Genomic DNA, 70,549 nt, shown 5'->3' with positions numbered 1-70,549 from the left:
CTTAAAAAGAAGCCACCATATTTTCTACGGAGACTAGAAATTCCCACATCTATGTCTATACCTAATTAAAAAATACGTAAGGCTTTGCTTCCGTAACCTTTTTCGTCTGTCATTGTCTCTCAGCCGGTCCAGTTCTGTTTTTCTCTCCCTCCCTGGCCACAATCTCTCTCCCTCTTGATCTTTTTCCCTTTTTCTCTCCCTCTTGAATCTTCTTCCGTATTTTTTACAAGGATTCCGTATATTTTTATGAGTCCGATCCACTGACTGCGTGCTTCACGCGCCTTCAGCCGCCACTCAGGCCGAACCTAGTGCCACCGCCACGTTGATCTACCTCCCCGTGCGTTTCCTCTTCAAATTAATTGCAAATAACGATTCCACACTCATCCCTCATCATTTTCCCATGATTTTCCCTTTCAATTCAGCTTTTATGGGCCAGATTTAATCTTCATTTATAATGGTCGTCAATGATGGTTAGCCAGTGAGCTTCCGTGGGCCCTTTTTTCTCGAGTTCTATGGATTCGCATCAATTTTTGGGGAAATAGAAAGAGGAGATTGAATGGATCAAAAGCCCTCAAACAATTTTTGGAGATCAAAAGAGATTTAGCCGGATTTGATGTGCAGGATCGGTTCAAGCATCATAGGGGCATGGGACTCTTATTCAGAGGTTAAAGACGCTACTGAAACGCGAGGGTGTGGCTTGGCAGCGAGAGGAGGCCAATGTTTCAATTTATTGCTCAATTCCTAATAGCTATTGTATCACTTAGAAAACGTCTGTACCCATTGCAATGCATGGGCATTTTTTATAGTTAATTAAAGAAGAAGAAAATATTTAATCCATTAAACCGTGATGATCAAAATTATAACAGTGTAGATTGATCGATATAATTGTACATATAGTAACATGAGCTAGGAGTTGTATATGATATTCAAATTTATTTTAAAAATATATATAGTAGAAAATACAATTGTATCTTAAAACAGAATTTAAGTATATCGAATCTAATTCTATTCTTAGCAATTTGCGTAGGACAATCCCACCTAGGTGTTTCAATATGAAAACCAAGAACTTAACTCAGCACTTGAAAATAGAAAAAACAGTTTTGTTATACATTTGTCGACAAACTATCTCCTAAAAAGTTGACAGATGTAAACAGTGTAATCGTAGTGTAATTATATTGTAACTTGCATGTAACTTTATAAAAATCTTGTGATAACATGCTATTTTCACGAAGCGGAGGTCATGATACCAAACCCTCTTACTTGTGTGTGCGTTTTGATTTTTGCTTCTTCACTTGCACAGATCTTAAAGCAAATCTAATGGTTTCAAAATCACATGAAAGTTACATATCAATTACGTTGTAATTACATGTAATAAGTTATAATGTAATTACATTACTATTGTACTATATTTACATTTGACAAATTTCCAAGAGAAATGTATAGATAGTCCCTAGTAAAAAAAAATTACAGTGTACTCCCTCCGGTTCCATAGTTCTTGATGTTTTGGACAATGACACAGTCTTCAACTATATGTTTGACTTTGTTTTTATACTATAATATATACAATAAATAAATGTGTATGTCTACTTTTTTATATAGTACTTTGAAAGATAAATCTATATATGTTATTCCAGATCGTTTAGTTCACTAAACATTTTTAAAGTTACTGATACTTAAAGTTACAAAAGTTTAATCTTAACCTTGTCCAAAACATCATGAATTACGGAGGGAGTACTAAAGTACCAGGGCTCTATCTAGTTATTGAGGCCTTGTTTAGATCAAAAAATTATGGCCAAAAACATCACATCAAATGTTTGGACATATATATGCGTGGGGCACTAAATGTGGGAAAAACAAACCAATTGCACAGTTTGTATGTAAATTGCGAGACGAATCTTTTGAGCCTAATTACACCATGATTTGACAATGTGATGCTACAGTAAATATTTGTTAATGACGGATTAATTAGGCTTAATAAATTTGTTTAGCAGTTTACAGGCGGAATCTGTAATTTGTTTTGTTATTAGTCTACGATTAATTAGGCTTCAAATATGTGCTCATATACTTTAAAAACTTTACACGTACCCAAAGAACTAAACACACCCTGATTGCCTTTTTGGATATGCGTAACAAGTATGGGTAAACTACACTAATTGTCGGACTGCCTTACATCTTCCAATTAATATTGGCATTATATCTCCCTTGGTGTTTTAGTTCCTGAGAAATATTTTTCCTCAAATGTGGACCAACAAATTTGACCGCTAGTAAAGAAACCTTCAGTGTTGCTGCAAAGTCCTTATGCGATATATGTCGATCGATTATGATCACTAATTCACGACCAGGTCAGTGTTCATGAAATACAAAATTCTCAAAGTGTCCAGAACTCACTAATAAATTAGGCTTGAAATTAAAACCTTGCAGTTATTCTGCCGGGATGTGTACTAGTACGATATAGACGGGAGATTGAGTTGCCCATGGTTTGCCCCTTTATGAATGAAGCTGATCGACTTCGAATCACTGTCGCTATTGCATTTCGGCATATCATCCTGGGGCCAACTATAGGAAGAAGTAGAATAAATTAAGACATGTCATTTGGAGTCAAGTAGAGCTTAGGGTGTGTTTAGATCTATAGGTGTAAAGTTTTGACGTGTCACATTAGATATTATATAGGGTATCGCATGGGGTGTTGGGGCACTAATAAAAAAACTAATTATAGAATCCGATAGTAAACCGTGAGACGAATTTATTAAGCCTAATTAAACCGTCATTAGCGTATGTTTACTGTACAATTAGTTATTTTTTTAGCCTATATTTAATACTTCATACAGGTGCTCAAACGTTCGATGTGACAGGGTATAAAATTTTAGGGTAGAATCTAAACACCCCCTTACTATTTAATATTATTGCCAATGTCTATTTCGAGCAAAGTTGGAGATAGGGACTCATAAGGAACACACGCGCCTACTGCCTTCTCTATAATTGACTTGATTTTGCTGGACAATGACATGCATGGCTACTCATTTGAATAGCAAATTCTCAACGGGGCCATCTATATCATTGTAGGGCTTAGTTGCATCATATTTTGGTATCATCTTTGCTCGGCAATTAGATCTATAACTATATGGGCTCTAGAGTCTAGACTAGTAGGGCATGGCTCGTCAGTACCGTATAATTGTAACGGTCAAACAAACACTAAACTAGTAAATTCTCAACGGGGCCATCTATGTCACTCATATTTTTAAATGTGTATATAATATGGAATAAACTGCACTAGTATTATCTGGATGTCCTACTTTCAACTCACCTTGCTGTTATATTTCCTTGTATCATATCCCTGGGGCGGAAGAATGGAACAAGGCAGCTTCAGTGGGACTTTTTTTTCCGCATGTATCAGTGGGTTATGCCCCTCTGGCGACGTAATTTGGAGTAAAGCTAAAGAAAATGTCCCTCCTACAATATATACAACTTGAATTCTTTAACTTCTGAGGAAGTGGCACACTAATACATAATTATCTTTGCAGACCTACCCTGTTTATTTTTACAAACAGACTATAAGAAAACCTGCATGCAAAAACATTTCAGGGTTGTCTAGTAAGACCCGCATGTGAAAATCAATTTTTATAAACAGGTCTCTAAACATAGCCGCTAGTGTAAATACGTTTATTTTTACAAGCGACTATATTAAGATGCCGCATGCAGGTATACGCCTCGATTTTCACCCGCGTTAGAAAATCACATCTCAATTTTCTCTCACCCTCAGCTTAAAAGTCAATGTCCATCATCCTCTCATCTACTCCCATCTCTTCTCCTCCACACATCCACTCCCTCTCTGTCCCCTATCTCTTTTCCTACCGGTCGGTGACGACCAGCGTTAGCAAGGGAGCAGCGCCAGTGACAAGAGTGCATGCGCATTCCTCGGCTCCTCCTTCTCCTCTCTCTCCTCTCTCCCTCCCTCTCACTCCTATCCGACCAACTCGGGCTTAGGCTGGACAGAGGGTTGAGGCGTATGTAATACTGTTGTTTGATAACAATAAGTCAAGTTGGAGATACCTTGGTCTCAGAATATGGTTTCTTTGTTTGATTCATGTGTAGGTGACTTGATGCCTCGGGAGAGTATTGCCGGTGATGGATCGGGAGTCGACTTGGGGATAAGGCGACGTCCGTGACGGTCAGATATCATGCGGGATACTTAAGCTAGAGTTCAATGCACGTGGTTGGTGAAGATTACATATGGCATACGATGGAGGTATTGTGTGCATATGGGATGCGGAATCGAATTTGGAAGGAGTCCGAATTTGGAATGATTGGAGTTTGTAAAGTTTGTTTCTTGTACAGGAAGGTTTCCTAGGTGGATTAGGACTTCTAGTATGAGTTTGGTTTGTGGCTTTAGGCTGCCTACCTTATGTATAAATAGAGAGGGAGCGTGAGGCTTCCCGGTATCGCTTTTGAGAGCATTGAGTTAATAGTTAATTAGGGTTTCGAGTTTAGTCAAGATTTTCGTGAGGAGTGTTGTTGTTGCACTTTGTAAATATAAAGAGGAGTAATAAAGTTATCATCTACGTTAAGAGTTCTTCAATTTGTGTTTTCTCGGGTTCGGCGGTCTAACCAGCAAGTCGTCGGCGGTTAGACCGGCGACACCACGGCGGTTAGACCGGCGAAGAAGCGGTGGTCAGACCGGCGACGGCATCAGGCGACTTCAGGCGACAGGAGTTGATCTCAGCGGTTCGACCGGTGTTATTACCTCGGTCAGACCAACTGCTTCCAGGCGGTCAGACCGGTGCAACTACTTTGGTCAGACCGCGATCCGTCGAATTTGAGGGTAACTTCTAATTCTGCAAAAAGTTTGGGTTTTTGAGTATACCAACCATTCAACTCTCTCTGGTTGGCTTAGTTCTTGTGTTTCGATCCTACAATCACCTCCTCGATTGAATCACATATATGCATGCAAACAATATAATTAGAAAACTTAATGGTACAGGAATTAAAATAAATATTTAATATATGCATACATACAGGCCTTATATTATAAGACATGAGAAAAAAAATGGTTGTGCCTTATATTTTGGCATGTAGGGAGTAATGATTTTTAAAAGATGACACATGTATCAGTGAGAGAGGTTTACTGTAGAGATTTATTTATCTTCTCAGAATAGGTGAGGAGTAGGCAGGCCTGTACTGATCTTTTCATGATCTCTAATGAAATGTAGGCATTAACGGCTATTTTTTTATTATAACAGCAAAGGTGATATATTTAACCATCACGATACCTAATTTCATACTAATTGATGATAATTATTATATGTTCATCAATATTATCAGAAATGTATTAAAAAAACTAGTGGCGGAGAATGGATTTTAACATGATGGGGCCCAACTTATTAAACAACAGTGATCATCGAAAAATGGCATAACCATATATGATTGTCTTAAGTTTTTCTTGGATAATAAACCAATAAAAAAGCAAAGTGATTACATAATATGTTAATTGAGGAGTGTGCGTGAACAATTTAAGTCCAAACAATTTGGCGAGTAGAGAAATAAGTTCTCAGTGGGAATTTTTTTCCAACTTGAAAACATTTCTAGAGCATAATGTTGCACTAGCTAAACATAATAATTCATCACACACCAATATAAAATTTGGTTGGACTAAGAAACAAAGGCACATGAATTTGATGAAATTAGTGCAATGCTAAAACTGTGTTTTTAGGGATGTTTAGATCCCCTGACAAGTTTTTTCACCCAGTCACATCGAATGTTTGGACACATGCATTAGGTATTAAATATAAAAAAACTAATTACACAGATTGCGTGTAAATTGCGAGACGAATCTTTTAAGCCTAATAACTTCATGATTTGACAATGTGGTGCTACAGTAAACATTTGTTAATAACGGATTAATTAGGCTTAATAAATTCGTCTCGCAGTTTACAGGCGGAATCTACAATTTGTTTTGTTATTAGACTACGTTTAATACTTCAAATGTGTGTCCGTATATCCGATATGACACGGCAAAAATACGGATATACGGACACACATTTAAAGTATTAAACGTAATCTAACAACCAAACAAATTATAGATTCCACTCGCACTATGATATCGGCTGGCAGCTGGGTTTAACTGCCTTTGAGTGTTTGTTGGGTATAATGCTGGCTGTATAAGTTCAGACTTCAGATTGGCCCCGAGTCCCCCATAACTCTCTTTGTACCAAGCTCGATGCAACAAAGTATAATTATATTCATTTATCATGTCTGCCTCATGACGTACCAGGAGTATACTTCGGTGTTTGATGTCTGCCTGATGACGTCCCAAGCATCAATCTGGCATTTATCACATGGCTACTTGCAGATTCTCTCCAAAAACAACAATTGGCCATTGACTCTTATTATTTATGATAGCCAATACTCTCCATTTCCACCATCATTCTTTTGTGTTTGATAAGGACATGGATTGTTCAGTTTTTTTTCTCTTTTAAAAACATTGTTTAGTTTATATCCCACTTGGAAGGAGAGGACCGTCCATCAGAGATGCAATCAATGATGGTGAGTCGAAGGAGATGAAGAAATAGAAGATTTTAAATCCAGTTGCAATCGTTCGCTTCGCTCCCGTTACGACTGAGGGGGAATGTTAGAAGTATAATATGTTAGTTAGAGATAAGAGTCAAATACAAATTATAGAGATAAGATATATCCTAGAGATAGAATCCTAGAGATAAGATAGAGTCCTAGAGATAGAATCCTAGAGATAAATCTACTCTTACTTGTATTGTACTCCAAGTCTCTATCCCCTACGTACTCCTATATATACCCTACGAGAGGGCCGATGTAATAGATAAGAAAACACCAGAATACAATAATTAGATTTTCCACAGGAGAGACATCGATTTGTTTTAAATAGTCATGAGCCTGGTGGTGATGAGGATGAGGAGCCCCTTGATTTGTGAATGTCGTCTAATGATAATAGTTTATCAGCCTAAAATAAAAGTGATTTGTTGATTGACATAACAACTTGAAAAATAGAAGTATCCACTTGGAACACTACTAGAGAAACCATCTTTACTCGGTAGGCCAAAAACCACAATAGTCCCAATTGCTCAAAAAATCGTGACTAAAAATCATTTTTCGTCCCGGTTCAAAAGCCCAGGCGTACTTTTTGATCTTTAGTCCCGGTAGGTATTATTAGTCCGGGTTTAATAAATGGCAGGAGGTGTCAGACCCCTCTACTATCTTTAGTCCCACTAAAAATTTATTTTTAGTCCTGGTTGTTAAACAACCGGGAAAAAAAGGCTCTATCCGCACGCGCATGCAAGTCCTCTCCCATCCTCCATCCTTATCTCCTTCTCTCCCATCCAGCCATCCTCCATCCTTATCTTCTTCTCTCCTCCTCCCATCCTCCCCTTCCTTCTTCTCTCACCCCATCTCCTCCTCCCCTTCCTCCGGGGGGCGGCGGGATGGAGGCCGGCCGACGGCGGCCGGGCGTGGGGTGACGGGATGGAGGCTGGCCAGCGGCAGGATGGAGGCCGGCCACCGACGGCCGGGCGTGTGGCGGCGGCCTCGCCCTCCCCTCCACCAGATTCGGCCGGAGGGGAGGCGGCGGGATGAGAGGATTTGTTTGAGTTTTTCTTGAATTTTTGATGATTTGTGGATGTTGTTGATTTGTGAATATGTATGAGAATGTTTATGTGAATAAATTTGTGATGATGTGTTGTGAATGAATTTGTGATGATCTGTATGAATGAATTTGTGATGTTGTGGATGAATTTGTGATATGTGTTGTGAATCAATATGAATGGAGAAAAAAAGGGAAAAATCAAAGGAGGAAAAAAAAGAAAAAAAAACATAGATGGTTGTATCTTTAGTTCCGGTTGGTGACTAAAGATGCATCTTTACTCCCGGGTATTTCAACCGGGACTAAAGATAGCAATCTTTAGTCCCGGATTCATAGTCCCGGTTTGCTACCTAGGATTATAGGGGGTTATAAACCGGGACTAAAAAGGGTTAGTGCACCAGTGCCATTTTATTTCTCCCGCTCACCACGAATCTCAAAGGACATTGGATGGTCCTAAATAAACGGGTTATTTTAATGAAACCGATCATTTAAAAGATACCAATCAACACGCATCTCAAAGCCACATCAGATATCTTAAACATTTTTTTAGCAATATCGAATATTTTTAAAACACCCAAATATATTAACTATCAGATTTTATTTTGGATGGGGATAAAATTATTGTGTTTGTTTTAGCAAAACCAATCAATGAAAAAAGTACGAAAATGCTCATTATCAAGCGACCAACACAAGGCGAACCGACCACTCATTTCCTCATCCTCTCTCTCTCTTCTTCTTCTCTCTTCGCTCTCTCTCTCTCTCGCGCGCGCGCATCCGTATTTGGCACTCGCATCTGGTGGCGCCACCGCCCTTCTTCCTATCCTTCCTCTGCGTCATTGCCAAATCACCGCATCTGGCGCCGCCACCCGTCGTAGCCACTTCTGGCACTGCCACCCGTCGTCCTCTCCTCTCTCCGTGCTGCTGCCCCATCGCCTGGAACTTGGGAGCTCGGGAGCTGTGGAACACGACGACCGAGCTTCATTGTGATATCCCAGCCCAGGGCTTAATAGGATTAATAGAATACTCATATCAACAAGTTGCAACTTCTTTTCTGGAAGCCGATCTCTAAAGAACTCTGAGGTTAAGCATGCTTGGCCTAGAGCAATTTAGGGATGGGTGACCGATCAGGAAATTCTTTCCAGGTGCGCACTTTCCTAGGAAAGCTACCAGATGTAGAGAGGGCCCGGCCTCGGAAAGTGTGGGGCGTCACATTCATGCAGCATCGATGATGGTGGATACGTGGATGCGGTGGAGCTCGTCACGACATCGACGCGGAAGTGGTTGCTAACCACTGGAGTGGAGGAAGAGGTAGATCTAGGTTTTCATCTTGAATTTTTTGATGTTTCAGTGCATGTACTATGATGTTTGATTAGTTATATTTGAAATGTTGCAGTGGGTATTCGATGGTTTTTCATTCTATTTCTCGATCTAGAAATGAAACAGTTGGGGGCCGAACAACGCCAGAAAATAGCCCAAACTTCCATCCTTTCTTAGCTGTAGCCGGTGCACCGTGCTATCCCACCACAAAACAAATAAGGCTAACAGCAACAAAATTGCCGTTCTCTACACAACACTGTCAGTGCTGAAACATCAGAAGAACTAACTCCCTTCACCCTATGAGCACAGCTAGCTACTCCCTCCGTTTCAGTTAAAAGACATTTTGACTTTGGTCAAATTCAAACTATTTTAAATTTGACTAAATTTATAAACAAATATAGTAATATTTATAATACTAAATTAGTTTCATCAAATCAATAATTGAATGTATTTTCATAATAAATTTGTCTTGGGTTGAAAATGTTACTACTTTTCTCCACAAACTTGAGCAAAGTTAAAGCAGTTTGACTTTGACTAAAGTCAAAACGTCTTATAACCTAAAACGAGGGGAGTATTTGATCTTGAATGCTACAAGTGCTCCAAAACCATCAAAAGGTAAAATTTCTTCATTCCAGGCCATACAGAGCACGGCACACAAGTACTGTACATTTTTCTTCTCCTTTCGGTAAATTGCTACATGGTAGATGGTAGGTAGATGGAATAACAAATCATCCAAAAAAAATATAGCTCCGGCCTAGTTGATTGCATGAAAAAATTGGCGTTGAGATGCCATGGCCTTAATTACTTGGATTTAAACTTGAGTATTTAGAATCGTTTGCATAGAATGTGGTAACCTCCAGTACTAGAAAAACATTTTCGCCGGTCGCCGTCCGCCTGTAGCCCAACGACTGCAAAGATCGCCGATCTTCGCAGGCGGGTTGGCGGTCCGCCTGGGAAGATAATTTTCCCAAACGGAGTGTAGCTAGACCCGTCTGCAAAAATAGATAACGGCCGCCTGCAAAAAATAACAAATTACCGCCTGCGAAGGTAGGTTAAAAATTTTAAAATTTGATACAATAATAATTTGCCTATAAATTAGTTTTCAATTATTTAATTGAAATTGATGCAGGAATAATATTAGTAAATAACAAGCTTTTGATACTTAGAAATCTACATATATTGCATAAGTGAAAAGTGTTGACAAAATATTACAATATTTTTTTTTTACATTCTCACTTGAAATACGCTATCTAATTATATTTTGGCATAGCATTGCTCCACTCCAGAAGATGCTTGTATTCGTTACTTGTAGCTAGGGCACCCTCTGGGTCGAAGAACTCTCCTTTCACATGACAACACTCACAGTGGATGAAGTGGCAAAGATCGCGCTAGATATTTATGATGCATGTATCATCAAAGCTTGTTCGATGTTCTATTCTTGGCAACTGCATGCATTGAAGAAACACAATATATTAGTATCATCTATATGTGAAGTTGTCTAGTCCATAGTGTAGAAACTTGCATCCTCTGCGTTAACCATGTACCTCCCATTAACCCTGAGGAATTCGCACGCGTAATACCCATAGAGGACAGTGCCTCTAGGTTGCTTGTGACACTTCATGATATATCGTAGAAGAAAATAGTTAAATTTTGCAATTAGTGAAACAATTGGAATACATTAAGTGAGTGGAGTATTATCGGCCAATATGTATGTACTAGCAGCTTCTCCCTTGTTCGAATCTGTTCTCCACCCTTGAACTTGTAGTAGCTGTACGCACTATATGGATTTCGTATCGTTTCGCATTAAGGAGGAGATTTAATTATAATACATTCATAGTATACATGCAAGTGTCAGAATCACTTACTATTGTAAGATTGTTAGAAATTCTCTGTATGACTGGTGACGATAATCGAGAGGGTCCAAGATTGTCACGGTTCCGTGCTTCGGGTAGATGATTAAACAGATGTAATGATCGCTACATATTAACGACAATGCAGTTAGTCGCGGCTAAAATAAGGCATATATGTAGAAGAGAAATGTACTGGACTTACTTAAAATTATAAGAGGCCAGGACGACTCTCTTATTTTGAAAGTGCAAGAAGACTCGTCCAATGTACTGTGCAATAGTAATCATTTTTTGCTTCTGCAAGCCCAACTTGTATTCAGCTATCTCTTCGGGAGTCTTGTCCTTCAGCTACTCTGACCCTAGTGATAACCTCACGGTATGTTGTGTTTGACAGATCCTAATTGGATCCAGGAATCCGATAAGTTCTTTTTTCTCCTTAGCATCCATGTATTGCATCCTACAAAAGAAGTTTAAAGAAGTTTGTTAGTAATAATCACATGGTTTTGTATTGTACATATTTTTCATGTAATTAATGTAAACTCATACTCACAGGCACCCAGCAGCGACATAGTTGACGTCCATCTTTTCCCGACGATATATGGCGTGGAGATCTTCAAAATCTAGCCAGAAGTAACCGTTGCCGCCGAAAGCATCTATCGGTGATCGAACTGTTATATTACTTAGGCCTTTCTTGCTAGTGTCCATATACCATTTATGTAACCTTCTCATCTCCCATGGACCGTCCTCAAGTGCAAAATCCGGTCATATTTCTTTCCCATGTTCGTATTTTTCCGGGCAATCATCAATTGCCAAGTTTTTTTTTCCCGGCTAGTGCAGCGGCCTTCTTGGGGTCATCTTCTCTGAGGTTGGCATGTTCCTTACCCCTTCTAAAGACGGATACCATGAACTTCTCCTTTTGATCATCTTTGGACTTGGAATTGTGGCTCCTAAGCACTCTAGGCACTTCAGACTTCTCAGTGGCCTTGTCATTGACCGGGGGTTCTTGCACCTCAGGGTCTTTCGCAGGATTAGGGACTTCAAAGATTTCTAGATCTGTACCGTCCCATTCCAAACCTGGTATAACTTCTATATCTGTACCGACTATTGCCAGAAGTTGCACATCTAGTTGTGGCACTGAAATCTCCATGGGCACATCTTGCACTGAAATATCCATGGGCACCTCCGGCACTGAAATTTCCTTAGACACCTCCGGCACTGAAATCTCCATAGGTATCTTGGGTTCTTCCACCTTATCAGTCACCTGCCTCTTCTGAGGAGGTCTCGGAGGTCTCGGAGGTTTTTGCACCCCCGGTTTTGGCACCACCAGTTTTCACTGGGCGCCGGTGCCCAATCCAAAGAATATGTCATTCTTGTGCCAAAGAATTATAATATCGACCGCATCCCCAAGTACGGATACACCATCAGGAGTAGGGATGTCGATGTCGTACGACTCAAACCCTTGGTGGACCACTTGCGACTGCACTTTGGCATACTCATCGGGTATGAACTCTCCGTTATATGTTCTGCCAGGGATAGCAATGGCTGTAGCGGCCTCAAGAGTTCTTCCAAAGCATCTAATTGGAACGTGCAACTTACAGGGTGTATTCTCCTTCAGGTCATCAAAGGGGTAATCTGGCTCAGGTTCTTTGGTTGCGGGGTCAGGCAAAATAAGATGCCTAATGCAGAAATCCATCATTTGCCTTTCAAATTCCTTAGCCCCTTCATCCCTTAGGCTATCCTTGTAGGCGTCACATTTCTTGTAGGGGTCATGTTTGAACCCTTCCTTCCAACTGAGCTTGGACGATACACCTCGAACCCTACCCTCTGTGCTCAGGAGTACCCAGTGTCATATTTAGCACATCTTTCTCCCTCTTTGGCTTAAAAAATCATGTCTTCTATGCACTGGATAAAGACTCTATTTTATTGGCAACCCCTTGCAGCTCGAGGTCTTCAAACGAAAATTCGCCTTCTTGCGTGATCTTAGGAGTTCTAGCTTTTACCCATTTTTTCGATATTTCGCTCCATTCCTCCATTGGTACCTGAAGCCCCGCCTTCCTCATTTCTTCCTCCTCTTTTGCCCACTGCGCCACCTTTGGTGCATACCCCCCGGAGCCTAAGCGATGAGGAAATCTGTTCTTCTTGGCCAACTCAGCAAACTTCTTGCTCTTGGCAATTTCTTTCGGGGAGGTCTTCAACTTAACATAGTCGTTCCACTGTGTCGGTGTTATATTGGCATATGTCTCAAATGGTGTCCGGCCCGTCTTCACGAATTTTGTGTTCAATGTGTTTTTCCAACCACGCCACGACTTGTCCATTGTTTGCAGTGCACAATTCCTCACCGCTGCTTCTGATCCATCCGGGAACTGGAACATTTTCTTCAGCTCTTTTCATAGGACTTCCTTATCTCCATCCTATACATGATCACAGTCCTTGATCATGATTGTGATCCTTTCCCTTACTATTATGACACACTGTGAACTGAATCTCGCACGTGCAGTCAGAGGGGCGAGAGGCTCTCCTTTTGGACCAACATGGGTCACAACATAGAACCCTTCGTCGTTTTTATTGACGCTTCTCTCGCCCTTCTTTTCTTCGCCTGTGCTAACTTATCGGTTTTCTTTGAGCCGGTGGACTTAGCTGGGACCTCGTCGTCTTTTGACTTATCTTTCTTCTTGGCTACCGTTTTGATCTCCGTGGCCCCGTTTCCTATGAGTAGGTATCAAAGTTTCGAATTAGTTCGGGCTAATAGTTATCACTCAAATAGTTCAGATCTTAATTGTACTTATCCCTTAATCACGGGGAATGTAGTCCTTGTCGCCTTTTTCACCCTCGTCCTTTTTCCGTCATTTCGGGCTTGGACAAGGATCACTTAGCGAGGAGTACTCATCATCCTCGTCAGCTACGTCGTTGTCGGAACCATTGGACGGCGGCACCGTTGGTTTCGGAGCAACCACAATAGCAAGGGATAGCTCCACTGTCGGATGTGAAGACTCCACCTCCCCTACAGATAAGTTATCTTCATTTCCTTTAGTACTATCGGCCATCGTTTCGTACTTCTAACATAAAAAATAAACTATATAATTAATATCGAGCCCACATGTCATATTAACAAATTTAAATTCGCCCACATTGCCATATATTAACAGAGTAATTAATATCCGCCGCAAACTATTTTCTCTGTCATTTCACACACTTTTTTCCCGGATGTAGGTTTTAGTGGAGGATCACTCTCTTCAGTGCCATCGAATTCCGACTACATCTTGTGGTACTTGTGATTTGTGCGTAGGAACCGTCGGTGCCGCATGTATACAAGCTTATTTGAACCCGGGAGAGGGGCGGAGCCCAATGGGCCAGGGGTTCTTAGGCACCGGGCCCAATTTTTATATTTAGCGGTTACAACCCCCCCCCCGGCGCGGAAAGGCACGTGGCGCACGCAGAGGGAGCCGCAGCAGCGCACGCTTGCGGGACGGCACCACGTGTCGCACGATTTTTTCCCCACCAATTTTTCCTATTCTTTTCTGGTTTTTTCTTTCTGTTTTTTCTTTTGGTTTTTTCCTTGTAGTTTTTTTTTCCTTTTTTATACGTACGGGACGTAAAGTTTCTGTATGCGTATACAAAGTTTGTGTACGCGTATACAAACTTTATATATGTGGCCGATTTTTGTTTCCGCCTTTTTTTCTAGTTTTTTCTTTTTGTTTTTTTCGGTTTTTTTGCTTGCAGGTCTTTTGGTTTTTTGTTTTTTATATGTATGGGATACAAAGTTTCTATATGCATATACAAAGTTTGTGTACGTGTATACAAACGTTGTATCCCGTACGTATAGAAAATTTGTACATGTGTACAAACTTTATATATGTGATGTATTTTCTATATTTTTGATTTTTTAATATATATATATATGTATAAAGTTTGTATACGTCGTATATAAACTTTGTATACATATGCAAAAGTTTATATACGTGTGTATATTTTTGTAAGTAGTAGTAGTATAGTATAGTAGTACTACTACTATCACCACCTAGCTGCGCGTGTGGGCCCCACTAGCAGCAGCAGCAGCTAGTAATCCAAGCTGCGTGCACGGGCCCGCTAGTAGTAGCAACGCTAGTAACAGTAGTAGTAAGTAGTACACTACAGCAGTAGTAGTAGGAGGAGCGGACTGGTCGCGCGCTCGCGCATTAGGGGTCTCCCATTTTCACCACATGAGAACCCCTCAGCCCAAATTCGTGCACCACCCCTAGCCCATGAGCGAGTCGTGGAAGGCTAGGCCCATCAACACGGTGCGTCGTCTGGGCCACCGGCGGGGGAGAGAGCGACGCCTCGTCAATCCAACCGCGCCAGCGCCAGCGCCGCACATCTCCCCGACTCCCTTTTTTTTCGTTTTTTTTTTCTTTCTTTTTACAAACGCGATACGACGTCTGTGTGAGTCTGTTCGTCTCCTCTCGCCATCACTCGCCGGGACACCGTGGCGTCTACTCCTGCCGCTCAGCGCCTTGTCGAGATCGTCCCGTCCTGGCCAGCAAACTGCCGCTGCTGTTGGTCGCCCTAGCTAGCCGCCGGCAGCACCGCAGCACTGCAGGTCTGCAACGGCACGGCGGCAGCGCCCAGCGGGCAGCCGGAGTACTACTACTACAGCCTACAGGCAACCAGCAACCTGCAGCCGAGCAAGCAAACTGCATTGCACAAGCAGTCAAGCACAAGCAAGAGACTAAAGAGTAAAAGATAGGTACTTATTTTTCTTTTAACTAGTTCCAGAGAATTTCAATTTATCATCTATTCTAGTTCTAGTCTTATTTTTAATCCTATTATTTGATTTCTAACTTGTTAATAGCACCTTTTCAATTATCCAGATTTAATGATTTATATAAGCTAGGGAAGAACTGAAAGTTTCTCTGGAAGGGACAAGGACATCTGTTGTCCTGTAGTCATCAGTCCATCAAGGCATCAACCATCACTTAGTAAAATTGTAAGCATACTGTGACACCATCATAATTGCTAAATAATTTGTCTTTTGGGGGTGTACATTATTCTATTGTGCAGTGCACTTATAGTCTAACATAATAAAACTATTTAATTGACAGGTTATAGACAAGTACCTTGAGGAAAGCGCTCGATAGTTCCAATAATGCAGCTGTACGGAATTCTTGTCCAGAACAAGTCGATGATGGTAGTTGGGAGAACGAGATTGAATATGATCCAGGCTTGAGAAAAGAGATTGATGATTACCATCCTAGTAAGAGGGATATAGTCAGAAGGAAATACTTGCAGAAAGGGCCTTGCCAACCATGTCTATTCACTTTTCCGGTTACAAAGATCTCAGGTAAAGACAGAAAGTTTATTGAGGAATGGTTTGATGAATTTGGAAGTTGGCTTGAATATAACAAGGCAAAAGACAGAGAATGTTGTTTTAGAGATCGCAATAAGAAAGAGGATGGGTATAAAGCCTTTGTGGTTGATGGTTGGAATGGTTGGCATAGAAAAAGTAGGCTAAAAGAGCATGTTAGTGGTGTTGGTAGCTTACATAATCAAGCCATGAAAAATTGTGATGCTTTGTTGCAAAGAGCCCAACACATCGATATACATATGCAAGTGCAAAGCGAAGCTACTAAAAATGCATATTTTGTTCGATTAAATGGATCAATTAATGTTGCTAGGAGGTTGTTAAGCTAGGTTTGCCTTTTCGGGGCCATGATGAATCAAGTGATTCATACAACAAAGGCAATTTCTTAGAGTTTCGTGATTTCTTAGCAGAGCATGATGTTGCTTTAGGCAAGGTAGTGGAGAAAAAAATGCATCGAAGAATTGTCTTATGATAGCTCCTGAGATTCAAAAGGATATTGTTGACTGCTTTGCCAAAGAAATATTACATTCCATTTTGGAAGAACTTGGCCATGATGTGTTTTGCTTGCTAATTGATGAGTCAATAGATAGTTCTTGTAAAGAGCAAATGGCCGTGGTGTTGAGGTACGTTGATAAATGTGGAATTGTGAAAGAAAGGTTTGTTGCTGTTGTTCATGTGAGGGAAACAACGGCCTCATACCTCAAGGCTTCTATTGATGCTCTAATGGCAGATTTTAATCTAAGCTTGAGTCAAGTAAGAGGCCAAGGATATGATGGGGCTAGTAATATGCGAGGTGAATATAATGGGCTACAATCACTAGTCATGAGAGAGTACTTCAGCTTATTATGTCCATTGCTTCGCCCACCAACTTCAGTTAGTAGTTGTGGCTATTGTGAGTATGATTTCTACCTTGTTAAATGTGGTTGGTGGTTCAGCTAAGAGACAGGACATGGTTAGAGACATCAATGATGAGCATGTGAGCAAAGCATTAGGTTGTGGGCTACTTCAAAGTGGAAAAGGGTTGAACCAAGAGCAATGTCTTCAAAGGCCATGAGATACTCGTTGGAGTTCTCCTTACAAAACTCTCAAAATTTTGGTAGATATGTTCCCAACAATTGTTGAAGTGTTAGAATTTGTAGAAGAGGATGATAGGGATAGAGCAAACAGAGATCAAGCGGCGGGTCTTTTAGTATATTTCTAGTCTTTTGACTTTGTCTTTTATTTGCATCTCATGTTGACTGTCCTAATAATCACAAACACCTTGTCATTAGCACTACAATGGAAGGATCAAGATATTGTGAATGCGGTTAAATGTGTGAGATCTACAAGAGGTCATTTGGATGACCTTAGAAGACATGGATGGGAAAAATTAGAGAGTGATGTGTATAACTTCTGTGACAAATATGATCTTACCAAACTGGAGATGGGAGAAGTATACATTAATCCAAAGAAGCCAAGGCAAAAAACAGGAATTACAAACAAGCATCATTATGAAGTGGATTGTTTTAATAATGTTATTGATTGGTTACTTCAAGAGCTAGACAATCGCTTTAATGAGACAACATCTGAATTGCTTGTTTGCTACTAGTACTACTACTTTTATACTACTACTAGCAGTATTACTACACTGCTACTAGTAGTACTACTACTATACTACTACCAGTACTACTACTATAAAAAAATATTTTATATGTATATATTTTTTATGTATAAAAAATATACAAATATACACGTATAACAAAGTTTATATATGACGTATACAAACTTTATATATGATACAAACTTTATATCATTCGTATTAAAAAATCAAAAAAAGGAGAAAAAACATCACGTATACAAATTTTATATACGCATGTACAAAGTTTATATAATGTATACAGAGTTTATATACGCATATACAAACTTTGTATATAGAGTTTGTATACAGAGTTCGTATATAAACTTTGTATACGTACGTTCATATTAAAAAATAAAAAAAAAGAGACGTCACGTATATAAAGTTTGTATACACTATATACATACATATATAAAGTTTGTATACGTATATATATAAAAAACCAGAAAAAAAAACAGAAAAAACAAACAAAGAAAAAACCGAAGAAAACCGAAACCACAAAAACCGGCGAAAAAGGAACGTGGGCCCCCACTGCGCGTGGCCGCCGCGCCCCCTCCCCTCCTACGCGCGCCACGCGTCCATCCGCACGGGGGGAGGGGTGCATGATCAGTCGCTAATTAGCAATTTCACCTCTTTCTCATCTGTTCGCTATTTTCTCCTCCCTCCGAGAGCAGAAATGGAACGGCGCGCTTGCCCCGCATCCATGCCCCCACCGATGTCGATTTTTTCCCATCCATCTGCCGTCCGCGGCAGCAAAACCACCGGTGAGCTCCATCACCAGCAGCGCCGCCGCATTCAGGAGCGACGGTGTCGTGGCATTCCGCGTCCCCTATGCCCCCTCGACGGCTCAAGGAATTACTAACTTGCTCTGTGAAAAAAAAATTTCAGCAAAGTAGAAGATGTATGAGAATTATGAAGTGTTTCTTTGCACTGGTAGAAGTTGAACCTAGAATTTGATCATAATTTTAATGTTTGATCTCGATGTGTGGGAAGTTGTATTGTTGGACAGAGGATTATATATTGTTTGCCACTATCATGCTATGAGACTTATGAACGTGTGTCCTGTACACACTTTGTTGATGCCCTACTGCTGTATGGTGTAGTTATTTTGTAATGAACAATTCAATCTGCCATGTTTCTTGTAATGAATTTGTGAGAAAAGCACAAGCTTTTGCTAGGGACTTTAATCTTTAAATGGAAGATTTTAGGCTAACCTGCTGTCTTATTTTTGTCTGCTGTGAACAGAGCATATATCTGAATGGAGCTTGAATATTGCAATCTTGTCTTGCAATCCAGATCCTCTGCAGTACGGTACAGTACTGCTCACTGACACTTGGCTTGAACCTCTATTCTTTTCTGAAAGCTATTTAATGGGACCTGCACTGATATAACACTAAGTTTGCATATTGCTAAGCTTTCCAAGTTCGTCTGATATATAGACCCAGCTGCGTATTGTGAAATGTAGAGAATTGTGACAGATGGGCTGGTTAAGGACATTGGTGTCTGCAATTTCTCAGTTACCAAGCTCAACAGGCTGTTGCAATCAGCTAATATTCCACCGGCAGTATGCCAGGTTGCGGACTGTCAGATTTAAGTTCCAACATACTGATTTCCAGTGAGCCTCCCAAAATAGTGTCGAAGTGATGGTTCCATATGAATAATTTTCTGGAAAATTTGTCTCAGTACACCTGAACTTGCAACCATCCATCCGGTACTCATCAACCCAAATGAACAATGCACAGCTAGAAAAATGAGATGACAATCAACGGCCTGAGACCCCATTTCTTTTACTACAAATCAGATGACAAACTACGTCTGTTGCCTTAACATAGCTAATTTACATGTAGAAAATCAACAACGGCAAGCATAGTACATATTATCAAATAATTTCATGAGAAGGAACACAACTACATCTATTGTTCTTATGAACCAATTTCTAATGTCATCAGTTTTCTGTTTGGACAACTTCTTCTCGAATGAAATTTCCATATCTGAAAGACGGTGAGCCATTTCCAGCTCTAGCTTCATTCCCTCTTCTGCCTTTGTTTTTTTTTCAACATAACAGGTCCACTCAGAGCGCCTCCGACCTGGATTGGTACGTTCTAGCAAGTGCCAAAGCTGCTCGAATGCCTTTTGTACTTTTGGATGCCACTCTGGATCTACCCAAATCAAAGTGTCGCATTGCTCATCCTCCTAACAAAAAAATAGTACTATTATTTAGACATGCATGACTAAATTAACAGAAAATCTAAGTATCAATGAACTAGTAAAAAGTACAACAAACCAAACCTCAGGAAGGCAACCAAGAAATCTCCTTCCGGTGTCAGTTCCTTCCCATGCAGTCCTCCTTTTTGGTCACATGCCATGTCTGCACTTCGAATTTGTGCCATGTTCCTCCCTGCAATACTCATCATCGATGTATAAAGGAACATTCAACAATAGGCCAAACCTGTCCTGCTATATCGGAAACAAAAGGATTAAACCAAATAGCGGGACTTACCCACCTGAGCTATAACCCATACTAGAAAATACGCGCGCCGTTTGGCGTGCTTAATATCTAAACCGTTGGTTACTTTGTGTATGTATAAAACATGATTTATAAATGTTGGTTTTTAGTATGTGAGCATGAAGAATAAGTTTAACATAGGCTTATATATATCGGAAAATAGTTATATATAAAAAAATATCAAATAAGATCGAAACATTACATAACCAAATATGAATACCTCTCTTCTTCTTTTTTTTAACGACTCGGACGAGACAGTGCGAAGTTCAAATTGATAAAGTAGAAAAAATTACAAAATCACAACCCTAGTAGGCCATAACCAGGAAAAGGAAAAAAAAAGATACCACCACCCACACACCGACAGCGCCAACCGCAAACCCAAGAGAAGGCTAGCACCGGACCAGCCACCGCTAAGCGTGACCGACCGCCGCTAGACCAACAAAGGAGCTACAACTGGGATCGCCCAGAAACCAACCCCTACAACCGACACAAAGCACTACTCTATCCACATCTAAGGGATCTAGGGAGAGGGAGTGAGAGAGAAGAATGGAACCGCTCCCCCCTAAGGCCCTCCGATGTGTCCAACTTGTATAAACTAGGGCGCCGATACAAGACGACGTGACTCTAGAGCAAGCATGCAACAAAAGTTTAGGTGGTTCCGGCAAGGGTGCTACCTAGACAGCGTCTCCAGGGAGAGTGTCGAGGGGTGACCCTCTCTAGCGGGAGGCCGTGAGACCCCCCCTTTGTGAGTTCGGCCAGGGGACCGGGTGCAAGTCTGAAGAGCGCGTTCTCGTGCCCATGTCGGTGGGAATTGTGCTTGAAGGGTCAACTGTGAGGAAAAGAGAGAGGGGGATTATACAGGTTCGGGCCGCTATGGAGCGTAATACCCTACTCCTGTGTGTATGATGATCTTTTTGAGGTTACAAAGAGTTCGGATCCTGGGAGCGCAAACTAGGGCTTTACTAGCCTCTACCCAGAATTCCGTTCATCCAACCGTCCTCCCCTTGCTCGCAAGATGAGGTCCTCCTTTTATAGGTAAAGGGGATACCACATGCAGCGTCCCTGCCCTCCCTGTTCGGGAGAAGGACCCACATGGCCTACATTAAAAAGTGTCCCATGCCTTGGGCCGGAAGCGATCCGAACGGCCGCCCCTGGGTGGCCCCCACCGAAGTCCTTTATCTGACATGGGGGACATCCCCCGTCATTCCCTAATAAATTCTTGGCGACTTCATGGGCTCACACGCGTGGGAGGCGGTGACCTGCACGTCCTTTCCTTGCACACGATGGGACGGGGCATACCAGCCCCCACGCCGTCTGACACGGAGTGAGACGTGGGTGCGCTGCCGCCTGTCCCATCCATCCATCGCCGGGTCACAGACCGGTCAAAAGCCGGTCGCCTGGCGCACATCCATCAGTGGGCGGCGCACGTCCTGCCACGTTGCATTAAATGCGACGGGGCGGTTGGAGCACTGCCCATAAATGCGCCTGGCAAACGGCGCTCCTCCCCGCTCAAGCCCCCATGTGGCGGCCACGTGGCGGCCGAGCGAGGGCCTCGGGGCGGTTTAGCCCCTCGGGCCCGAGGGGCGCGACAAGGTACCCCGAGCCCCCGGGAGGCGAAACGGGCGGTCGCTCTTCGGCCGACCGCACGACCCCCCGAGGGGGGCTGGGTCCACCGCGCACGTTGCGGAGGAAAGGCTTCTCTTCCTCCTAGCCTAGGTACCCCCCGGGCCCATATTATCGATAGAGAGAAACAACAAACATCGCCGCCGCTGTCCGCGAGGTCTCAAGAACCTTGACTGCGCTTTCACCCACTAGAGGGGGTGAGACAGCATGACAACGCCCTCAGGAGGGAGTGACGCTCGACTGCCATCGTTGCTGGCTCGGCCAAGGACGGGCTGGGTTTTCACCCGCCATCCACCGCCTGCCTATCCACTGTTGACACACCGATGCTCCACTGCCATCTGAACCTCCGCCAGCGTGTGGGCACCACTACACCGGTGCCCCGTGCCGGGCAGCCTCCGCATGCCACCACTGGCTGCGCCATGTCACCTCGTTGTGCTGGTCGCTGCACCGGAATGGCACACTCCTCTCGATAGCTGCAACCACTGTTGCCGCCGACTGAACCTCCTCGCATCGCGACTAACCCCGTCGCCGCTACCCGCGCCTCGCCGGCCTACACAGCCACCAGCTGTGCCGCACCTCCGCGCCTCCTCGCGCCGTGGGCACCTCACCGGTCGCCGCCGTTGCCGGGTGCTGCTGCCGCTGGCTGGCCACCCGCTATCGCCGTCGTCGCCACGAGCCTCGCGCTGCCGTTGCCGCCGTGACGAGCGCTCCTACCGCGAGCTCGCCCCACCCGATCTGGCCGCAGGGTGGCCAGATCCGCCTCCGGTGCGTCGAATCTGGCCCGCCGTCGCCATCCCCGCCGCGCGGCGCAGCTCGCCCCTACCATCGCCGTCTCCATCCCTGCCGCCAACCGCCACCCCACCAGATCCAGCCGGAGCGGCAAGGATCTGGTGGTCACCGCCGCCGCCGCCCTGGGCGGCTCCCCTGGCCCCGGGAGCGAGACCCTATCGGCGAAACGAGGAGCCCGCCGCCACTGTCCTTGCGGCCGCGCGGCTTTGCCGGCAGCCGCTCAGGTGGCGGCGAGGCGGAGGAGGAAGATGAGTGGGAGGGGGCAGCCGGAGCTCGTCGCCTCCCGAGCTGCCCAGGGGAGGGCGACGCGAGAATTTAGATGGAGTGGTTTTGATCAGAATACCTCTCTTCAAATATTTAAAAACTCGTATTCACCATATTTCACTTAGCTTCTGAAATTTGTTTTTGCTCGATTGAAATCTCGAAATTTTTTTCTAGCAGGGTGATAATTGCAAAACTACATAAGATCTGATTGAAAAAAAAAACAGCACACGCTTCAGTCACTTTTCACCTCTACCATCATCAGAACTGCACATACGATTCAGTTATTTTTACCGCTCCCGTCAAACTTGCACGTAATCTAAAAAAGCCCAAAAAGTTCGCACGTTTTGGCGTCTCCCACATATACCAGCCAAAAAAAAAAAGAAAAAGAAAAAAGAAAATTCCCCTCTGACCTGATTCTATCTCTCGAGCGGGCTCGGCTCCTCCTCGTCGGCGTTCCTCCGCCTCCGCCGTCTTCTCCGCCATCTCCTCTCTCGAGCTCTCTCCCTCCCCGATCCGCTCCGGCATCTCCGGCCTCCGCTCCGTTCGGCCGGCGCGCCAGTGTCCTGTGTGTCCCCCACATCTTCTGCCGCAACTTGCAACCCTAGCCGCGGATGGCGGCGCAGCCTTCTTCGTCGGCGTCGACGGGTAATGCAATTCGTCTCTTCTCGTAGATTGCCCCTAGATGGAGAAGATCTTCCTCTCGTTGATTGGATTATTAGTGTTTCGGATGGTTTATGCTTGTGGTTGCTATGTGTGTTCTAGGTATGAACCGGATTAGCTAGTTAACCGAAGTGATTTAGTTTGGGTTGTTTGATTCGTTTCAGTAGTTGTATATAGAGATCTAGCCACGAAATATGTTGTCACTTGAGGAGTGGAGCACACCATCAATCCCAACTCAAAATAGCTTCTCCTTTTACCTTTAAATGAAAGGAGTGTGGAGATGCTGTACCATTCAGTACTGATTCCCGGGATCTTTGATTGTCTCTGGCTCTGTGCAGGCGATACCAAGTTTGATGCGTCGCAGTATGCTTTCTTTGGCAACAACGCGGTGGAAGAAGTTGAGCTAGGTGGATTGGAGGATGATGATGGTATCGATGCTGGTTTTGTTGGTCCTGGTGATGAAGAATACCCTTCTGCTTATGGAAGGGATATGTTTGAGGTAACATAGATGACAGTTCATTTAATTTTGATGTGACAAACTTCCATCCATTATTTATTACTTTCAATTTAAAAAACTTTCACAAGAAATCAATGTTTCTTTATGACACAGTGTGCCCAGTATGTAATTTTGTAATTCCCACAGCACTCATGACTTTGGTAGCAAACACCCTTTTGTGTTCAGAACATGAGAGAGAGGTGGGAGGTGCTCCTAGGGGTTATTTTGATCATTCTTTTTTACTTCTTGTTTGTTTTCATTGTTGTTCAATCCAACGGGAATTAATAGTTAGTCTATCATGGTTCAGTAAGAGGTAGCAGGGTCCACCTGAACACTACGGATTTATGTTGAATGAAGAGTAAATAGTAAGCATCGGTGTTATGGTAGCTTCAGAGGATGCACATAGTCCATGAGACTGTGGACTCATCATGCGGAAGCCTTGGACCATGCTGTGTTGACCATTGAAAGGAGAGAGGGACATTAGTTGAGGACGGGAAGATGGAGAGCTAAGCTTAGACATTGTTGTTTCTTGCCATTGTTATTGCTGGAACTTTCCTTTGGTGCTGTCACTACCATGATTTCTGCTCGCCCTTGCAATTCCTTTTCTAGAGTAACTTCAGGGTAGATAGCACCTTTGTTAGGCATTGACTGCTGTAGCATCCAGCAGAGAGAAGCAGCCAATCAACAGAAGGGTAAATTTGGGATGCACTAGGAAAGTGGCAAATGGGATGTGTAGCGTAGGGGGTGTTTCGCAACTATCCCGATCCGCACTGGTTAACTCGGTTGATCAGTATTTGTTATTTAGTGTTTGATAAAACATGTTTTGAAATTTTGCTTTTTGGGGTAAAAACTGGCTAGGAACTGAATATATCAACAATACCGAATAACATGAACCTGGCCTTTTGGTGTCTTGTGTACTGCGACATGTTTCTGTCTTTGCATGCCCGGCTTGATAATCTTCTTGGCTCAGTTGCCCAGTTGGCCAACTTTCCAACAATTAGCGGCCACTTGTTTTGACTGGCCAATACTGGCTACACAACCAACATAAGCACCTAATATTGCTTGCTCATGTTCATCAGTAAGCTGCTTGAGTGATTGTCACTGTTTTATTATCCTGCGTGTGGTTGTGTGCATGCATGGATTAATTCTTCTTGTCTCATCTGTTAACTGTCAGCTATCATTCTTAGTTTGTAATTATGTTAAAAAAGAGTTGCTGTAAACTTTGGTAAAATATGGTATTTACCAAAGTAGAACTGAAAAAACTTGTATCTACCAATAGCACAACAATGATCTGTATTTTTGTAAGTATAATGTATTTACTAAACAAATACTCCCTCCTTCCCAAATTGATCATCATATAATGGAATTCAAAATTTCTCAAATTGATCATCATATAACCGTATGGATACGGATTTCATCAGAATACAATTAATGCAGCAGGGGAGAATGTGTGTATGCTAAGGTGTAATTGGCATGGTGTTTTAATCGATGCATGCATTGTGGGAGATTGATGTGATTTAAATTATCCTTGGTCTTAGTGTATAAACTTATATGATGATCAATTTGGGAAGGAGGGAGTAATACCATATTTACCACACAGAATTTAACGAAAATATTGTGGTAAAAGGTAGGTGTCGATGTTCTGTTTCATCGGTTTAGTCGGGTCAATTCTTCGGTTTTCATAAAATTCGGTTTCTCGATAATAGCCGCTGAGAATTTTTTTTTTACAAATATAAACCAAGCCGAAAAAACCAAATAAAATCGGTTCGGTAGTTACGGGGAATGGTTTTTACCGAAGAATCTCACATTAAGGCGACAGGTGTTCGTGTTACTCATGTTGCCCGTTGCCCGCACGCCTGCACCACCCATCTTCTCCTGCTCGCAGCTCGCACCACTCTTGTCTACTAAAGAATCGACAGATGGGAGAGATTTGCCGTGAGATTTGTGGCTGTGGCATGTGACTGCCTTATCAGCTTATATCCTCCAATGTGATATGGCTGGGCCATGGGATGCATGGATGAGTCTTGCATTGACTAAGCTCACATTATACTTCAAATGAGCTCACTTTGAGCCAAGCTGGATTCCGAGCTAGAGAACTGGCTCATGCTGGACTCGACTCAACGTCGAGTGAATTTCGAGCCTAATTCAGATAAGGAAACAACTACAAAAAGTCTCATGAAGAAGGGTATCATGATGCCCAGCTATTCTAAGTATCACCTTACAACGACTTAATGCATCCATTGTCAAATAAAAAGGCAGTATTTTATTCGAACAGGCGAATCCACCATAAACAATTTAAGAATTCATTACTTCCATCTATTGGAATTAACATCAGATATACTATAACTCAAGACATATAGACAAGTGCCTCGGTTCAATCTCAACTTGTACACCTGAGCTGCAGAAGAGCGCTCGCAAGCCTTGAGCTTTTCTTGCATCCCATGACTTGATCATCCCGGAACTTATGTCACCAAATAGGAAACCAACAGCATCCTTTCTCTGCACTAGTAATATGCCCGTGCGCAGCAATGGACATTGATTCATGGGCTTATGGGCCCATATAATTGGGGATGGGCTCGGAGTGTAGGGAGGGTGCTACGCTCACGGGAGGGAGGCGTACAGGGCGTGCTCCGCGCGGTGGGGTGCGGAGGAGAGCGGACGGATGACTCCATTTTTTAGTAGAGAAAAAATCAAGGTTAAAAATTTTGTGATGGGTACGCAGCAGTTCACCCACCTAGTAGCTATCCAAGAATCACTGCTTCAGCACCAACTGCTGTTCCGTACATGATATGCATGTCATACAACATATCGGAACTGCATCAAATCGATTTAGAATTACAAGAAAACAGATGCAATACGGCAGCGGCATGGGACTGGAACAATACACACAGATACAGCAGGCCCAAATACCCAGAGACCAGAGGTACTGCTGCTGTTCTCAACACCTATCGCCACCACTGCACCTTTCCCCTGCCATCAGCTCATGGTAAGGACGATCACCTGGGGGAGAAGAAATTGAAGCAGATTTGCTATCTCTGATAGCGAGGTCGAAAATTTGGGGAATTGGAGGAGGGGAAACAGCAGCAAACTTGGCATGTAATGGTGGGGGAGAGGACTGGGTGAAGTAGGAAGGGAACATAATATTAGAATGCGCCTTGGAACATTTGGCAACTGCAGTCACGTGGTACGGAGCACGGCTTCATGTCTCCAAGTGTAAAGTTAATATAGGTTACTGTATTGATTGTACTCTCCTCCTTTCCTTCTTTATTTCAATATAGGTTTGCTGGCTGGCTTACAGCATGCAGGAAGCAGTGGGGCCTTATGTGCATGTATGTAGGCCTTTTATGTATACAATTTTGGGATCCTCAGTAGTTTACCTGTTATTTTATTGAGTAGCTGAGAATGATCGTAAAATCGCTTTTCTGGTATCCTGCGTTGGTGTTACATAGGTAATGATTATATTTCATAACAGGCAATTATGCAGCAATAGGCATGGAGTGTTCATTCCTCGTATATGCCCGAGTGTGGACCAAAGGATCTAGGAGTTGGCTTTGGAAGGCATGTGTTACTGGTCAAGCTTTCTTTGGCCCATGCCCATAATAATTGCCTAGTAGACCTGTTATAGAAAACTGCTGGATTTTATGCACACTGCTACTCTTGAAAACTTTGTAGAGTTCAATTAATTTTATTTTAGCGGAAATAATATTTCACCAAAAAAGTTGCCTTGCAATCTGAGGCAGCTTGTAATTTCTCTGCTGCAGAGTTGTTCAAGTCCACTTCTCATTATATTAGAGGTTGTTTTATCTCACTATCTGTACTTCTGAGCAAATTTAGCTCAGGAAATAGTGCAGTAATTATCTGGATCATATCCAGGTTATCTTATTGTTATAGTTTTCTTCGCTTAGTGTTGCGGCCTAAATAACAGATTAAGCTGTGATGTGCTTCTGATTACCTTAAAAGATTGCAGTATCACACTATCACTTATTTATGTTGCAAATTAAGGAATCAGCTTCAGCTGCTCACACCAATCAAGCTTTTGCTTTTGCAGGATGAAGGTGGAGGTTCATTTACTGGCGTTGATGATCTTGCTGGAGCATTCTCAAAGGTTTGTTTTTTTTTTAAAGCATAGCTTTTTAACCACATAATATACACAAATGTGATCTAACAGAAACATGGTGTATTTTATTTTTTTTTTTGGTAGAAATTGCAGAATGTAGATTATAGATAAATAAAGTTGCATATTACTGTTGTATACCTATTTGTATGCTTGCATTGTGTTGTTCTTTTTTAACTGTGAACTTATTTGTTGATTTCTCCACTTTCAGTTGACCAGAAGCATCAATGAACCAACACAATCGGGAATAATTAGTCGTGGGGGTTCAATTTCTAGACAAAGTGAGTGGGTATTTGATTTATTCCATTTTTCAAGGATATATGTAAGATTCGTTACATCTGGCCAATGGGATGAACATATCCATTAATTTTCCATTGTTAGAATGTGAATTTCAATACATTTTTACAGTCTTTGTTCTCTTGTAGGTTTAGGGCCCCTTTGATTTGTAGGAAAAATGTAGGAATTTTGGAGGATTTCAATCCTATGGAAAAAAAATCCTATGAAGGGCTTTGAAACAAAGGATTGAATCATATCCAATCCTTTAAAATTCCTATGGAATGGGTAATCCTATGTATATTTTGGAGGAAAGTTAGCAAGAGGTCTAACCTCTTGGAAAATTTCCTCTGAGTCTATCTCTCTCATCTGATTCCTGCGTTTTTCCTCTGGTCCAATCAAATGGTCATTCCTGTGTTTTTCCTGTGTTTCACAATCCTCTGTTTTACAATTGTATTCCTGCCAGAATCCTCTGTTTTTTCATTCCTACGATTCAAAGGGGCCCTTATATATGGTTTCTGATTTATTAACATTGTATTCTAATGTTAATGAATTCAATTTGTGTAGGTTCTACTCTGGACTGGGCACAAGATTCATATTGGCCTACACAGCCTATATTTGGAGCTGAACCAGGGCTGAATAATGAAAGCCGGTGGTCTCAACCACCTCATTTAGCCCGCTTTGCTGATTCTAGACTGCACAGAACATCCTCATCGCCGCAGCAAGATGCTCAATACAATCCTAATGAACATATTCTTGGAGCAATGCCATCTCTGTTGCATAGAACTTCATCATACCCACAACAAGAGCCTCAATACAGTCACACAGAACCAATTCCGGTACCTAAATCATCATTCATTCCGTACCCTCCATCTGGTGCAGTATCCCATTCTTCGCCAGGTCAACCACATAACATGAACATGCCATCTCCTCCCACTTCATTCCAAATGCCTGTATCTGCACAAAATGAGTTACACCATCCCCAGTTTCCTCGTGGTGGTATGCCTCCAGGGCCACTTGGTCGGAGCATGGCTCATTTGGATTCAGCAGGTTTATCAACTAATAATTTGCAACAGAATGCTCTAAACAGTGGGCCAGTTCGTCCAAATGGTGCCATGCTTACACCAGGTTTGGTGCAGCACAATCTGCAGCGTCCAAATGGATTGGTCCCACCTCAAATGCTGTCACGCCATCCACAACATGGAATGGCCCCAATTCAACACTCTCCGCCACAATTCTCACAGTTCCATGCTCAGATGCTTGGTCCTCGGCATCCTCCACCAAAAGGTTGTCAGATGTACAATCCTCAGCGTCCATCACAAATGATGAGTGGATTTGATGCAAATTTGGCAATGCCTGACTTGAGTGATCCGAGAGCAAGAGCAATGCTGCACCATGGAGTGCATGGCCAGCATTATCTCCCCCAAGGTTTTGAGCTTGCTGGTATGAGGATGGATAATGGGTGGCCGCGGTTCAGATCCAAGTACATGTCCACGCCTGAAATTGAGAACATTGCAAGGATGCAGCAAGCTGCTACTCAGATCAATGATCCGTACATTGATGATTACTATCATCAAGCCTGTTTAGCTAAAAAGTCAGCAGGAGGTCAACTCAAGCACCACTTCTGTCCGACCTTGATTAGAGATCCATCATCCCGTGCACGGAGTAAAGATGAGCCACATGCGTATCTCCAGGTTGATGCTCTTGGAAGGTTACCATTTTCTTCCATCCGCAGGCCTCGTCCGCTCCTCGATGTTGAACAAACCTCTGAATCAAGTGATGACGTTACTGAAAAATCTGCTTCAAAAACACTTGACCAAGAACCAATGCTGGCTGCTAGAATCACAATTGAAGATGGCCTCTGCCTACTGCTTGATGTAGATGATATTGATCGCTTGCTGCAATTTAGCCAGCAGCAAGATGGTGGCTTGCAACTGAGAAACAGGAGACAGGCCCTCCTTGAGCAGCTGGCAGAATCCCTGCAACTAGTTGATCCACTTACACCTAGTAACAATGCACCTCTCTCACCAAATGATGATCTGGTGTTTCTCCGAATAGTCTCTCTTCCGAAGGGCCGCAAGCTACTTTCTCGTTACCTTGAACTTGTGAGTTCTGGCAGTGAGCTTGCTAGAATTGCTTGCATGGCAGTCTTCCGGCATCTAAGATTTATATTTGGAAATTTGCCATCTGATAGTAGTGCTGTTGAGACAACGACAAAACTTGCTACTGCTGTATCAACCTGTGTTGTTCGGTTGGAGTTGAGTGGACTAAGTGCTTGCCTTGCAGCTATTGTGTGTTCTTCGCTGCAACCCCCTCTGCGACCCCTTGGACATGCTGCAGGTGATGGGGCTTCTTTCATCATAAAGTCTGTACTGGACACAGCAACAGAGCTTCTCACTGATCAGCATGTGGCCTCTACCTACAGCATGCAAAACAGAGCTCTATGGCAAGCATCATTTGATGCCTTCTTTGGGCTGCTTACAGAGTACTGCATGAGTAAATTCGATAGTGTGATTCATGCATTGCAAACACAACCTGCTGTGGCAGCAGTTATAGGCAGGGAAATGCCAGTTGAATTGTTGCGTGCTAGCCTTCCCCACACAAATGAGTATCAGCGGAAGCAGTTGCTCGGTTTTGCTCAGCGCACGGTGCCTGTTAACAACCATAGTTCTCATGGGTCCAGTAATGGACCCATGACATCAGAATCTATCCCAAGTTCAGAAAGCTGGAAAATATGAGTGAAAGCATAGTGTTTTTGCTTCTTTGGGTAATCAGTATACTAGATACAATGGCTCTTTAAAATGGAGACTCTTCCCTCATTTTCCCAGTAAAGAAAAGTCAATAGTAATATGAATCCAGGAAACAAAGATCGAGAGGGTTGGAGCATCGATAAACAGTGGTAATATAAGGCACCAAGTTTACTATTGTTGCGACATGTCTGGTTTATTATGTTTTGTAGGGATGCAATCTGTTTTGCATGTATTATGCAGATGGATGTGTTTTTGTTACTGGGAAGTTTCTTCCTGAGTTTTGTTGCTCATGAAACCTGCCTGGTATCTATCTCTGGCTGTAGAAGGTGCTTGTTGAAGACGCTGTTTGATTGTGTACTTGAAGATGCTGTTTGATTGTTCTTCAAGACAAGTGTCCTGGAACCATCAAGGTGGTATTTCAATCAAGACTCAAAGTGTCCTGGTGCCATCAAGGTGGAATTTCAATCAAGCCGCCTTCTTTTTCTCATTTTGTTGTGTTGAAGGGTTGAAATGTTACTAGTTGATCATGCCCTCGTACTGAAAAAATCCTAGCTAGCATTGGTATATGGTACTATGTTTTGTTATTATTATTTATTAATTTCTCTTTCCCGACTTTTTCTATTCTAGCGGAAGGTATAATTTGGGATTTTAGCTGAGTAGAGATCGAGAATGTAGTAGTAGAAACTTGGGTGGCTGTAATGATGTTTGCAAGTTTAAATGCAACAAGTCAGAAGTGATGGTAGTGTTAGGCGTGGCATTTTCTGGCGCCAATTGTTAAACATTTCAATTTATATAGAATGCTTTATAGATTCAACTTGTTTGGTGCCACTCGGTTTCGTCCAGTTTTCCCTCTCAATCCATCTTATATCCGCTACTATTTATGAATGAACTACTCTTTGTCTCATAAAAAATAAATCTAGTACGAAATGTGACATTTCCTGTTACTACGAATCTGAAGAAGAGGTAGCTCTTATCTAGATTCATAGTGTTACGATGTACTAGGATGTGATACATCCCGTAATAGGTACTTTTTTTTACGGGACGGATGGAGTACCTGCTTTCTCTCTTCTCAACTATGCTTATCTATCTTTGGGTACATGGCTCTGATATGCTTCCATCAATCATTTGTTTCCACCGTCGATTTCCTAGTGAGTGCATTTAATGATCATACATCTTATTGTGTGTTTTGGTTTAGGACAAGCAAGTTTAAAGAGTGGGTGTCTATGGGTCTCTAGGACAAGTAGCTAGGCTCACGGGATGACTCTTTTGCTTGGTCATAGATCATACTCCCTCCGTCCCACTGTATAGCAACGTAGAACTGGATTTGACATATCCTAGTATAACGAATTTGGGCATATCCCTGTTCAGATTCGTTGTACTAAAATATATCCCCTCAAATTCTAGATTTGCTATATTTTGAGATGGGGGAGTAAGAGCATCATCAAGAGATACCCAAATAAATCTGCTCCCTAGATGAGTTTTCAAGAATTCCTAACCAGAATTTATGGTCCTAAAATATCTTCCCTCCAACAGATTAGATAAACATATTATTTATAATAAAAAAAGTAGGACCACTTGCAAAACTACCAATGGTTACTCTCCCTCTTGAACAATGACCTGACCGATATGACCACATGTTGGTCCCTCTTTCTTTCCTCTTCTCTTCTTCCTCTCATTCTTCTACCTCTCGCGCAGGGCCGAGACTAGAGTACAGCGAGACAAGTTAGCACCAGCGGTAGGTGACAGCAAGGGTGGCTAGAGAAGGGTGCGAAAGGATCCCGATGGCCGGCAGCACAAATCGAGGCTCAGTGGAGACACGAATTATGGTCGTGAATGGCTAGCTGTGGACGAGCTCTAGGGTCGGCCGTGGTGCAACTTGGGGCTTGATAGAGGAGCGAATCGAGCATGGCGCGGATGAGCTCGGGGGCCGGCTGTGGTGTGAATTGAATCAACAGCGGATGAGCTTGTGACGGCTAGTGGTGGCGCAAATTGAAGCAGTGACGAACAAGCTTGCGACGGCAGAGATATTTCACCCATGTGCGCAAATTGCTTGTGATTGGCAGATTGGGAAGCGGTGCTCTTCACTACACGTGGAGAACGAGAATAGCGGAAAAGGGATTTTCAATTCTTTGGGATGTTGATTGGAGATCTATTGGATCTATTTTTTTTATACATAACTACAAAATTTTGAGATTGGGAATAGAATTGGACATCTCTTGGGCATGCTCTAACTATTACTCATTAGTCTCTCGGTGCTTAGCTAACGATGGTGTAATGATTGTTTCATGCATGCTATTTATGCGGAGATAGAAAGTATGTGTTTCAATGACAGTAGGTGACGGAGTGCTCGGTTGTGCGACTCAGCCAAACAAAAGGATTGGCCCAGGGCATTGTTTGTTGGTCGAACCAAACACACGGCTGATTATTGAATGAAATGGATTCATCATCACACTTCATTAGTCAAAAGCACATCTAGAAAGAGACCGAGGAATGTAGTTATCATCCATAGGCCAACACATCCGGCAACAAGTTGTATTTCTTTAAAGTACAAATTTTATTTTGGATAGTCTTTTATTACCGATGTTTCGCTTTAAACCATTTTTTAACCAATGTTTTTATTCTAAATTGAGTATTTGTATCTCTATGGTTCTTTGGATCTTAACTCTTTTATCCATTTACATCCAACTTGTTATATCCTAAAGAAACAATCTTTCATATAGTTGTGAAACAATCTTTCATATAGTTGTGAGAGTTCTTTGATGGGTAGGAGCCGACGTACTCAAGATCTTTCATATGCTTGAGAGAGTCAGGTGGTTCAAAATAAAACAAAGCCAAGATTAACCGGTCCAAAGAAAAAATATTAGTTAAAGAGTGATTCAAAATAAAACATTGGTAATAAAATATGATCAAAAGTGAAATTTACTCCTTTTTTTTCATCTCATTGGTTTTTTACCAGCCACCGAAACTATTTATTTAACACAGTTATGATCCATATTGATCACATTTAATTGTGTGGATCCACTGAACTTATGACATTAACATATTCTTACATGAAAATTTGTTACTCCCTCCATTTCATATTATAAGTCTATTTTACTTCTTTTTCCTAAGTCAAACTTATTTAGGTTTGATTGAGTTTGTAAACAAATTAACATCTATAATATCAAATTAGCTTCATTAAATATAACATTGTATATATTTTGATAATATTTAGGAGTATTATGTTTTTCTATACATTTGGTCAAACTTAAAGGAAGTTTGATTAGGAAAAAATGACAAAGCAAGTTATAATGTTAAAAAGTTTGACTAGGAAAAAATGACAAAGCAAAGTTATAATGTTAAACGGAGGAAGCATGTGATTTTGAACAAATAAATTACTCCCGTCATTTTTTCCTAATTTCATGTCAAATAGAATAATTGCATATGAATTTAGAGGAGAGAAAAAAGTAATGAGTTCTTACCTTATTATTCTTCATTATATTTAGATAATTCCGCGTATTTACTAGTATTTAAAAATCAAAATCATTTGCTCCATGGAGTTTTTTAGGCCTTGTTTGGGAGCATATATATCCCCATCAAGAATCCCGGCCTACCCCACGTGCCCTTTTTTTTTATCATTGTTGGTGGGATATAAGACCTCTCAACTGACCTACTTCCTTAATAAGACAGCAAAGCCAAAAAGGCCAAAGATATGAAGGTGGGTCAGGCATATCCACAAACATAATAATACAGGGCACAATGTAGAGTATAATTAAGTAAATGTATGCGTTCATTTATAAGTTTGATTGAATCTACAATGCTACAATTCAATATATGATCAAACTCAGCAAGAAAAGAATAATCCAATGTAGGATCTGATACCCAAAAAAAATCACGCAGCATAGGTTTGTTAGTGTAATTTACAGAATACAGACAAATTTCCAGACAACCTTATGCTGTTTATACTATTCCAAGTGTGGGCATAAAATGTCCTAAAATATTTCAAATGAAACATGCTTTAGTTCTTTAAATTTGGGGTAGTGGCAATGACGATCATAGATGTTGCATTACATTAAAGATGACCTTTTCTCCCTAGGTTACCCAGTTACAATCTGTTCTGTGCTTGATCAATCAGCACTTAAATCACAACACTTGTTACCATAAGCACTAAGAATGAAGGGAACAGAAAGACCTTTAAGGTGCAATATAGTATCGAAATATCTTTTCAGCATGAATTAAGAAATAAATGTGACAAACAGTAAGATGGAATACATGAGAGATCGTGCATGAAACCCAGCAGGTTTCCCCACACTATGTGCTGCAGAGCTTTGTTTTACTATGGCGTCCTCCCTGATGGATAGGAAACTAAAGGAAAGGGAAGGAAAAGGGGATTTACAAATGCCAGTCATCCATCCATTGGTTAGCAAGCCATGTTCATTTGCTGCTGTTCCCGTTGCACTGGTGTACCACACCATTGCTGGGTGTATTACCATTTGCATAGATCCCATTGCTGCTGCCAACATCCTTGCGCTTCAGATTGGCCTTCTTTAAACCCCATATACGAATTGTGTGATCATCACTTGCAGATGCAAGCATGTGCGGATTCGCAGGATTCCAGCTCACACAGTTGACCGTGCCGGTGTGACCAGGCAGAGTTTCAATAAGATCTCCAGTAGCTCTATGCCATATATAGATCTGAAGTAGGAAAATTATTCCAGATTTTGAGGTTACGGAAGTTGCAGAAGACAGGACAAGATATATAGATGCAGATGATAGGAAAAGATGCGTGACAATCTAGTGGTTAGACCACGCTAGACAGCACATAGCTCCACACTTTGTTTGCCATAACAATTTTGAGACTTAACTAGCTCCATCCAAAGTAATTTGTAGCATTTCATCTTTCTTCTTTTCCATATTAATTTTGTATATCAGATAATGGGTGCCATTACTGGAATACTAAATGGTTCTATCTGGTAGACTACTAATTATCAGTATAAAGACAGTAAATTCTGACGAAATATCCCAACATAATAATGCATATTTATTTGGATTAAACTTTAAACTCATCTGTCACCTCTATTCTAAAAATAAAATCAGCAGCAGCCGTTCCAAGTCATTAGACTTGATAAAACAGCAATCAATATTTATGCATTCATAACATTTTGGAGAAAATGAGGTGGTCGATGCCTAGATAACAAGAAAACACAGTGTAAATCTGAAGAACAGGCCTAAACATTAATACATTTGCGGTACTGTGCAAGGTTCCAAAAGTGAACTAGATGTAGTGATGTTTTTGTATACAGTGTAATAATCCAATGTATTGAGGATGTTTACGTATGCTATGACTATATTTTCCTTACATACTGAGGAAATCTAGAATGCAGAATGCCAATCATTAGCACAAGTAATAGAAGAACACTGTAACAACGAAATTTAACAACATCCATATCATTATTTTATAGTGATAGGTGGCCATCAAGCAAAATCACCATACCTGTGAATCTTCACTACCACTAGCAATAAAGGCCTGCTCGGATCCACCAAAACAAGACCTTATCACAAACCGGCTGCGCTTATGACCAGCATACCGGTTAACTCGAATGGGGCAATTCCTTATGTTCCACAAATGAATCGCCTCACTTATAAGGTTTACAAGCAAGAAATCACCATCTTCTGAAAGAGAAAATGATGTGATTGTATTGTCCTCCTCAATCAATCTCTCCTGTTTTGTCTCCCGATCAAATAAACGAATGGTGGACTCTCTATTCATGCTTATTATAAGCTTGCCATCGTTTGATACGGCAAAATCAGATGTTTTAGATGATCTCTGGCCTTTCCAACAATCTACTTCTTTACCATCTAAATCCCACAAGCAAAAGTTATGATCAGTTAGACCAGACAATATATGCTTTCCATCTGGAAACCAACCACATGAGATCAGACCAATGCCAGACTTTTCATAAACATGAAGACATTTGCCAGATTCAACATCCCAACACCGAATGACTTCTTCCATTCCACATGTGAGAAGCTGGCAATCATCAGGGCTCCATGCAACCATCATGACTGGCTTGTCATGACCAGTCAATGTGTGCTTTAGCAATAGCTCTCCATCTTCATCAACCTAGGGAATGATAGCATATGCTTTGCATCAAGAGAATATCAAGAAAAGACCCTTTACATCATGATCAATAACAAAAACAAAACATATAATGAAGTTCTCTGCAACAGATTATATACAACATACTAATTTCCATAAGACAAAGGGAAAATCTTGTAGAGGAGATTCAGTCACTAAAATAAAGCATTGTTGCAGGGGAGAAACTGTGAGACCAAGAAATTAAAATTTTATTTTATGCCAACCTGCTGCAAAGAGATCTAATGAGGATTCGAATTGTGAAGAAGACTTGACGAAAAAAATTGAAGAATAAGTTTCAAAAATTTAATGTCCTTGGGCATAGATATACCAGATGACTATAAGCTCAGCTAATTAAACTGAAAATGACATGCATAAGAACCAACTTAGATTAGGTGGAATGTAAGACAGACTACTGTGACCAGATGAGAAAATATGCACTTTCATGGCAATAGTTACAAGCTAGGAAAAAAGGTGTTATACTACAAGTTCATAGGGCAAAATTGGCAAATATCTATATTAGATTCCTTGCTGATAAAGCTAGCTGGAGATAACTCTCAAGTAGACTGATGAAATGATCAGATAAATGGCAATATTTTATCTTAATTTTCAGAGATCGTTTTTTTTTTCAGAATTCACTTCAGACAGAAGTAACAGCAGAGACACAAAACCTGAGGGTGTACAGAAGGGATTGTTCTAAGAATGTCTCGGATTTAATTCAATGAAAGGATCCAAATCCTCCCACCCAATCAGGCCTGAATGAACTTGTGCAAAATCATGATTTGACGAAAGGTGCAAAATGGGAAGTTCAGGGACAACAGGCTATTGGACTGCTAAACAAACAGCTCCATGCAAATAAGCCACTATGTTCATGGATAGATTCGTAATTTTTACCTTCCATATGATTGCGGATTTATCATTTGATGCTGAGGCTAAATACTTTCCATTGTTTGAAAATTGAAGAAACCATACTTCATCACGGTGTGCACGCAGAACCTGCAACAAGAATTTTAATGTGCGATTAGTACCAGTGAATTTTGAGATATGGAGCTGCCAGCAAAGAGAAGTCTTGGCGAATAACTTAACGGGAAAAAAAAAAGCAGTTGATCACCCAACGGTAAAAAAAATGAGTATATGACAAAGCATGGTTATAGAAAACCACAAAGCAAATCCACCTTGCACATTAGGGCCTGTTTGGTAGAGCTCTAACTCCTAAATTTAGCTCCAGAAGTTTGGTCTGGAGTGGAGTTGTGGAGCAGCCTAAACCCAGCTAAACCTCTCTAGTTCATTTTGTGTGAGTGCTCCACCCAGCTCCGCTCCCATTTTAGGTGGAGCTGAAACTGTTTAGCTAGGCTCCAGCTCCAGAAGATGTGGAGCTGGAGCTGGAGCTGGAGCTGTGCCAAAAAGGCCCTATGTTTACATTTCTCCATGCAAATTTCCCACAAAAACACACCAAAGCCCAGCCACCTAGCCACAACACGGATTCAACTTACACCTCATGTTTAGCGTTTAGACAGGCAAATTTCCCATAGCAAAAAGCTAGGTTTCCATCTAATTTTATAGTAAAGGCAATGTTTTCCAGAATGAGAGAAGATGAGTAGCACATATTTCTTATTTGCTCTATCTGATATAAAAATTTTAAGCCAAATCTTTTCTTGATCCAAATCTGAATTTTGCATCAAACTATGTTACTTTATCTAAATAGTAAATATATATATTTCAGGAATATGCAAGAAAAACTTGGTCCATGCCTACTACAACTGCAGGCTGAACTTTTTAAAGTTGAAGTTTTCCTGCTTCCATGTAAACTGTTCTGTAACTTCTGTTTTACTATCCAAAAACACAGAGCACTTGAGCACTCACAATAGTGCAGTTTACTTGTTTAGTAGGAGGGGAGGGAAGGGAGAGAACTTTGACACTTGCATCAGTAACAAGTTAGCGCTAGGGCCCAAGATAGCATTAACCAGTTGGACTACAGAGAAGCTCATTACTATATAAAGCGTATTGCAGAGCCATTAGAAGTGATACACAACATATTCATGCTATAATAAATCTATTGTAGGACCTTTCGTAACAAGATTCAGTAATAAGCTATTGGACTGCTTTTAACAAAAATCTCCTCTCTAGTCTGGTAACAACATTATAGTAACAACCTACTGAGAATTACTTCATGGTGGCCAAAGGCAGTATTTGAGGAATGTTTTAAATAAAATTGCCCAGTGGTGGATCAAGAAAATAATTTAAGTGGTTAAACAGAACAACAGAGCAGTAGGCCAAGAAATCATTCTTATGTGGGTGTATAAGCAGTCAAGACAAGTATACAACCTTCATTCATAACACTATAAACTGAAATAAGCACTTATATAAGTTATTACCTGCACCGTGCAAGATGGTAGCTGATCCTTCCCACAGTGATGATCAGTGTAGAGTGACAAGCCATCAATAGAATTATGGAAATAACAAGCTTCACGCTGGACAGTAAGTGCTTGCTCAAGCAAATTCTCTAACCTCCTCTCTGGTACCATAACAGTTGGGGGAAGCACCTTTTGCAATTCCTCTAGCAGCTTCAGCCGTGAGTTTGAAGATTCAATGCCAAGCTTCGAAAAACCAAGTAATACATGCTGTGGAGAAGAAATTATGCAGCCTGACAGTTCATGAACTCTTTTTTTGTTGACACCAAGTGGTGTAATTTCACTCTGCAAAGTCCTTATAGCACCCATGACATTGTCATTTCTCAAAAGTTCAAGAAATTTTTGTTCCAGTATCAGAAATATAGCAGACTTTACAATGTTTTCGTCCAAAAGGCCAACCTTCTTCAAGGTAACCACTGCACTATCCCAATTCCCATCAAGTACCTGCCTTCTGAAAAGATTCACTGTTGGGGAATGCAGAGTTATTCCTGATTCTTCCTCAAGAACTGCTCCGCTTTTTTCATAACCAAGGCTATACAGAGCCTTTGTGATTATCCTCACAAATTCATCCCTCTTAATAACACCTTTAGAGCCAACCATAACTTCTTTCCCCTGGGAAGGCAAAGGTCTAGCCATTGTGCTTCCCAAAGGAGCGGCAGGTTTCAAGCAAGAAAAACTATCTAACAAACTTGCTGGTTCTACTGAGGATGCTCTTGCGCGTTTCGAGGGTGGTTCATCGTCTTCAAAACCTCCCATGAAATGTTAAAATCAGCCCATATATATTTTTGACTTCTAGGGAGATGATGTTATGCAGCTCCGAGCGGAATGCTTGCAATGGGTGGTGTATAACGAAAGGACGTTGCTGCAGAGAAACAGCAGTTGAAAAGTGTAAGTTCTAGATGATCAAATGCAGAGAAGGGTCTATCTAAGTGATCATCCTATCTACAATTTGCAGCTAATGCCCACCCACCAGGAAAGTTTGCATAGCAAGTTACAAACAACAAATAAAACCAGCAAGGCATGTAATGCGTGAAATACAATTGAAGCCCGGACTTGATCGGCCTTAGTGAGCAAAAACCGCCCAAGCGTATCAATTAGCGTAGAAACTGAACATCCTAACATCACATTGAATACGCGGTACACCCATCATCGCCGCCTCAGCAAAGATTGGATGAAGCGATCAAGAGCGGCAAGCATGGATCCCAGCATCCGTAGTCTGTCAAGACATGAACTGGAGCGGCTGTGGTGTGGAATCCACGGCCACAGAGGCGGATCTTGGCAGCGGCGGCGGATCCCTGCGGCGCTGGTCGATGCAGACGACCACTGAAGCAACTGTCGGCAACGCTAGTCCCAGAAGATTTGGGGAAATTTGGCCCCAACAATCCCTATCAAACCTTACCCCCCAAACATAAAAAAAAGATTGGCAACACGCATGAAATTCTGATTGATCCCAAATCCCACCGCGCGATCACAAATTCCTGCAGCGCAAAGCACCAATCCATCCAGAATCACGCGCCCCCCGCAATCCGCCCCCCCCCCCCCCCCCAAATCGACTCTCCCCCTAGCCTCGTCGCGCACACATAACACCAAGCGAGGAGGGCTCGAGGGGTTTCCCCCTCATCCTCACCTCCACGGCCGCCTCTCCCACCCCCCCCCCCCACCTCCCTCCCTTCCGCGGGCTCGCCCAACGAACTCTGCACCGACTTTGGAGGGCGCGATCGATTCGATGCGGAGAGGGGCGGGCGCACGGGAGGACGAAGGGGGCGTTGGGTGCGGTCGCCGGCGGCGGGAGGCGGCGGCGGGGGGCGGAGATGATGCTTTCGTTCCTCGTCACGCAAACGCAGGAGGAAGGAGGAAAGAGAAGGGCGCAAGGCAAAGGGAGGAGGGCAGTGGCTTGGCTTGGGTAGTTCGCTAGAGAGAGAGAGAGAGAGATACTCCTAGAAGAAGAGAGAAAAGAATATAGAAAATGAAATAAAAAAAGAAAAGAAAAACTTCTAGGGAACCCTACTTCTATCCTTACTCTATTGGACCAGGAAGGAACTATTGGTTAGCAAACTCGAAATGGGCCTTAAAATGGCCTGTGTTGAATGAAGTAAAATCATGTGTCTGAGAAGAAGAGGATTGAGGAGATTGGAAAGATACGCAAAACGAGGTGAGCCATTAGCTCATGATTAATTGAGTATTAACTATTTTAAATTTCAAAAATAGATTAATATGATTTTTTAAAGCAACTTTCATATAAATTTTTTTTGCAAAAAATGCACGTTTAGTAGTTTGAAAAGCGTGCGCGCGGAAAACGAGACACAATCTCCTCTATCTCCCTAGAACGAACAAAGCCTAAGACATGTAAAGGTTGATAATGCCACGTTTGTTTTTTTTACAGCTAGCAAAAAATGCTTGTGCAATGCAACAGGTGAAAGCTACTTTAATCTTGTTATTGTTATACGGTTTATTTAAGGTAAAATTTATTCTGGAAATTCATTTGGATATTTATTTTTTTAGAAAATTATGAGCTTCAATTAAGAATTTAGGAGTCCGATTGCCTTAAGTTAGTTCACAAGTTTTTTTTAAAAAGAGATTTCTTATACGACTCCTTCCGTATTTTTAAAAGTTGTTGAGTTTGAAAATGTAAAAATTATATAAATAGATTTTTCTTGAAAAATACTTTCATGAAAGTATACATATATCACTTTTCAATAAATATTTTTATAGAAACAAGGAGCCAAAGTTGTGTTTTGGAGACCATGTCGCTGTCCAAAATGACTTCCTTTACGAGTACGGAGGGGTACTTATTAAAGGGGTAGGGTGTATGTTTATAAGGGTGAGTGTGCGCATGTTACGAGCGTCTGCGTTTATATTGTGTTTCTAAAATGGACAAATGAGAAGGATGTAACAATGTAAAATACATCTTAATACTACTTATATAATTCTTTTATACATGTTATGTATATATATATGATTAAATTATTAATTATCCAAATATTGTTGACAACCAAATAGATAAATATTATACATGTTGTATAAATATGAGTATATCATGTAAATATGATGGGAAAAGATCGCACAGATACTTCCCTATTTAAAAAAAAGATCATATAGCAAAAAATCTCCAACGTTTAATTTGGCCATTTATTAGGTTCGAAACAACTTTTTTTTGTGTCATTTGGCCATTTATTTGGTTCCAAAAAACTTAATTTTGTCTGTAATTTTGCCAAGCATCCCAAACCATATCAAAATCAATGTTTGTAAACATTTTACATTTAGCTTTACCTTGGTGCCAATCCAACCACTCCTTGTTTTCTGCTATAAATTTTGGTTCGACTAAAGCTTTTGTTCATGCCAGTCCTTGTAATATTACTTAGTGCTAACAACCATGGGTTCTAATTATATTAACCATGCTACTTTTCTTTTCATGTAAACCAGATTGAGGTGTGCATTGGCATAACCTTGTGTTCAAAATAGAAGTATGCTCACCTCTGTCACTAACCAAGTGTTTGGTGTCGCAATATGGATATTATTTGCACCACACAAATGTCATGATTAAAATCTTAAGGGAAATAATGTGAGCTGTATGATGCGACTCATCATTCATTAACCAAAACTGTGAAAGGGTGCTTTTCCACATTGTCGTCCTAACAACTTTAAATTGTCAATTCTTAATTTCAAAATCTTTGTTGTGTATTAGAATACATATTTCTGTGGTGATACATGCATGGTTACCAGTTACCACTTGACACCAGGGCAGAGTATGAGGTATCAGGTGGATATGTGTTAATATGTGATGGAGGGAAGTGGAATGTCATCACTTTCGGACAACTCCGAAAATTTCCAGAATACAGAAACTGAGATACACTTATAAAAAATGATTTTGAGCACATTCATCACACCTCATATGTCAATGCATCATCAATCTTAATAGTGCGGTTTTCCTAATGACCCAAAGAAATGAAAATATACAATATAACCTTTGATCATTGCCACAACTCATAGTTTTGTCACATTCGTTGAGATATGCATTGCGCTACAAATCATCACGGACTAACAATCCTTCGCATTCACTTAGTAAAACTTGTTAGTCCTCTCTAATTGTATTGTCATTAATCATAAAAACAAATTAGGGGCCTAGATGCACTTTCAGTAACATCCTCGTTTTCTATTAGCACACTTCCTAAATGGCTAAACTATGTATTTTTTTTCTAAAAAAAGTACTTTTAATCTATAAGTTTTCAAATTTTAAATAAATATATTTTTTCAAATTTTTAATAATTAATACTTAATTAATCGTACACTAATTGCTTGCCTCGTTTCCCATGCCAGAAAAAGCTCGCCCCAAAACTCACATTCGAACTTAGCCTTATTTGTTTAGGGGTGTCCTTAGATTTTTTATTTTTTTGGTAAAAATGTAGAGGCTAAATAAATAAGCTATTGGCTTTTTAATCATGCTTTGGAAATTTCATAGCCGCAAATATACTATTAGCTATTAGCTTTTATGACAAAGTCTAAGCCCAAACAAATAGATGGCTTTTTCTAACAAGCTTTTTATGAGCACAAATCCACACTTCAGTTATATAAATCGACAAGCTATCCTTTAATAACTTTCCTTTGGCGTTGTGTGTTGGTTGGAGAATTCACTATGCCCATGGTTTTCAAACTAAAACAATGGTTTAGTTCACATATAATTAATGTAAGACAATAAGGTTGTTAGAAGTACATATATGATTAAAGATAAGAATCGAATACAAACTAGAGAGATAAAATCCTAGAGATAATCTACTCTAACTTTGTCTTGTACTTCAAATCTCTATTTCCTATGTACTTTATATATACCCCTTAAGAGTCAATGCAACATACGACAGATTATTAGGGTTTCTACATATTCAACGTGTTTAATCTAAGAACACTAAGTAGAACACATGTATGACAGATATGTGAGGATGCGATTTTGCCTTTTGGTGGATTTGTGAGGCTAGGACTCTAGATACCAAAAATACAAAAATGTTACCAAAAAATACAAAAATGTATGAGCCGAAAACTATAGATACCAAAAATGTTATCATGTCACCATTTTGAGAGAAATATATCTTATAGAAAAGATTTAAAATATTATGTCCAACATTTTTTTACGACATGACATTGCGCAAAAAACTGCATAGGACATAGTTTCGTCGATTCACCGGCACAAATAGCATTTCCAATTCAACAATGTTCTATTTATCACACAGAGCTCCCAACATTTCCTGTATATTATGGCAGACCAACTCGAAGTGTTGAAAGCATCTACCAGGTAGTGCCAACAATTCTAGGAAAAGCTCTCATCCTCTCCTTCCTCCGGCTTAACACCGGCGGTCTGTTCAGGGTTCCAAACTCATAATGGCAACTAAACATGAGTGTTGCGCTTGTTGCGAGACTTAAACCAACACCTTACAACACGAGCTGACGACAACCATGCACCACCTATGGGGTTTATCTAAAATATGCGTGATATAACTAGAAAGACCTTTCAAATACCACACATGAGTCACGGGACATGCGAGTTTGATGTATTCTATTTGATATCTTCATATCCGAGAATCAACCCAGACTCCCATAGGAGTTGCAAACGAATGTGCTGGTTCACCAATCATTGACGACTCGAGAATTGCTAAACTGATTTCCTGGGAAACGAAGTCATAGGCATGTAGGTTCAGAGTCAGGCCGACTACGCCAATAGCACTCATCCATAAAACGGTGACCGGTACAAATAGCATAAATAAATGTTTTTTATGACTTCCACTTCTCGATCCCAGCCCGGAAAAGTGACCGACCCGAATGAAGGAAAGGGATGGATGGAAGAAAGAATGGATATACAATAGCTGCGTCAGCAGCCGCAAGGGCGTTTGGATTGCAGGCTGCTACTCGCCTGCATGAAGTAGGAGTCGCTAGTAATCGTCTGTCAGCCATACGGCTGTGAATCCGTTCCCGGGCCTCCCCCGTCAATTCCTTTGAGTTTCATTCTTGCGAACGTACTCCCCAGGTGGGATACTTAATGCGTTAGCTTTCTTTTCCCATGGTAACTAAACATTGAATAATAGAAGCCTGATTCAATAATAGAAGCCAGAACACAAAAGTTTGCAATTCAGCCCTCTTCTCCCATGCAGAGTCGCAGGTAGCGCCTCGGATAAAAGCAATACTTAGGCCCTAGTCTTCAGCGGCTTCAATATACGAGAATGCTGCAGGTTTAGTGACAAACAAAGTCGACTTTTTACCACCTCAACAACATACTTTACTCTTTGATGTGGAGAAGACAGGGCAGCACCAGACGTGTGAATCCAAGGCCTTCCAAGCTACATACTATAAGCAGGGGGATGAGTCTATTTTGTAACCATACATTCCGCAATGGACTGGATGAAATCCCTCATATTTAATCCTTAGACTTGACTAGAGGAATCTCACTACCAGGAATCCTTAATGGATTGGGTGCACATAAATCCGCGAGGACCATTGCTATTTGGATTGCAGCCATAAGCATTGTAGCGCTAGAGCCTACCGGGAGAAAAGAAAGTCTCATGGGTCTCTCCGACTGTGATGAGTGACATAGAGAAGAAGAGAAGATTTTTTCCATTTTAGCACATAAGATAGCAGTAGAAGACATTTTTTCCATTCCCGCTTGACTGCTTTCCTAAAGCAGCCTAAATATGATCAATAAAATATCACACATGCGCCATTACTATGCCTCACGTTCTAGTTCTAAATGCAAGGAACTTACATATATTAGTATAAGAATAGGAAAGGGCTTGGAGTGGTAGATCCACTCATCCTGGCTTTGAATCCTAGTTCAGTTGCCACAGGAACCTTAGTGCTGCGTGTGTGTTGTGGGAAGGTAAACTTGACTAGACCTGTGTGTGCCATGGCTTCTTAGCCGATCAGTGAACTGCGTTGCCGTCTCAAAGCTCCACTCCACCTGGGCCCCTGCACATCCCGAAGGTGGCCGAAGCCCCTAACATCACGCCCTCTCTGTTGCCAATCCGTGATGGATCTACAACCCAAACTTTCTAGCCACCGAATTTGGTACGTCCCAAACTCAAGGATGCCAGATCTCGTCGTTGTCTGTCTTAGCCTAGACTCGACTTCGATGATCTAGGCTTGGCTGGATTTGACGATGGTGGCTACAGGTAGGTAGGGAGACGCTGTCGTCGGATAGGAGGGTAGCCACCGAGTTGGAGAGTCGATCTCTCCCTCTTTCAAATCAGGTCTGGTAATGACACTATACCATAACATACATAACTTCAGTACCCAGATGGTACCATACCGACCTGGGATGAGATATCATATAATAGCAATCTCTAAGGAAAAATAATTATTTTACTTCTTTTTTTTTATTTTAGAACAAAGTAAAATACTTTTATTTGGTACCGCAATGCTCCGAATAGACTAACCTTAGCACTCTGGATGGGGTAAATGATGATGGATTTTCCATCGAAAGGACAAATCAAGATTTCGATTTACATCCCCAAATGAACGGGAGGTCTCCCAAGTCTCCATTTGTTGGTAATTACCCCACGATCCACCCAAAACCGCGTCCACATGGATCGCAAGCGCCCGCGCCCTCCCCAGCCGTCGCCGCCGCCGCCGGTGGCCTCCTCCGCCGCCTCCTCCTCCTCCTCCTCGGTGCTCGACGACGGGGACCTCCTCCGCGAGATCCTCCTCCGCCTCGCCCACCCCACCTTCCTCGTCCGCGCCGCGCTCGTCTGCAGGCGCTGGCTCCGCCACGCCTCCGACCGGGCCTTCCTCCGCCGCTTCGCCGTCCTCCACCCGCCCCGCCTCCTCGGCTTTTACGTCGACAGCGCCAGCCTCCCGCGCCCGCGCTTCGTGCCCCTCCCCCACCCGCCCGAGCTCGCCGCCGTCGTCCGCCGCGGCAGCTTCGACCTGGGCACCGCCGCCGACCTCCACTTCCACCTCGGCACGGGGATCTACTGCTGCCGGAACGGCCGCCTCCTCGTGTGCCACAGGGGCGGCGGCGAGTCCACGCTCCAGCTCCGCCGCCCGCTCCATCCGGCGAGCGACGGGGCGGTCATCTCCACCTTCCGCACGCCGCCTCGCCCTCTCCCGCCCAACCAGCGCCACACGCGGTATATCCTCCTCCCCGAGGACGGTGGCGATGGCGATGGCGATGCCGTGGCGTGCACCGTGGTGACCCTGGTGAGCAGCGAGCGGGAGGTCTTCGCCAAGGTGGAGAAGATCTTGCGAGCTGGGGTCTGGGACGTCGCGCAAACCTCGGCGCCCATTGAGCTACCGGCGCACTGGAGGAGATCATTGAGCCGGGGTTTTCTTGTCAATGGCAAGCTGTATATGTTGGGCACAACAGGGTACATTCTTGGATTGGAATTGGTGTCCATGAGCTTGTTCTTCATCGAGGTCCCCGATGCCGTGCGAGATGACTGCCCTGAAAGCTTTCAGCTGAGCGTTAAGCTGTCGCAAGCGGAGAAATCTGGGCTTTATCTGATCCATGTGGAGGGGTTTAAGATCCATGTTTGGCTTCACGGAACAGATGGAAACAGCTCTGCCGATTGGAATCTAGTAAATACTATTTGTTTGCGCGAGGTGTTTGGTCATCTTGTGAAGCCTAGTTGGGAGTCAGGGGATTCACGCATTAGTCTGCCTGGGTCTGGGGACAACGCTGAGTTTGTGTTCTTGGAGGTGGATGGTGAGGTCTTTTGCATGGATATTATCAGCAGGACAGTGGAGAAGGTGTATGAGATGGCAATGAAGGATGATTTTCTATTTGAGATATACCCCTTCATGATGGTTTGGCCACCAATCTTCCCAGCATTGATCAAAACACATGAACCAGAGTGATTCGACAAGGTTTCCCTCGAGATGATTTGCATAATCAAGTGATGATATATGATGATTCTGCTACTTCTGTAGTGAGGTAATTGTACAAAATAAAATTGATGAAAAGTTTGATATCCAAGTTGATTTACCTCATGATTGCCCATACTGTTTAAACCAAAGGTCTTCTTTTCAATGCCATAATCATAAGTCGCATGTCTTTTCTAAAAATACGTAATCCCAGCCTATGCTACTGTTTCAATGATGATAGGCAAAATTTGCATCCCACCCTCAAGCACTAGTGGAACAATCGATGTGAAGTTAAAATCCCATTTATGTAGCTAGTAGGGAACAATGCACTAATATGGTTCACCTATATAAATGTCCATTCTTGAGGGACTTTAGCTAGAAATGATAGTTAATTTGTCAGATTTTGATGCTTTACTGTCTGTTACAATCACCACAACAAAAAATATTTTGGCATCAGCATATCTAAATCACTAGAGAAACTCACTCGCATTTTTGTTAGTCATCATTGTCATGACTTTGTTACAAGGGAAAAAAAACTCTCATGCTTGGTGGAGATACAATAAATTAACTGGAGCAGGGCTGCTGGAGAACTAGATAACAGCTTGTACATATCTGTATTTCAAGACATCTCTTACCTGATTATTGTGAGAAGTCAATAGGATAAATGCATATTTTTGGTATACGCACGATGCATTGTTTTATCTGAATAGATTGGAACCGGTGAACTGTTATGAGAATCTCTTTGTTCAGAAATAAATCTGGACAGTAAACATTTCCCCATGGCTCAAGAAGGTGGTGGGCTTTAGTCAGGCGGCTCAGCGGCTGGGTGGCGCCTAATGTCTAATTGACGCCTAGGCGGTGCCTAGGTCATCAACTAGTCAAATCCAAGAAATTAGCAAGCATATTACATAAAAGTATACTATGTAACACTAAAATAGCAACCAAACACCACCCAAAGTAGTTCAGCTGCCTAATGCACCATCTAATGCCTAATCATGCTACCCGGTGCCTAGTGCCTAATGGTCACCTATCACCTACTTTTAGAACACTGATTTTGCCACCAAAACATACCTTTTTTATTATCATTTTTACTTTTTTGTTTCTGTGTATCTGTGCAAGTTACTGTCATTTGCACTTTCTGTAACATCAGGTGTGGTTGCACAATTTAATGCTAGGATTCCAAGCATGTTTCCTTGGTACAGGTCTCCATAGGACTGCACTAGAATTCTGTACTATTACAACATGAATATCTCCTTAAAAAGGAATGACATAAACATTTTTTCTAGATGAGGTGATTTGCACTCAGTCTATGGCAATGGCATTCATCACCTTTGAACTCTTATTATTTAATAGAAGTGTTCCATAATAAGTTGAGTTTCAGTTTGCTCCTAAATCTTGGAAGTTATCAGAGTATTCAGAATGTAATATGCCTGAATTACTAAAGAATTTAAGACATTGTGCAAAACCAATTCACAACCACATACTTAATAGTTTAAAATTTTCCAAGTTCTAAGAGGAGCCCTGAGGATGCGTGCACCAAGGCCAAGGCACAGGCGCCACAGTGCTATGTTATTTCCTAAATTCCATATACTATTTGTAAATAAAGTTAAGAATTGGCAACAAAGAGTTCACGTAAAGCACATGCAATTGTCATGTTTATCAATCAATTTGTATTTATGCTTATTGCACGAAAAGGATCCCTGAACATTCGCACTAGACTCAAATTGGTCCACCAACTACTAAAATGTCCAAAGTAGTCCTCAAAGTTCCAAATTTGGCTCGTTTTATCCATTACTGATTTGACAGGGCACCATGGCACTCTGAGTTAGTGTGGTCACTGTTTTCCTGAATCACACATAGCAAGAAGACTGAATTGCTACTCCAAGCAATTTAATCACAATCATCAACACTGATTATTCCAAAATTTCTATAGATGATCACTATCCATCGAGTAAATTGCTTGGATGGCAATTGGACTTCTAACAGTGCTGAGCAAGAAAACTCACTGTACAGGGTCAGCACTATGGTGTCAGAGCAGCTCAGTATACGGGCTGAAATGAACCTGTTAATTGATGCTCTAGAGGCTAACGTTTTTCCGCTTTCATATTTGAGGAGGCAATTTCGATCTCATGAAATTGAGGGACCATTTGGTGATTCTTATGTGTATGCATTGATTAACTATTGAGTGTTGACACCTGCAGCTTAAATTTATCTTATATCTTGATTCAGTCTGGAGTAAAGTGGATTCTAGTCTTGTTCTTGGATTATGGCTTTTATAATACCATATTACTGATTACAGGATTTAAAGTAATTTTTCATTTAAAAAGGTTACCATTTTGCGATATTCAATACTACCTTGTTATGTGGCATTTCTTTTTTATGTTTATAATATATGGTTACATACTAACAGAATTAATATTACCTAAGTATTTTTAAGGTTACATGTTGACAATATAATATTTGAAGGAAATCTAACAGTATTTGGTGCCAGGCTGCCCGCAGGTTTGACTCTTTAACCTTCTATTATTTTTAAGGTTCTTGATTATACTGCTGCATTATTTGAGCTATGAACGTTTTTTGCTACGTCTTCCTTGGCTGCAGACTCTTGCTCTTATCTACATATACTATAATTTGTTTCTACTTGATGATTCAATGTTCTTAACTAGAAAGTGTCTTCAAGAATCGGTGTAATTTATTTTCTTTGAAACAAAAGACTTGATGAACTTATAATACCAAAGCTTTTCATTTAACCTTGATAATTGCCATTTGTTTCAGTACCCGAGTCTCCAATGAGCTTAGGTTCCGGTTGTCCAAGAGCTGTCATGTTCGATGTCATTGTTGCCGTCATTGAGTCGCTGATGATTGGCTGCTTTGCATGGCTGTCGTGTTGATTCTCGGAGATCACTTCTCCATCATATTCACTACTCACCAGCGATGTGAAGCTGTGGCAGGCCGTTGCCAAGATTGCAGGGCTTCTTGGTTTGACCATGGTGCTCAACAGTGTGCAGCCTGTGGTGTCAGGTAAATCTAATGTTTACATTTTCAGCTCAAAGATTCTAGTCTACAGGTGGATCTTGACACTTGACAGGAGGTGCCTCTGCCCAAAAAAATTGAATTTGTTTGAATTTATAAATTCAAATTCAGTGAAAATCTATCCAAAATTTAAAATTTTCAGTTTGCAAAGTTACATTTCCCCCCTGAAATTTCTGAATTTCAGTGCCCTGATTTTTTTTCTTTTGGCATTCGAAAATTGTGAATCCTGGTATAGTCTGCACTTACACATAGAAAAGCAGATAGCTTGGATATGGAAATAAAACAGATTGCTTAGTTTTTTTTTTTGTCACAATTTCAATTTTTATTTTTCTTTGGATACAAAAATGAAAAACAGATAACTCGGATATGGAAATAAAACAGATAGCTCAGTTAGTCCTGGAAGTGAAACACTGTCATAATACCTTTGCTTTTAGTTAGTCATTAAATCAAAATGTCTCAGGATCCTCGTACATAGATACTTTTAGGCCAAAAAAAATTGCAACCGAGCACTCTAGTTTCGTGACTTTTATCTAGGACACTGCAAAATCATGTCACTGCCACCAGGTATTACATTGCAAAGCATTTATACTATGGTTATAAATTAAATGTAAATTACTTTGTCATCGAACTTTTTTCAGTTTTGTAAGTGAATGGTCAATACCATACTCTGTTACTAATTTGTTTCGACCTGCCTAGTTTTCGTGGGCACCTAAATCTAAACCTCGCTCATCTTCATTCTGCCATTTGCAGGCCACACGTGTTTCAACCTGCGTGCAAAAGTGGGGAGGCACAGATGAAGCAATCAAGCTTCTCTTAACGGGAAATTAGTACTGGAAATTTTACCCTTCTGTTCTGTCACTCTGCAAACCTGCTACACGTGTTTTAGGGCTCATATGAAATTCTGAATGATATTTTTTTTCTTGCCATAGAATTCGTTCGTGTTTTACAATTTACTGTCAAGTTTGCTTCAATTCCCAATATACACACCTGGGAGGACTTGTGCCTCTGATGATAATACTACGAGTAAAATGAGGCAATCAACGGATTGTTTGAAGTGAAGGATTGGTTTGTAGCAACTACGGTTAGGAAAACTCGCTAGAGATAGCGCAACTATCTTAGGTGAACACTCCCTTTGAACCAATGTTGTTCAATCCTATGTTTTTTTCTTTGGTGGGTACTGCAATTTATGCACTACTATAAAAGGTTTAACACTGAAAATTATGTGCAGCTGCTGTTTAATTTAATTTAATTTAAATCTGACCATTGTGACCAATTTAATTAAGGTAGTAAACTTAGTGATAAGTTCAAGTGAGATATCTAGGTTAACTAGAAATTTTTTACTACTGGAGTAGTTCTTATTATTCTGAACATTGCTTAGATATACCAACTTTTCATGTTTGATTTATGAATGCAAATGCAATACAAAGCATAGACAAGCCAAAACAATTTACACTGCAAGGAGCAAAGAAAAAAAACAAACTTGCCACTGCTCACATCTTCACAAAATTGTGGGGATAAATACTACTTACTCCGTTTCACAATGTAAGTTATTTTAACATTTCCCACTTTCGTATTGATGTTAATGAATAGATGTGAAACGGAGGGAGTACCCATCTTCTAAGGAACCTTAAAATCAGTCTACTCTAGGCTAGCTATAGTTCCTGTACGTGGTGTCCTCGTTAACTAGATGCGTCCACTTTCTTCCCCCACGCCGCCCAAAGTGCTTAACCTGCATCACCTTGGGCAAGACGCTCACGTCCATCTTGTCCAACCCAGTCGGCCCGGAGAAATCTCGCCGGTAGATTTCGCATGCTCCGGCGGCCGTCTGCGCCGCGCCGTCGGCGTCGTCTTGGAAGAAGCAACCCTTGTGGTAGTACCTCCGCATGAACCTCATCTGCTTCTTGATCGTCATCTTCTTGGGACGATCATCAGCGACCGGGTTCTCGTCGATGCCGCTCTCCTCCCTGCTCCTCTTGACCCTCGCCGCCTCCCGGCGCCGCCACGACTCGTGCTCCTCGGCTTGGTCCACCTCGTCGTCGGTGTCCACGCCGTCGATGGCGGCTTCGGCTTCGGCCGAAGCTGTGGTGGCGGCGAGGAGCTCTTCTTTGATGATCTCTTGGAGCAGGATCCGCCTCGTCTGAGCCTTCCTGTCCTCGAGCCTCTTCTTGTCCAGCTCCAGCTCAAGCCGCCGGCGCTGCCGATGCTGTTCTTCCTCCCTGAGCCGGATGGTGTCGCGCTGTGACTTGGGGACGAACAGGGGCGCGGCCATGTAGACGACGGCCATCTGCTCGTCGTCCGAGTCCGATTCCGCCGCCGTCTCGTCGGACTCAGACGCCGCCTCATCCTCCTGATGCCGCTGGTGATGATGATGAAGAAGAAGCTGCTCCTCCTCATGCTGCCTCAGGAGCAGCGCCCTCTCCCTTATCCTCGCTCTGCGCTCCTCCCGGGCATCATCGTCATCTTCTTCTTCCTCCTCGATCTGATCGGGCTCATGCCAGCAGTCAACCGCCGGCGCCGCCGAGACGATCTCGGGAGGCTGCCGTACACGGCGGCGGCGGCGGCGCGGCGACCTCAGCGCCTCCTCCTCCACGTGCTTGATCTCGTCAAGCGTCGAGACGAGACGTGCGTCGTCCTCGTCGTGAGCGACAGCGGCGCCCGCCCACGCCCAGTCCGGCGCCCTCCCGGGCCAGTAGCGCCTGACCTTGCTCAGGCCGGTGTCGCCGGCGCGCGCCGCCATGCGCGCCTCGCTTACTGCTCTTGTGCCGCGCGCTAGCAAGCTAATGGAGTAAGGAGACGGGCAGGGCAGCAGCTATAAATAGGCGCGCGCCTACGTGTAATCCGAGTCGGAGATGGGCTACAAACCGAGTACGAGTTGGAGTCTTGAAGATCAAAATGGTTCAACCTATCGGAAATGGGAAAAATTTCGGGGGTCAGCGAAATCACGAAAATTTTCAAACAAAATTTGAATTCTCAAACAAAATTGCAGAAATTTTACCGAGAAACAATGAACAAAAACATTGAGTCCATCCACAGCACGGACAGGAGGATGAAACGCGAGGATGCGAGAGCGTGCGGCCGTGAGGACTAGCAAATCTGAATATGAATTCATTTCCAGTTACGGGGCTACAGAGTCACTTCGACGGTTCGATTTGTTCGTGGATGGGCCTAATATAATATATATGGCTGTTGAAGTGAGAGAACGGGATCGGTCGATCCAACGGTAAATCATTTACCATGTTTCAACACTTGGTTTTCCTTGTTTGAATTAGTTTTTTTTATTGGATGACACAGGAAAAATTGAAAGTACAGGATGCGCAGATGATTTCATCGCGTGTCCGGTGTCCCTCCATGAACACGCAACCCAAATTTGATATGCAAATATAGAAACGATTTTCGACTACAAAAATACATTCGCTTTCACTTTTGTTTTCTTCTTTTCACGGATCCAATTTAACCTTCTGATTTATGAATTCATCAAGTGATAAACTGAAAAAAATTAACCAAAAAGATACAAATCAGATTGGGCCTATCCGAAAAGATTGGGCATGTGTCCCATCAGGCCTACTACGGCCCATCACGAGAGAAGAATCTGAAGGGCCGGCCCCCCAGCCTTTTAGGCTGATTAGGTATTACTCAATCCGTTTCAGATTACAACCATCTGTTTCGGATTACAAAGTCGTTTTGATTTTGATCTAAATTTGAGTAAATTGTATTGGTGGTACACAAACTATTTTGGTGGGTGCAATTCAGTACATAAACTTGTAAAATGCTCGTTTCAGTATATAAACTTGTCTAGTTTGTGCGAATGAGGACCAAAATATGTTGGCAATGTTAATTTTACGAAGTTGACGTTGATTAGGATGTGACGTGCATACGTGTAGTGAGTATGCATAAGACATTCAATATTTATAAATTTGGTCTATATTGTATCCTTCATCATGGAAATGATGAATTTCATATATTTCTAACATTTATATCATTGCTCGTCTTTTAATCTTTTTCTGCTATCACTATATCCTATTCTATTTTTTTTATTGAAGAGGTACATCTCTAATAGCAACCTTCTCAAATATATGCCCTAAATCAATAAGATTATCCATATAGTGTCTTTTTCGCCTTCCTCCGCACGCAATAGACAAGTTCATGCACAAAGACGAGAATTTTACAAGTTTGTGTACTAGATTGCACCCACCTGACAAGTTTGTGTACCGACGATGCAATTTACTTTTTGTTTTATTAAAGCTATCTCTACTATTATAAAAATTGAAGAGGTTTTACTTTTTGGTATGTCATCCGTATTTGAGTTGATTTTTTAAGTTCGTTTGCTTTTGGAAATGCAGATCCAACGGTTCATACGGTTTAAGATTCGTGTATGAGTTGGATTTTAACTTCATTTGCTTTTGGAAATATTCTTTTAAAAAAACTTACATAAAACTTGAGATGAAAGTCGGACTTCTAATTGTAGCTCATGATTTTCTTAAAAAAGAATATACAAGCAAATTCCCACATTAAATTTCATCATAGCTAAACCGTATAACAATAATAAGACTAAAATAGCATTCACCCGTTGCAACGCACGGGTATTTTTTCTAGTAATTAAATATATTTTGGGATGAAAACATTTATTTTTTTAATACAAACTTAATTAAATTTAAAGCAATTTGATTTTAATCAAAATCAAAACGAATAAAGGGAGGGAGTACTAAGGCCGTGTTTAGTTGCAAAATTTTTCTTCAAACTTTCAACTTTTTCATCACTTCAAAACTTTCCTACACACACAAACTTCTAACTTTTTCATCACATCGTTCCAATTTCAACCAAACTTCTACTCCAATTTTAGTGTGAAATAAACACAGCCTGATCTAAACGAGCATGTGAGTCACAACACAGTTACACAGCAGCAGAGGCCAGAGGCTGAGGGCAAGTAGCGGTTTCTCCTTCCTTCCTCCCGCTCTCCCCGCCCGCATTAACCTCCACGAGCACACGCACTGTCCCTCCCTCCCCACCACCACCTCCAAAACTTCCACTCCCAAACCCAAACCTCCTCTCCTCTCCTCTCGCGCTCCCAGCCCACCATGGCGCAGCAGCACTCGCCGCCTCCACCTCCTGCCCCGCCGTCACCTCCGCCCGCGCTGCCGTGTGATCCGATGCCGCCGCCGCCGCGCCATGACGACACCACGCTCACGCTGTCGCTCGCGCCGCCCGCCGCCGCTCGCCCGCTGCAGGCCATGGTGGCGCGGGCCAAGTGCTCGTCGCCGACCGGGGACGCGCCGCCGTGCACCGAGTGCGGCAGGCAGTTCCTCTCGTGGAAGGCGCTGTTCGGCCACATGCGCTGCCACCCCGAGCGCCACTGGCGCGGGATCACGCCCCCTGGCGGTGGCGGCGCAGGCGCGGCGTCGTCTACCGCCGCCAGCCAGTTCACGCTCAGGGAGCGCGAGGTCGCCGCCAGCCTCCTCATGCTGTCCGGCGCTCACCCCGCCCGCTCCGGCGCCGGCAAGGGCAAGGGCAAGAAGCGCCTTCTCGCCCCCGCCGCCGCCGCTGCTCCTCATCATTCCCCGGCAACCTGCGCCGACCACAAGTGCGCCGTCTGCCACCGCGGGTTCGCCACCGGCCAGGCGCTCGGCGGCCACAAGCGGTGCCACTGGCCGGATCGTTCCTGTGCCGATCAGGCGATATCGATGCTCGCCGTCTCCACCGCCGGCAGCAGTAGTACCACTACCACGTCGGCATCACCTCCGCCGGCGCCGGCGACCGCCGCCACCGCGCTGGACCTCAACCTGAACCTGCCGCCTCCATTGGCGCGTAAGAACCTCCAAGACGGCGGCTCGAACGAGACGTTGGATTTGAATCTGGGGTTACATAGATAGATATATATATATATATATATATATATATATATATATATATATATATATATATATATATATATATATATATATATATATATATATATATATATATATATATATATATATATGTGTGTGTGTGTGTGTGTGTGTGTGTGTGTGTGTGTGTGTGTGTGTGTGTGTGTCCAGTTTGGTAGGTTAATTTGTGTATGTGATGATGATGTGCAGGTGTATATTGCTTTTGCTAGATTTGTGTTTGTTAAATTCCATTCGAGGCATAAGCGGCTCTCTGGAATGGAAATCTCTGCAAGTTCTTAGCTTTGGTTACGTGTGCCTGGTTCAGATAAGAGCGTTTCTAATCGTTCTGAACACAGGTAATTTCTGTTTATCGATCTGAACCATGTGATGTACTTAGCAACTGTGTATATGTGTATTTCTGTAAGTGAATGTGTATATAACTATGTACTAATTAGGTTAGTAATGTGTGAAAAATAATAACATTGTGCAATGTGTTAGCAACTATGTTATATATATGTGTCAAATAAGAACATGGGCAATGCTAGAAAGTTTTACATTATGAAGCGGAGTGAGTATGTGCAGAGGTTCATCGTTGCTTTGCGCTGTTCCATTCGAGGCATAAGTGCACTGTGGAGTGGAATTACTCTCTGTATGCTTTTAGAGATAGGTGTGCTGATTGATCAGAAGAGCGCTTTCTAATCTTTCCAAACGGTTTTCTGTTCTTCCTCCGTCCAAAAAAAAAAACAATTTAAGTAAGAATATAACACAATCTAGTACAACAAATCGTATTTCTATGAGAGGAAGTAGCGAATATATGCTAACATGTATGGGTGAAAATAACATGTTACATCTATTATGCAACAACGGTCGTTCCTTGTTTTTTCTGTAAAACCTGAGGTCACGAGTTGCACCAGCAACTTGAAGTCTTGAACCATATAAAACCGCAATATTAATTAATCCACAATATTACTCAGATAAAATAACACAATTTGAACTGCAGCCTCAGCGTATATAGTTATTAATCCAGCAAGTATGGAGTGGTACATATACATGTTTACAAAGGGAAAATGAACATGCAAAAGAAATAAAAGAAACTTATTCAATCTACTGTACTGTACAAAAACTAAACTTCACAATGAAAACCTACAATTTTACTTGTATCTGGGCAACTCAAGAAGACATGTGGTTAACTGAAAACTGCGCACAGAAAGAATTATTGATTCACTCTTATCATGACGATTCACCAACCTATTCAGCAAAAATTAGGCTTCTTATACTACCATTGATTTGGGAATGCTTCTCTGTAGCTCATATCTTCAGTATGTGAAACTTCTCTTATTGTCGCATCCCTAGCTCGAGCATTCAGAAGCCTCTCTGCAATTCTATCTTTGGAAGTAACTTTCTTCTTCAGCATCGATGCCAGTGTTGGTCCCTTTGTCTTACCTCGGCGTCCCCGTCGAGACACTGCTGGCGAAGGGAGGTCATAGTCTGCCGCTGAGCGCGAGGTTGAAGCAAGAGCCGCTTCCCGCAAAACATCTTGATTATGCTGACGAATTCTCGCTCGTTGGGCTTTTTCCAGAGCTTTTTTGTCATCCCTGTCTCTTTTCCGGACATTCTGCACTGCCTGTCTCGCCAACTGCTCCACTGTAATTTTACCGAGGTCATGACCTACATCGCTGTCGCTAATGTCATTATTTATGTTTGCCGTTCTTGAAGGAGAGGACTCATAAATACATTCACCATCACTGCTTCCATCTGGCATAATCATATTTTCTCTTACATCAGAACTGTCTTCATTCGGATCAATAGGACTTACTGCTGCATCATAATGGCCATCAGTCTGCCCAACTGGATTTCCTTCTGCATCACAATGGCCATCACTCTGATGAATTGGATTTCCTTCGGCATCTCGTGGAACAATAGGCCCATGAAACGGGCATATCTTGAGATCTCTTCTCTGGCAAAGGCCTCCTTTCTTCAGAGGTGCAAGGCATGGTAGAATCTCAACTGGATCTTCTCTATATATTGAACTATGAACATTTAATTCTGCAATCTTTGCAGCAGGTATAACAGCATCATTATCCACCCTTCCCCAATGGCTCTCGAGCTCAAGTCCCCTTTGGTTTACAAGTGCATCCCTGTTAGAACCCCAACGATCCAAAACAGAGCTCCATGGCAGCACAGGGGCTTCTGCATGCAGCTTTGCCCTCTCTGGATCCAGCTCTTGAGGACTATTGCCAGCATTAGGTGCCTTGCCATCATCAGTATCCGTGCCACCTACTGGCTTCTTTCCCTTTCTAGTGTCCTTGCTGCTACTTGCAACATCTGCACTGGTACCTACTCTACCAGGGCTAGGAACCTCAATATTCCCCTCAACCCAAAAGTCATCATCCTCTTCCTCCTGAACACCCTTCCGCCTATGGACATTGTCAAGATTAAGACCAAGCTCACTACACCGATTTCTCACCGCTCGTATTTCATTCTTAACATCAATGAATTCCTTCAAAGCAGAATCTCTGAAACGATTATCTGCGAGATTGACCCTAACCAGCACAGATATCCATTCCTGAACTGTGACCAAATGCTTTGACACAAGGAGCCGATATGACTCCCTCAACGCGTCGAAAACTGCTTCATTCTCCTGAGTCTCAGGAACCCACTCCCCAGCCATCAAAGAAGCCATCCTAATACTCCGCATCGCCAAAGAGGCAATCTCCTGCTCCTCATCCTCATCATTTGCATAATTGTTAAATTTTTCACTCTCGATGCGAATGATATCCAACCCATTGCGGATCTCATCAATCGCGGAGCGGATTTCAGCCTTAATCGCTGCCAGGTTTCGGCGCAACTGCTCGACCTTTGCAGTTAAGATCTCCTGCGTGCGAGCCTCCCGCGCGGCACGAGCCTCGACGGCGGCACGGAGGCCGGGGAACTGGACCCGGGCGGACTCCTTGAGGTACTCGACGGCGAGGCGGAGCTGGCGGTAGTGCGCGCCGAACAGGTGGTGCCAGCGCTCGAGCGCCTGGACGGCGGCCTTGCGGAGCAGGGTCGCGGAGGCAGCGGGCGGCGGGAGCGGGTGGGCGCGGCGGAAGCCGACGGCGAGCGGGAGGAAGCCGTCCAGCACGTCGGTCAGCAGGGAGCGGAAGAGCTTCGAGCGCATGAAGAGCTCGTCGGCGATGATGAACGCGAGCAGCCGCACCTGAAGATTGGGCGAGTTAGGGTTTGGGCGAATTCGGCAAGGGAATCAAACCAGCAGGGAGGAGCTTACTCACGTGGGCGTGGGGCTTGGACATGAGGGAGAGGAGGATCCGGAAGGCGTCGCGGATGGCGCCGTCGGAGGCGCGGGCGGCGGACTTGATGGCGCGGAGGAGGGCCGGGTCGACGGAGGGGGAGGTGGTGGAGGTGGCGCGGTCGATGAGGGACGCGATGGAGGACTCCGCAGAGGAGGTCGCGCGGCTCGAGGCCGGCTCGCCTTCCGGCGGAGGGCGGCTGGAGGAGGAGGCGGCGGGGCGCGGCATCGCCGGCGATTGGGGGCGGCAGGCAGAGGAAGAGGAGTAACGATGCGATTTGTTGGGGATGGCTGAATTGAAGTTCGTTGGCTCTATGACTTGTGGGCCCAGGATGATGGACCATGTGATCGTGTCGACGTGTCCAGGTCGGTTTGTTTGAGGCTAGTTTACGCTCGGCCGCTCGGTTTTAAGAGCGAGATAGTGCAACTGGCTCCAAGATTGGCACATCAGCTTATTATAGGTAGCGTTAAAAACTACCAATTTTAACTAATTAAATTAAATGATTCATATAATTCCTTTCGTCACATCTGTGATTGCGTGCTTTCGTCCGTCATTAATCGCGCTAATTTTTCCTCGTGCGCTCTCCGATTCATCCGAGTGTTCTTCAGGCAACTGAGCCCAAGCAAAAACAAATTAATGGGCTCAACATATGAAGGCCCACACATACAGATCGAGGCCCAGGTGGAACGTCGCGTGGGCCACGCACGTCGCGGACTCCGTTTTGTCCAGGGCGGCCTACACACGGACTTTGATGAAGCCATCAGGGAGAGGGATCTACACACGTCTCCTCTGCTTCTGCAGTCTGCTTGCTGTGTATATAGTCCCTCCATTTCTAAATATCTGACGCATTTTTTTCTATCATTTGATTCATTTTTAAATATATTTATATGTATACTTATAGTTTTACATATTTTACAAAAGTTTTTAATAAGACGAACGGTCAAATATGTGCTAAAAAGTCAACGGTGTTAAATATTTAGAAACGGAGGGAGTATATCTTAACTAATTAAAATATTCGTAATTTTCCGTTCATCACAAGACGGACGAAGGTGTCTTCGTCCGTCGGCGGTGCGCCTTCGTAGCCCCCGAATCCCAATCGCTCTTAGAATCAGAAACATGGAAACACTTCCCAAAATCGGCACAACCAAAACTCAACCACTCTTTGCAAAAAAAAAATCAACCACACTCATCACAAAATACATCACAAAACTTCACAAAAATATACATCAAAAAGAAGAACAACAATATACATCACAAAACTTCACTCGCCTGCCGCCGGATCCGCCCTCGGCCGTTGCCACCGCCGCCGGATCCATCTTCGGCCGCCGCCAACCCCGCTACCGTCGCCGGAGGGAGAAGAGTTGCGGCGGAGGGAGCCGCCGCTCCTTATCCGACCACGGACGCCACCGACACCGGATCTGCCGCAGGAGGAAGGCGGGTAGGGGGAGGGAGCCGCCACCGCTGGATCCGCCCGCGGCCATCGCCGGCGGATATGCCACGGGAGGGAGGCTAGAGGGGGTGGAGGGATCCGCCGCCACCACCCTCGAATCCGCTCGCGGCCACTGCCAACCCGCCGCCATCACCGCCGTATCCACCACAGGAGGGAGGCGAGATGGAGAGGAGGAGGGGCGAGGGAGGCGAGACAGGGCGGAGGGAGCGGCTGCCGGCGAGGGAGGCGAGACGGGACAGAGGGAGCCGCCGCCTCCGCCGCTCGTGGGAAGGAGGGAAGAGCGCACCGCAGCCGCTCGTGGGTGGGGGGGAGGAGGGCGCCGCCGTCGCTGTTCGGTGGCGGAGGTCACCGCTGTTGCCGTAAGTTTTCGATCAAGAGAGAGAGAGAGATAGAGAGAGAGAAAGGAGATTGGAAGTGGGGAGGGGGGAAGAATTTTAGGGTTAGGGTTTTGCTGCATATATTTATATTGGTTCAATCTGGACAGTCCATTCGATAGAACGACTCCGGCTTCTCCCGCATCGGACCACCGGACTATTGGGCCTCCGCATTATTGGGCCTCCAAATAGCCCACAATTAAAATCAATGTTTTCTCTCTCAGTAATTTTAAGCATCTTTCTATTTTAAGAAATAGCATTAATACCATTTTAATTGTTTATGACTGCTTATTAATTTAATTCCAACTAAATTCAATAAACTAAAAATTTGGCTAGATTTTTCTATTTATTTTTCAACTAAAAATGCAATTATTTATTTCTCATGATATAGAATTTAAATTTAGACTAAAATTAAATAATTTCAATTATTTTTAATTCTATATGAACTCTATTCTTCTTCCAATATTCCTATTTTTTATTGTTCTAATTAGTTTTCTATATGGACTTTAAACTCTTCTTTCAATATTTTTTATTTTGAATTTTAATTTTTTTTTTCTAAATTGTATTCCTATATGCACTCTAGGCGCTTTTGGAGAATATTCTAGACTCCTCATCCAATATTATTTATGATTGGACAACGCGATTTTTTTTAAAAAAAATGAAAGAGTCCTTGTCTACAATAAGTTCTCCTTATTTTTTATATTTTACTCCAATTAATATGAGAATTTCTAGACCATAAGAGCTAACGTGGATGCTCTTTTTTCTATAAATTTACTAACTTAATAACATTAGTTTTTTCCCGTTGCAACGCACTATTGAATAATAATTTATTATGAGCTACTATATTTCTATGTATCATTTGAGATTTTTTATAGCAAGCAAACATTCAATAATTTATTATGAGCTACTATATTTCTCTATATCATTTGAGACTTTTTCTAGCAAGAAAAAGTACCAAAACAGTGTGAAAATAACTTTGGTTAATACCGTAGCGAAGCACGGACATTTTGCTAGTTCATATAGTAAGCATATACTCCCTCTGTTACATTTATAAGACATTTTGACTTTAACTAAAGTCAAATTGCTTTAAATTAAATTAAATTTGTAGAAAAAAATAACATTTTCAACCTAAGACAAATTATTATGAAAACATATTCAATTATTGATTTAATGAAACTAATTTGGTATTTTAAATATTACTGTATTTGTCTATAAACTTCGTCAAACTTAAAATAGTTTAACTTTGAACAAAGTCAAAATGTCTTATAATCTGAAACGGATGGAGTATTCTTCTAAGGCCTTTTACAGTGTGGTGAGCTGGAGCGTTATCTCGCACACCACGTCGGACCCGCGCATATGTGGTGACGAAGCATGGTACTCTGTTTAGTCGCCCACCCCCTATCTGGGCAATGAGTTTTCTCGTCGAAAGGAGGACGCGTGACACAGGGAATCACCTCGCGTCTGCGCTGTGGAGGTCGTAGCTTCAATCCTCTGCTCCCTCGCTCTGCATCTTTGTTCCCGCGCTAGAATCATTGCTCCCGTCCAGCTCTGTCTGCATCGATGCGCCGTCGGATGGGGAGGAGGGAGAAATGGTGCGGCGGAGGAAAAGCGGCGTGGGGCCGGAGAGCTCGTTGGCCGCGCCTCTTGATCTGAGCCGCCTGGAGCTCGTTGGCCGCGCCGCCCCTTGATCCGAGCCACCCGGACCTCGCCGCCCACGCCGGCTCTCGATTTGAGCCACCCGGAGCGCCAAGTTCGTCGTCGCCAAGTGTCCGTCACGGTAGGGGGAGGGAGGCACCCACGTCCACAAATTCCACCCTGACGAGGAGAGTAGGGGGAGGGGAGTTGATGTCATGTGCCAGTTCAGGGAGGGAGAGGAAGAGAGAGAGGGGAAGGAGCGGAGGTTGGTTTGGTGCAGGAGAGATTGATCCGGGAAGATGAAGAGAAACGTCGTGGTGGGGTCGGCCTCAGGAAAATAAATTGATGGGGTCCACCTAAAGCTACACTACGCGTGCCCGCACTGTGAAGAGAGGTGCTTCGACTCCTTTTTCCGGGGTTTTCTCCTATGTGGACATATGGGCTCCTCACTTTTGTGGGACGCACTGCTACTGCCCTAACCGTACACAGTTCCCATCGATCTTCATGTCCAATCCATCTTCTAGCTTGCTACAACTCCCTTTCTAGTTTCCACCTCTTATTTGATCTATCTATTGTTATGGAGATATGCAGGTTGCAAGCAGCTAGCAAAGATGGATGGACATAGAGCTGGTGCCATGGCTAGATGACTGCCAGCGAGCGAATCGTAGCAAAAGCGTGGAGTGCGGGCGGGGTGGGACAACAGGCAGCTGCATTGAGCCGCTTGCTCCATGGAGCATGGAGAACGTAGAACTATCGTCCCTCTGGTCATCGCCCTCAAGCTCATAGCTCCCGTCGCCACTCGCGTCACCAACGTTGTTGCCGTACTCGGGCTCGCGGCTTTCGTCGGCGTCATCGCCAACAAAGCTGTCCCTATCCTCGACCTCCCGGCTTCCGTCGGCATTGCCGCCAACGAACTCACTTCTCTGTTAGCTCTCAATCGCGTCGCCATCGAGCTTTCCTCCCGCTGCATCATTTCGCCCGTCGCTCCGCCCCTTTTGCCGTCGAACATCGAAATCGCCCATGTGCTTGCTTGCGTGTTCCAGTAGAAGCAGTCATGGTGCTGCATCCATTGTCTTGGAGCGTGTGTGTAGTCAGCGACAAATTAGTCGCCGGCTCACACACACTCTCTTTCTCTCTCTGCTAATTCTCAGCCAACTCAGCATATTTGGTAGGATACATACAGTATCGCCGCTAAAACATCCTATTATATCGGCTCTAACAGCTTCACCTTCTGTTAGGGCACCTATAGTGTTTAGTTCGACTAGCACTTCCATGAAAGCCGAACAAAAGTTCTCTTTAACCATCACAGTGTAAAAATCGATTGTGGGACCCATGCGAAAAAAGAATCACAGTCTGATAGCCGTGCGCAACAAATATTTTTTTAACTGGTTGTGTTCGGCTTCTCTTTAAAGAACATGTTTTCCTCCGGACACTTACCAGCCGACTTTCACAGCATGGTCTGTTCGATTTTTTTTATGCACGGTTTGATTTTAACCATACACTGGAGGTTCTCCTAAAATCTCAAGTTTCCCTACATAGTTTAAATTATCAGTTAAATTCTGAGAAAAATATAGAAAATTAATTAGAACTCAGAAGTTGGCAGATTCCCACAAGCCAATTTCTCACCGTCAGAAAAAGCTAATACTCTTACATGTAAAGTAAAATAGCTACAAACTTTTCATAAATATTGATGTGGATGAATATGATTTTTATAAGTTCTATCATATGTTTATTGATCGATATTGTTTCAACTTTGACCACTTATAACTCTTAAAAATAATTTGATTACAATAAGTGGTTTAATTCTTAATGTTTATTAGTATGTAATACTTTTTGATACTATGATATCTATTTAAGTATTCCAATTTTATTTGAAAGAAGACGAATGATCAAAGTTAAATATGAGAACGGAAGTATTAACTAATTAATTAAAGGTTTGAGATCAACTTTATTAGCAACTGTTTTGTAATAATTTTTCTAAGTATACGTAAGCCCTGCTCTTTAACCTTTTATCTCGTGATGAAGTGATCGATGTTGGTTATTTTAAAGAATAAAATATAGGAACAGTACATCGACTTATGCTAGGTGTAGCCTGCATTCGGCAGGAAAAACACAAAAGTATGTGTTTTTTTCCAAAATATTTCCATAGAAAATGTTTTAAAAATCATATAGATATATTTTTTAAGTTTAAAATAATTAATACTTAATTAATCATATGTTAGTGGTATCTTCTCATTTTTCTGCTTTCTTCTCTTCTCTCAAACACACCGTAGCCTAGTGCAACAACCACAAAATCAGGGACACATTTTTATACGTGCGAGTGTATCTGTTGGTGTGTTCTAGGTAATAGAAAGTAATATTTGGGGCGTTCACTTTATTGCTAAATTAGATCTTATCGAAATTTAGTAATTGCAAATTTAGTTAGGTAACAAATTTAACAATATTTTACCATTGCAAACTTACCTAACTCTACTTTAGAAAAAGAGATTACCACGTCATAGATAGTGCCATGTAGTACCATGGACACAGGCAAATTAAATACTCTATCCCACCAATTGCTTACCTCCTCAAAACGGATGGCTAATATCCTTCTATGTACGGTACATACAAGGATTCTCAACTTGGCAAAAGCTAGAGAATGTGACAAGCCAGTAAAGAGGAAAGCCGGGTTACGATGTGATGCTACTGGCTAAAATACTCCCTCCCTCTAAAAAGACAAATTGTGGGTCTCGTATCAACGTTTGACTGTCCGTCTTATATGAATTTTTTTTATAATTAGTATTTTCATTGTTGTTAGATGATAAAACATGATTAATACTTTATGCGTGACTTATCTTTTTAATTTTTTTCATAATTTTTTCAAATAAGACGGACGGTCAAACGTTGAACACGGAAATCAGGGTTTGTCTTTTTTTTTATTTTTTTTAAGGAGGGAGGAAGTAGTTTCGAGCGAATGAGAAAAAAATGGAGTGGACTTCTCTGCCACGGATGATTTCATTTGATGTGTGCCTCAAAGGTGTAGTCCTATAACAAACAGATTAAAGTCTAGAAGAATTCATGTGGGCCATCTATGATGTAGAAATGGAAGCTTTCACTATTTTCAGATAAAGAAACTTTCAACACAATCACACATGTCGTTGCTTTATGAAAGAAAACTGTAGTTAGATTTATCCGTGGTTATTTAGAGTTATACTCAAATTTAGTTTGCAGGTAAAGATCTAACTGATAACTTTTGATTAATTTAATAAGATCAAGAATTCGAACTTAGCGTTGGTCCTTTTTAATCGTGTGCTTACAAACAATATACTGACTATTTTGGAGCTAAGGATAAGACCCCATACAAACTCTTCTTTTCTCCTCTAAAGCCCCGTTTAATTTGTAGAAAAAATATAGGAAACTTGGATGACTTTAATATTATAAGAAACAAATCTAGAAATGCCTTTGAAACATAGGATCTTATCCCTTCTTTTGAAATTTCTATGAAATAGATAATCCTATAAATATTTTAGAGAAAAGTTAGCGAGAGTTTTAACCCCTTAAAAATATTTCATTTGAGGCTATATCTCTAATCGAATTTATGTGTTTTTCTTACTGTCTATTCAAACGACAATTCATGTATATTTCCTTATGTTTTGCGCTGCTTTGTTTTGCACTCATACATTTCTATCAAATCTTGTATTTTTTTTCCATTCCTCTATTTTTTTCAATCCTTCATTTCAAAATGAGTCATAAATCTAATCATTCTATAAATTATCAGGGCAATACTCCTACCAAGTTCAAAGGCAAGACGGGTGTGATTCATTTTTAATACACCAAGTTTCATCGTAACCCACTATTATATACTCCATCCGTCCCATTTTAAGTGCAACCATGAGTTTTCACGTTAAACTTTGATCGTCCGTCTTATTTAAATTTTTTTTATAATTAGTATTTGTTGTTATGAGATAATAAAACATGAATAGTACTTTACTCGTGACTTATGCTTTTAATTATTTTTTTTAAATAAGACGAACGATCAAAGTTGGACGCGGAAAACCATGACTACACTTAAAATGGGACGGGGGGAGTACACCCTACTAATAATCAATAAGGGAAATCCAAATAACTGCCTACTGGTCTTTTTAATCTTCCCCTGCAACTTAATTTCATAAACACTCTTTACATGTCTATTTTTTTCTTCTAACTCAGTTTTCGCTAATTTTTTTCATCACACTCAGTGATTTCTCGCATCATATAGATCCCAGTATGGTGAGTGACGTTACTCCTTATGTCTTCTATTGAGCATGAGATTTGATGCACCTTTTTTCATAGTATGTGATAATTGTCGTGTGTTTACTGCTACAACGTTGGTAGAATTAAAGTATGCAAGGAGGTTGAGTTACACACCTTTGGTGGCAACTAGCAACATCGTTCACTACTATGGAGGCTCATGGGATATGAGAAATGGCTAAAAATAGATAGAGGTGGATAATTAAAAGATGAAATAAACTTGTGACTAGTCTTTTGCAGCAAATTAAATTGCAAGGAGTAGATTGAAAAGAACGGCGGGTTGTAGGGTACTTCGATTCCCTCCTAATCAATAATCTAGTACTACTCCCCGTAAAAAAATAATAATAATCTAGTACTACCATTAGCGCACTGCCCTTTTCTTTTCTAATTAAAATACAATTTTACCTCAATTTCTGTTAGCATGTTTTCAAACCGATAAACGGTGTGTTTCGCATAAAAACTTTCTATATAGTAGTTGCCGTAAAATATCAAATACATTTATTTTCTAAGATTAAAATAACTAAAACTCAAATATCTATACACCAGTGACTTTTTCATTTTACGTATCCATCACTTAATCTTTACACTGAGCTAGTTCAAACTAATAGTTACTCCCTCCGTCCCACAGTATAAGAGATTTTGAATTTGTGCTTGCAGTGTTTGACCAATCGTCTTATTCAAAAAATTTATATAAATATAAAAAATGAAAAATTGTGTGTAAAGTACTTTGGATAATAAAGTAAGTCACAAAAAAGTAAATAATAATTTCAATTTTTTTTTAATAAGATAAGTGGTCAAACACTATAAACAAAAACTCAAAATCTCTTATATTATGGGACGGAGGGAGTATCATTTTGTGATTTGGTCAATGGTGATGATAAGGAGCGAGGAGTATGATCATCACATAGCAAAGCTACAATACGTTTTCCTTCTTCTCTCTCTAGGCATCTCGTTGGCGTTCGCCGAAGCAGCCGCGGAAAAGGATAGGTACCGTACCAACCCGCCCCCACAAGCAAGAAACACTCCGCTACTCTCCAGGGCGGACGGCGACCTCCCCCAAAAATCCACAGATATTTCCTACGCACCCCCGGCTTCTCTTCCCCGCACGAAACCCCCACCTCCTCCTCCCCACCATGTCCGCCGCCGCCGTCCGCTCCCGCGCCGCCGCCGTCGCGGCCACCGCGGCCCGCCGCATCCACGCGGGCCGCGCGGTGGCCGAGGAGCAGGGCCAGGGCCCCGGCCTGCGCCGCCCCTGGGCGTACTTCCGCAGGCGCCACCAGCAGCAGCAGCAGCAGGCGTCGTTGCCGCGGGCCGTCGCGGCGCCCCCGTTGCGGGGTGCGGTCGCCGAGAGAGGGGTCGGCGGCGGGTCGGATGGGGGCGGGGAGCCGCCGGAGATCTGGCGGCAGCCCGGGGAGGCGCCGCCCGGCGGCGGCGCGCGCGGGGCGGAGGTGGGGAGGATCGATGTGGTTAGGGTTGCGGCGGGGGGTGGTGGTGGTGGTGGGGATGGGTCTGATGGGAACGAGGGGGGTGGTGGTGGTGCGGGGTGGGGCGGCTCCAACCTGGGGCGACGGTTCCCCACGCCCAAGGAGATTTGCCGTGGGCTCGATAAGTTCGTCATCGGCCAGGAGCGCGCCAAGAAGGTGAACTATTTATGCTGTTTCTCTGTGCGTTCCACTCTGAGTGGAGTTGTCTTAATTTGGATTAGGGATTCAGCCTCACTTGGTACTGCAAAACAGTGTTGATAGTGTATGGGTGGGTGTAGTTTGTGCCTAATGGGATTTCTTATTCTAGTTTTGTAGGCTAGAGGTTTACGTCGTCGCTGCTTATAGCCTTACACTTATGCGATTGTAGTGACTCTTATGTGCTTTTGTCCGGTAAATCGAAACAATAAACTTGTTTTTGTCTTTTGGCAGGTACTGTCTGTAGCAGTTTATAACCACTATAAAAGGATACACTGCGAGTTACTCTCCAGCAGGTTGGTGTTGTGTAAATACCAGTTTTGCCAGACTTGCTGCGTCCTGCGTATGGGTAGTTTCAGGTGGTAAATTGGATTCAAACTGTAGGTCTGC

The 70,549-nt window shown here is 42.4% G+C and overlaps 7 protein-coding genes and 1 long non-coding RNA gene across 14 annotated transcripts in view; 5 read left to right on the top strand and 3 right to left on the bottom strand.

The window, feature by feature from the left end:
* Positions 1-3,865: 3,865 nt before the first annotated feature.
* Positions 3,866-4,576, top strand: LOC136355377 (uncharacterized). The gene is made up of 2 exons (XR_010739594.1): positions 3,866-4,004; positions 4,093-4,576. It is a non-coding gene; the product is annotated as an uncharacterized lncRNA (long non-coding RNA).
* Positions 4,577-23,291: 18,715 nt separating this feature from the next.
* LOC4329076 (protein PAT1 homolog) lies at positions 23,292-32,026 on the top strand. Of its 3 annotated transcripts, none has more exons than XR_010739484.1 (6): positions 23,292-23,550; positions 23,904-24,064; positions 28,110-28,166; positions 28,387-28,456; positions 29,016-31,347; positions 31,525-32,026. XR_010739484.1 is itself a non-coding variant. In XM_015771222.3 (5 exons), exons 1-5 carry the CDS (start codon positions 23,517-23,519, stop codon positions 31,184-31,186), a joined length of 2,493 nt encoding a protein of 830 aa, XP_015626708.1. In that variant the 5' UTR covers positions 23,292-23,516; the 3' UTR covers positions 31,187-32,026. The 3 variants fall into 3 exon arrangements, 1 of the variants encoding a protein (XP_015626708.1); XR_001543745.3 differs by having other exon boundaries at positions 31,522-32,026; XM_015771222.3 differs by having other exon boundaries at positions 29,016-32,026.
* A 3,358-nt stretch (positions 32,027-35,384) lies between these two features.
* Positions 35,385-41,637, bottom strand: LOC9266581 (WD repeat-containing protein 26 homolog). The gene is made up of 5 exons (XM_015770822.3): positions 41,352-41,637; positions 39,689-40,586; positions 38,208-38,309; positions 36,672-37,301; positions 35,385-35,872 (listed from the first exon to the last, which is right to left on the bottom strand). The coding sequence occupies exons 2-5, from the start codon at positions 40,478-40,480 to the stop codon at positions 35,612-35,614; spliced, it is 1,785 nt and encodes a 594-aa protein (XP_015626308.1). The 5' UTR covers positions 40,481-40,586; positions 41,352-41,637; the 3' UTR covers positions 35,385-35,611.
* Positions 41,638-47,235: 5,598 nt separating this feature from the next.
* Positions 47,236-52,825, top strand: LOC4329070 (uncharacterized). 4 transcript variants are annotated; one of them, XM_015771720.3, is made up of 4 exons: positions 47,236-48,635; positions 50,993-51,067; positions 51,341-51,586; positions 52,349-52,825. In XM_015771720.3, the coding sequence occupies exon 1, from the start codon at positions 47,288-47,290 to the stop codon at positions 48,557-48,559; it is 1,272 nt and encodes a 423-aa protein (XP_015627206.1). In that variant the 5' UTR covers positions 47,236-47,287; the 3' UTR covers positions 48,560-48,635; positions 50,993-51,067; positions 51,341-51,586; positions 52,349-52,825. The 4 variants fall into 4 exon arrangements, with proteins under 4 accessions (XP_015627206.1, XP_015627205.1, XP_015627204.1 ...); XM_015771719.3 differs by lacking the exon at positions 50,993-51,067; XM_015771718.3 differs by having other exon boundaries at positions 47,236-51,067; positions 52,349-52,657.
* A 421-nt stretch (positions 52,826-53,246) lies between these two features.
* On the bottom strand, positions 53,247-54,335 carry LOC4329069 (uncharacterized). Its single transcript, XM_066307607.1, has one exon. It carries the CDS (start codon positions 54,333-54,335, stop codon positions 53,247-53,249), a length of 1,089 nt encoding a protein of 362 aa, XP_066163704.1.
* Positions 54,336-56,364: 2,029 nt separating this feature from the next.
* LOC112937882 (zinc finger protein ZAT3) lies at positions 56,365-58,175 on the top strand. The gene has a single exon (XM_026023041.2). The coding sequence runs from the start codon at positions 56,674-56,676 to the stop codon at positions 57,463-57,465; it is 792 nt and encodes a 263-aa protein (XP_025878826.1). The 5' UTR covers positions 56,365-56,673; the 3' UTR covers positions 57,466-58,175.
* A 267-nt stretch (positions 58,176-58,442) lies between these two features.
* Positions 58,443-61,044, bottom strand: LOC4329068 (UV-stimulated scaffold protein A homolog). 2 transcript variants are annotated; one of them, XM_015767432.3, is made up of 2 exons: positions 60,731-61,044; positions 58,443-60,661 (listed from the first exon to the last, which is right to left on the bottom strand). In XM_015767432.3, the coding sequence occupies exon 2, from the start codon at positions 60,620-60,622 to the stop codon at positions 58,739-58,741; it is 1,884 nt and encodes a 627-aa protein (XP_015622918.1). In that variant the 5' UTR covers positions 60,623-60,661; positions 60,731-61,044; the 3' UTR covers positions 58,443-58,738. The 2 variants fall into 2 exon arrangements, with proteins under 2 accessions (XP_015622918.1, XP_015622917.1); XM_015767431.3 differs by having other exon boundaries at positions 60,735-61,044.
* An 8,484-nt stretch (positions 61,045-69,528) lies between these two features.
* The window catches only part of LOC4329067 (CLP protease regulatory subunit CLPX1, mitochondrial), a 9,010-nt gene continuing 7,989 nt past the window's right edge, over positions 69,529-70,549 (top strand). Inside the window, exons 1-3 of the mRNA XM_015771314.3 lie at positions 69,529-70,120; positions 70,394-70,455; positions 70,544-70,549. The exon at positions 70,544-70,549 is cut by the window's right edge and continues 95 nt beyond it. Of these exons, the coding sequence (XP_015626800.1) occupies positions 69,614-70,120; positions 70,394-70,455; positions 70,544-70,549 (575 nt within the window). The 5' untranslated portion in view covers positions 69,529-69,613. The remainder of the gene's footprint in view (positions 70,121-70,393; positions 70,456-70,543) is intronic.

This window comes from Oryza sativa, chromosome 2 (genome assembly GCF_034140825.1).
Source record: "Oryza sativa Japonica Group chromosome 2, ASM3414082v1".
Classification (NCBI taxonomy): Eukaryota; Viridiplantae; Streptophyta; class Magnoliopsida; order Poales; family Poaceae; genus Oryza; species Oryza sativa.
Note: the sequence above shows the minus strand (reverse complement) of the source record. Positions and strands in the feature narration are given on the sequence as shown.

Coding starts and splice junctions, on each gene's coding strand:
- LOC4329076 (XM_015771222.3), top strand. CDS start 23,517: ATGGCGGCGCAGCCTTCTTCGTCGGCGTCGACGG. Junction 23,551..23,903: donor TTCTTCGTCGGCGTCGACGG/GTAATGCAATTC, acceptor GGCTCTGTGCAG/GCGATACCAAGTTTGATGCG. Junction 28,457..29,015: donor GGGTTCAATTTCTAGACAAA/GTGAGTGGGTAT, acceptor CAATTTGTGTAG/GTTCTACTCTGGACTGGGCA.
- LOC9266581 (XM_015770822.3), bottom strand. CDS start 40,480: ATGGGAGGTTTTGAAGACGATGAACCACCCTCGAAACGCGCAAGAGCA. Junction 38,310..39,688: donor TACCATCTTGCACGGTGCAG/GTAATAACTTAT, acceptor TTCTTGTTGCAG/GTTCTGCGTGCACACCGTGA. Junction 35,873..36,671: donor GTGGTAGTGAAGATTCACAG/GTATGGTGATTT, acceptor TTCCTACTTCAG/ATCTATATATGGCATAGAGC.
- LOC4329070 (XM_015771719.3), top strand. CDS start 47,288: ATGGATCGCAAGCGCCCGCGCCCTCCCCAGCCGTCGCCGCCGCCGCCG.
- LOC4329069 (XM_066307607.1), bottom strand. CDS start 54,335: ATGGCGGCGCGCGCCGGCGACACCGGCCTGAGCAAGGTCAGGCGCTAC.
- LOC112937882 (XM_026023041.2), top strand. CDS start 56,674: ATGGCGCAGCAGCACTCGCCGCCTCCACCTCCTGCCCCGCCGTCACCT.
- LOC4329068 (XM_015767431.3), bottom strand. CDS start 60,980: ATGCCGCGCCCCGCCGCCTCCTCCTCCAGCCGCCCTCCGCCGGAAGGC. Junction 60,662..60,734: donor TGTCCAAGCCCCACGCCCAC/GTGAGTAAGCTC, acceptor CCCAATCTTCAG/GTGCGGCTGCTCGCGTTCAT.